Consider the following 72,089-nt stretch of genomic DNA (forward strand, 5'->3'; position numbering starts at 1 on the left):
GTTTAGGGAAGGTCACTTTTGAAAATTCAGTTTACAGAAGGTCAGAATTTGTACTTATAACGCAAGGGAGATAAGAAGTAGGTGACTCTTTCTTCTTAGGAGCTGGGATCATGGATAGTACGGAATTCTTCATTTTTAAAAGCAGCAAGCAATCTTGGCAGTAGAGCTTCTTAATTCTGGTCCAGGAAACATATAAGGCCTTCCATTTAGGAGGTTGCAGTGAACCAGTGAACTCTGGATTCTTTGTAATTAGTTTGTAGAAAGATAAGTGCTAGTTAAAAAAAAAAAAACAACCCACAACTTTAGACATTTGGTATTTACTGAGAGGACCTTTCTGTTGGGGAAATATGGCCTTAGGAGCAATTAGCTAGCATTTATTGCTGTAGGTAACATACCTTGCTTTTCAATCTTGATTTACAGAGAAGCTTGGAGTAACTTTCCACTAAGCAAGGAGTTTCCTTTTTGCCTATTCAGTTTCTCATCTTTATTTTCACAAATAATTTTAGTATCTAGAACATTTTTCCTTAGGTCTTTTTTCATCTGTATGAAATTATTAAATTCTAATTAAAAATTAATTAAGGAGTTAAATCCAAATTCTAAGCATGGTTTATTAGTTTTTCACCTCTGAATAGCCATCTTGCCTTAGGTAATTACTTCACTGAATGTGGCCTCAAGATGTGTTTTTACAACTCCAGATTCAATGTTTGCTAATGAAAAATGCAATCAAACAGCTGGTTGGTTGTTCTGCAAAATTGCAAACCAGCAGAATACTTTCTCTTAATTAACTGAATATAGAGAAGACCATGTGGTCATTTCTTCAGCGTGTCCATTATTAAGAATCCGACTATTAAAAAGGCAAATGACACCTATTTCTTACACTGTGCATATGTGTGGTGGGGAAAAGGAGGGAATAGGAATGGAATTTAGATGATTTGAACCTTTAAAAGCAGGTTGCCTTGGACTTCCCTGGGGGTCCAGCGGGTAAGGACTCCATGCTTCCTATTCAGGGGGCCTGGGGTTCGATCACTTGTTGGGGAACTAGATCGCGTATGCATGCCGCAATTAAGAGTTCACATGCCGCAACTAAGAGCCCGCATGACACACTGAAGATCCCGCATGCCGCAACGAAGACCCAGAGCAGCCTATATAGATAAATAAATTTTTTTTTTTTAAAAAAGCAGGTTGCCTTTTCTTGCACAAAGGTTTTTTGTTGTTGTTTCCTCTGTTTTAAGATCTGCCTTTAGAATCTTGGTGGGAACGAAAGAGCCTTCTTTTGTTCTTGACATTTATTATTGCAGCAAAAAAACCCAGTTATTTGAACAGTCATTCTCCTTTGTAGGAATTACAAGTATTTTTTTTCTAGGTAAATTATAATAAAAACACAATCTGGATTTTAAATACTTAATCCAGTAAGGTAAATTATTTGTCAAAATTTAGTTATTCATTGATTCTTCATTCATTCAACAAGTTATGAAATACTATCAACTCTGAGCCCCCCAGTCCTTAAAGCACTAAGTAATTTCATACAATTCTTACAACTGGGTTCATCGATTATTATTCTGGATGGCTCACCATGGGTGCTTTACCAGTTTTTAAAAAGACTTCATTTTTCATTTACTTTGATTCAAGTTGGTAGGTTAGGGAAATGTGATGTATGTTAACTTTCAACCCACCCTAGGCCTTAATTGATTTGGTAATGCATGAGCCGGGATTTGATATGGTGGGATTTAAACCCAGAAAAATTTCCGAAGGTTGAAAATGATTCGGAAGTTAAGATATAGAGACACTGAAATCATATCATGTTTTTGTTTTAAACAGGAAATCATTCAAAATTATCTGAAAGAAGCCTGGTTTCACTCAAAGGCCGAGAGGACTCCAGGTATGTTGATATGTTGTGCCGGAGGGGTTTGGCTAACTAGAATATCCTGAGGCCAAAGCCAAGGCAGCCAAGGGGGAATTCAAATCCCAGTAATGGGGAAAATACTGCTGTACAGTGGGGTGCTGCAAATGGGAAAAGGAGTAATGATGTTAGGAGCTGAAGTATCTGCACTGTGTAAAGTAGGTAAGGGCAAGTGATTCAAGACTAGTATTCAAAGGTGAAAGCCTGGAGGTTTAAAAACATGTTATAGGACAAAGCAAAAGTCCCTTGCAAACCCTATGTATTAGTTTCCTGTGGCTGCCATAACAAATTACCGTAAACTTGGAGACTTAAAACAACAGAAATTTATTCTCTCACAATACTGAAGGCCAGAAGTGCAAAGTCAGTTTCACTGGGCTGAAATCAAGGTGTCAATAGGGCTGTGCTCCCTTTGGAGGCTCAGAGTGGCCTCTGGTTGTTGCCGGCAGTCCTTGGCTTGTGGCTACATCATTCCACTCTGCCTTTGGGTCACATTGCTGCCTTCTCTGTGTGTGTAAAATCTCCCTCTGCCTCCCTCTTATAAGGGTACATGTGATTACATTAAAGGTCCACCCAAATAGTCCAGAATAATCTTCCTACCTCAAGAACCCTAGCTTATTCACATCTGCAGGACACTCTCCTCCCCACTTTTAAAACTACATAAGGGAGGAGACCTTCAAGATGGCGGAAGAGTAAGACGTGGAGATCACCTTCCTCCCCACAGATACATCACAAATACATCTACATGTGGAACAGCTCCTACAGAACACCTATTGAACGCTGGCAGAAGACCTCAGACCTCCCAAAAGGCAAGAAACTCCCCACGTACCTGGGTAGGGCAAAAGAAAAAACAGAGACAAAAGGATAGGGACGGGACCTGCGCCAGTGGGAGGGAGCTGTGAAGGAGGAAAGGTTTCCACACACTAGAAGCCTCTTCGCGGGCGGAGACTGCGGGTGGTGGGTGCGGGGAGCTTTGGAGCCACGGAGGAGAGCGCAGCAACAGGGGTGCGGAGGGCAAGGTGGAGAGATTCCCACACGGAGGATCGGTGCCGACCGGCACTCACCAGCCCGAGAGGCTTGTCTGCTCCCCCGCCGGGGCGGGCGGGGCTGGGAGCTGAGGCTCGGGCTTCGGAGGTCGGATCCCAGGGAGAGGACTGGGGTTGGCGGCGTGAACACAACCTGAAGGGGCTAGTGCACCACAACTAGCCGGGAGGGAGTCCGGGGAAAAGTCTGGAGCTGCCAAAGAGTCAAGAGACCATTGTTTTGGGGTGCGCGAGGAGAGGGGGTTCAGAGTGCTGCTTAAAGGAGCTCCAGAGACGGGCGCGAGCTGCGGCTATCAGCGCAGACACCAGAGACGGGCAGGAGACGCTAAGGCTGCTGCTGCCGCCACCAAGAAGCTCATGTGCGAGCACAGGTCACTATCCACACCTCCCCTACCGGAAGCCTGTGCAGCCCGCCACTGCCAGGGTCCCGTGGTCCAATGACAACTTCCCCAGGAGAACGCACGGTGGGCCCCAGGCTGGTGCAACATCTCGCTGGCCTCAGCCGCCGCAGGCTCCCCCGGCCTGAGTGAGCCAGAGACCCCGAATCAGTGGCTCCTTTAACTCCGTCCTGTCTGGGCGGGAACAGACGCCCTCAGATGAACTACAGGCAGAGGCAGGTCCAAATCCTAAGCTGAACCCCACAAGCTGTGCGAACAAAGAAGAGAAAGGGAAATCTCTCCCAGCAGCCTCAGGAGCAGCGGATTAAATGTCCACAATCAACTTGAGGTACCTGCATCTGTGGAATACCTGAATAGACAAAGAATCATCCCAAAATTGAGGCGGTGGACTTTGGGAGCAACTGTAGACTTGGGGTTTGCTTTCTGCATCTAATTTGTTTATGGTTTTATGTTTATCTTAGTTTGGTATTTAGAGTTGGGAGATTTGTTTATTGATTTGGTTGCTCTCTTCCTTTTCTTCTTTTCTATGTATATATATATTTCAGTTTTCTCTTTTTGTGAGTGTGTATGTGTATGCTTCTTTGTGTGATTTTTTTCTGTATAGCTTTGCTTTCACATTTGTCCTAGGGTTCTGTCTCTCCGTTTTTTGTTGTTGTTGTTTTTTTATTTAGTACAGTTTTTAGCGCTTGTTATAATTGCTGGATTTCATTTCTGGTTTGGATGCTCTCTTCTTTCTTTTTTTATCCCCTTTTTTTAATAACTTAAATTTTTTTTTAATCTTAATAATTTTTTTTAATAACTTTTTAATTTAATTTAATTTCTTTCTTTCGTTCGTTCTTTCTTTCTCTTTCTTTCTTTCTTTCTTCCCCCTTTTCTTCTAGCCATGTGGCTGACAGGGTCTTGGTGCTCTGGCCAGGTGTCAGACCTGTGTCTCTGAGGTGGGAGAGCCGAGTTCAGGACATTGGTCCACCAGAGACCTCCCAGCTCCATGTAATATCACATGGCAAAAGGTGTCCCAGAGATCTCCATCTCAATGCGAAGACTCAGCTCCACTCAACGACCAGCAAGGTACAGTGTTGGATATCCCATGCAAAACAACTAGCAAGACAGGAACACAACCCCACACATTAGCAGAGAGGCTGCCTAAAATCATAAAACGTCCAGAGACACCCCAAAACACACCACTGGACGCAGTCCTACCTACCAGAAAGACAAGATCTAGCCTCATCCACCAGAACACAGGTACTGGTCCCCTCCACCAGGAAACCTACACAACCCACTGAACCAACCTTAGCCACTGGGGGCGGACACCAAAACAATGGGAACAACAAACCTGCAGCCTGTGAAAAGGAGACCCCAAACACAGTAAGTTAAGCAAAATGAGAAGACATAGAAACACACAGAAGATGAAGGAGCAAGGTAAAAACCCACCAGACCAAAAAATGAAGAGAAAATAGGCAGTCTAGCTGAAAAAGAATTCAGAGTAATGATAGTAAAGATGATCCAAAATCTTGGAAATACAGTGGAGAAAATACAAGAAATACTTTACAAGGACCTAGAAGAACTAAAGAGCAAACAATGATGAACAACACAATAAATGAAATTAAAAATTCTCTAGAAGGAATCAATAGCAGAATAACTGAGGCAGAAGAACGAATAAGTGACCTGGAAGATAAAATAGTGGAAATAACTACCGCAGAACAGAATAAAGAAAAAAGAATGAAGAAAAAAATGAGGACAGTCTCAGAGACCTTTGAGACAACATTAAACACACCAACATTCGAATTATAGGGGTCCCAGAAGAAGAGAAAAGAAAAGGGACTGAGAAAATAATTGAAGAGATTATAGTTGAAAACTTCCCTAATGTGGGAAAGGAAACAGTCAATCAAGTCCAGGAAGCACAGAGAGTCCCATACAGGATAAATCCAGGACAAACACACCAAGACACATATTAATCAATCTATCAAAAATTAAATACAAAGAAAAAATATTCAAAGCAGCAAGGGAAAAACAACAAATAACATACAAGGGAATCCCCATAAGGTTAACAGCTGATCTTTCAGCAGAAACTCTGCAAGCCAGGAGGGTGTGGCAGGACATATTTAAAGTGATGAAAGGGAAAAACCTACAACCAAGATTACTCTACCCAGCAAGGATCTCATTCAGATTTGACAGAGAAATTAAAACCTTTACAGACAAGCAAAAGCTAAGAGAATTCAGCACCACCAAACCAGCTTTACAACAAATGCTAAAGGAACTTCTCTAGGTAGGAAACACAAGTAAAGGAAAAGACCTACAATAACAAACCCAAAACAATTAAGAAAATAGTAATAAGAACATACATATCGATAATTACCTTAAGTGTAAAAGGATAAAATGCTCCAACCAAAAGACAGACTGGCTGAATGGATACAAAAACAAGACTCATATATATGCTGTCTACAAGAGACCCACTTCAGACCTAGGGACACATACAGACTGAAAGTGAGGGGATGATAAAAGATATTCCACACAAAAGGAAATGAAAAGAAAGCTGGAGTAGTAATTCTCATATCAGACAAAACAGACTTTACAATAAAGACTATCACAAGAGACAAAGGACACTACATAATGATCAAGGAATCAATCCAAGAAGAAGATATAACAATTGTAAATATTTATGCACCCAACATAGTAGCACCTCAATATATAAGGCAAATGCTAATAGCCATAAAAGGGGAAATCGACAGTAACACAATCATAGTAGGAGACTTTAACACCCCACTTACACCAATGGACAGATCATCCAAAATGAAAATAAATAAGGAAACACAAGCTTTAAATGATACTTTAAACAAGATGGACTTAATTGATATTTATAGGACATTCCATCCCAAAACAACAGAATACATTTTCTTCTCAAGTGCTCATGGAACATTCTCCAGGATAGATCATATTTGGGTCACAAATCAAGCCTTGGTAAATTTAAGAAAATTGAAATCATATCAAGTATCTTTTCTGACCACAACATTATGAGACTACATCAACTACAGGAAAAAATCTGTAAAAAATACAAACACATGGAGGCTAAACAATACACTACTTAATAACCAAGAGATCACTGAAGAAATCAAAGAGGAAATCAAAAAATACCTAGAAACAAATGACAATGAAAACATGATGACCCCAAACCTATGGGATTAGCCAGATTCATCAAGAAAAAAAGGGAGAAGACTCAAATCAATAGAATTAGAAATGAAAAAGGAGAAGTAACAAGTGACACTGCAGAAATACAAAGGATCATGAGAGATTACTACAAGCAATTATATGCCAATAAAATGGACAACCTGGAAGAAATGGACAAATTCTTACAAAAGCACCGCCTTCCAAGACTGAACCAGGAAGAAATAGAAGATATAAACAGACCAATCACAAGCACTGAAATTGAGACTGTGATTTAAAATCTTCCAACAAACAAAACCCCAGGACCAGATGGCTTCACAGGCGAATTCTATCAAACATTTAAAGAAGAGCTAACACGTGTCCTTCTCAAACTCTTCCAAAATATAGCAGAGGGAGGAACACTCCCAAACTCATTCTATGAGGCCACCATCACCCTGATACCAAAAGCAGACAAAGGTGTCTCAAAGAAAGAAAACTACAGGCCAGTATCGCTGATGAACATAGATGCAAAAATCCTCAACAAAATACTAGCAAACAGAATTCAACAGCACATTAAAAGGATCATACACCATGATCAAGTGGGGTTTATCCCAGGAATGCAAGGATTCTTCAATATATGCCCATCAGTCAATGTGATATACCATATTAACAAATTGAAGGAGAAAAACCATATGACCATCTCAATAGATGCAGAAAGAGCTTTCTACAAAAGTCAACACCCATTTATGATAAAAGCCCTCCAGAAAGCAGGCATAGAGGGAACTTACCTCAACATAATAAAGGCCATATATGGCAAACTCACAGCCAACATCGTTCTCAATGGTGAAAAACTGAAACCGTTTCCTCTAAAATCAGGAACAAGACAAGAATGCCCCCTCACACCACTATTATTCAACATAGTTTTGGAAGTTTTAGCCACAGTAGTCAGATAAGAAAAAGAAATAAAAGGAATCCAAATCAGAAAAGAAGGAGTAAAGCTGTCACTGTTTGCAGATGACATGATACTATACATAGAGAACCCTAAAGATGCTACCAGACAACTACTAGAGCTAATCAATGAATTTGGTAAAGTAGCAGGATACAAAATTAATGCACAGAAATCTCTTGCATTCCTATACACTAATGATGAAAAATCTTAAAGAGAAATTAAGGAAACACTCCCATTTACCATTGCAACTAAAAGAATAAAACACCTAGGAATAAACCTACCTAAGGAGACAGAAGACCTGTATGCAGGAAATTATAAGACACTGATGAAATAAATTAAAGATGATACAAACAGATGGAGAGATATACCATGTTCTTGGATTGGAATAATCAACATTGTGAAAATGACTATACTACCCAAAGCAATCTACAGATGCAATGCAATCCCTATCAAACTACCACTGGCATTTTTCACAGAACTAGAACAAAAAATTTCACAATTTGTATGGAAACACAAAAGACCCCGAATAGCCAAAGCAATCTTGAGAACGAAAAAAGGAGCTGGAGGAATCAGGCTCCCAGACTTCAGACTATACTACAAAGCTACAGTAATCAAGACAGTATGGTACTGGCACAAAAACAGAAAGATAGATCATTGGAACAGGATAGAAAGCCCAGAGATAAACCCACACACATTCACTTTATTTTGATAAAGGAGGCAAGAATATACAATGGAGAGAAGACAGTCTCTTTTCAATAAGTGGTGCTGGGAAAACTGGACAGCTACATGTAGAAAAATGAAATTAGAACACTCCCTAACACCGTACAGAAAGATAAACTCAAAATGGATTAAAGACCTAAATGTAAAGCCAGATACTATAAAACTCTTAGAGGAAAACAAAGGCAGAACAGTCTATGACATAGATCACAGCAAGATCCTTTTGGACCCACCTCCTAGAGAAATGGAAATAAAACCAAAAATAAACAAATGGGACCTAATGAAACTTAAAAGCTTTTGCACAGCTAGGGAAACCATAAACAAGAAGACAAGACAACCCTCAGAATGGGAGAAAATATTTGAAATAAAGCAACTGACAAAGGATTAATCTCCAAAATATACAAGCAGCTCATGCAGCTCAATATCAAAAAAACAAGCAACCCAATCTAAAAATGGGCAGAAGACCTAAATAGACATTTCTCCAAAGAAGATATACAGATTGCTAACAAACACATGAAAGGGTGCTGAACATCACTTATCATTAGAGAAATGCAAATCACAACTACAATGAGATATCACCTCACACCAGTCAGAATGGCAATCATCAAAATACCTACAAACAATAAATTCTGGAGAGAGTATGGAGAAAAGGGAACCCTCTTGCACTGTTGGTGGGAATGTAAATTGATACAACCACTATGGAGAACAGTATGGAGGTTCCTTAAAAAACTAAAAATAGAACTACCATATGACCCAGAAATCCCACTCCTGGGCATATACCCTGAGAAAACCATAATTCAAAAAGAGTCATGTACCACAATGTTCATTGCAGCTCTATTTACAATAGCCAAGTCATGGAAGCAACCTACTGACAGATGAATGGATAAAGAAGATGTGGCACATATATACAATGGAATATTACTCAGCCATAAAAAGGAGTGAAACTGAGTTATTTTAGTGAGGTGGATGGACCTAGAGTCTGTTATACAGAGTGAAGTAAGTCAGAAAGAGAAAAACAAATACCGTATGCTAATGCATATATATGGAATTAAAAAAAAAGTTCTGAAGAACCTAGGGGCAGTACAGGAATAAAGACGCAGACGTAGAGAATGGACTTGAGGATATGGGGAGGGGGAAGGGTAAGCTGTTACAAAGTGAGAGAGTGGCAAGGACATACATACACTACCAAATGTAAAATAGATAGCTAGTGGGAAGCAGCCGCATAGTACAGAGAGATCAGCTCGGTGCTCTGTGACCACCTAGAGGGGTGGGATAGGGAGGGTGGGAGGGAGACGCAAGAAGGAGGAGATATTGGGATATATGTATATGTGTAGCTGATTCACTTTGTTATAAAGCAGAAACCAACACACCATTGTAATGCAATTATACTCCAATAAAGATGTTTAAAAAAAAAGAAAAACTATATAAGGTAATATGCACAGGTTCTAGAAATTCAAAGATTACGACATGGATTTCTTTGAGGAGAGGGAGGGCATGTGTTTAGCTTACCACGTCCTACAATTCTCAAGTGATGAGAAAAGCCAGATTTGATCGGCTCAGTGGTAGGAGAGAATGCCATAAAATTTGACCCATTAAAGATACTTCATTTTAATCCCATTCTATCTCCTCTCTGTCTTCCAAGAATGAAACACGGAAGCCAGACAAGCAATTACAGGTCTCTGCTGCAGCAGCTTCTTATGATTGTCTTTGTGGGAGACATCTTGAATAAAATCAGAGAGCCATGCCGAAGAATCTAAGTTGGAAATTGTCCTATGGAGAAGGAAGGAGGGTAGGGAGGGGAAAAGGGAGAGAATAGTGAGAAGAGAGAAAGAGGATAGGAAGGAGTAAGACCTATTAGAGGAAAGAGAAAATGTAGAAGGTACTTCGGATTTCAGTACTTAAACCAGGGTTTTAACCGTTTTGACTGAATTGACCATATGTTTATAATTAAACATAATTAAGTATTAAGTATTATAATACTTGATAGAAACATTAGATAAATATTATTTCTATGGAATTACGTGTGTGGACACGGCTTGAGAAGAAGAATCAAATGCCACCTCTTCTCTGAAAGTCTTTCTGAGTTGCTGTGTAGAATGACTCATTCTCTTTTCTTTGCTCCCAGAGTACATTGTACACTTACCTAGAGCATTGCATCATGAATGTGCATTGCATATTTTTCTCTCCAGTAGATGATGCACTTTATGAGAAGAACTCTATCCATATAACTAACACTTATTGCTAACTTGCTATGTACCAGGCATTTCGCAAAGCACTTTGCATGTATTTAATCCTCTAAACAGTCCTACAAGATACATATTTTTATTCCCTTTTTTTTTTTTTTTTGCGGTACACAGGCCTCTCACTGTTGTGGCCTCTCCCGTTGCGGGGTGCAGGCTCCGGACGCGCAGGCCCAGTGGCCATGGCTTACGGGCCCAGCCGCTCCGCGGCATGTGGGATCCTCCCGGACCGGGGCACGAACCCTTGTCCCCTGCATCGGCAGGCGGACTCTCAACCACTGCACCACCAGGGAAGCCCTATTCCTATTTTAAAGATGATAAAGTCAAAGCATGGAAAGTTGAGTATTGTCAAGGTCATACAGCAAGAAAGAGGTAGAGCTGGAATTTGAAAGTAGGCAGTCTGGTTCCTAAACCTTCACTCGTAAGTAATGTAATCTGTTATGCTACCCTGCACCAAACATATACTAAGATAGTTCAGTTACTTCAATTATTAGTGGTCAGATTCTTTCAAAGGCTAATAAATAAACAATTTCTGTAACCTGGCTTTACTGCAGATTTTTTTAAAGATTTATTTTAAAGGAAGGCTCTTGCCTTACTCTTCAGGTTACATTTTTTTGCCAACTCAGGAAAAGTATGAAATGCCTCTAATTAGATGCATCAAAGAATGTAAGATGTTGTGATAACCTCAAACTTCAAACAGGTTCCATTGATGTCAGAGCGAGGAGAGAAAAGTTAAAATAAAGATATCATTTTAAGTTTTTGTTTCCTAATAGATATAATTTATTTTGCAGAACTCAAAAATGGTCTCATAGGGCCAAGATGTAAATGCAGTCTACACACTGAATAAAAGGAAGTGGACAAAGTAGAATTTGTGGAAGGACTGAGCCACCATATTTCATTCACTGCCACATTCAGTAAACATTTATTGGGTACCAATCTGTTTAGAGTTCTCCAAGGAGAAACTCCAAATGTAAGTTGCTGAATAGTATATCTGTTTACCTTTGTACCATCAGGAAATCTGCGAGTGTCACCCTGTAGTTTGAACTTTGGTGATATCTTAGATGACTTATCTTTTTTTCTTAGAGATGCTAATAGCAACTTGAGGGTAAGGATTGTGGCTCATACAATTCCTGCTTTCTGATGATACCTACAAGGGCTATTCTCATAATGGTTGGTCAATAAATATTTACTGAATGGATGAATGAGTGGATCAATCAGTCCATTGAGAGAGTTTGACTATTCGCAGTAAAAAATAGCAAAGCGCATTAAATCTTACTAAGTTAGAACATTGGTTTGATTCAATGATTTTTAGATACTGTCAAGGACGTCATCATTTTCCTCTCTTCTACTTCACATTTGCTTTTCCTCCTTTTCTTTTCTCAGTCTTTTTTCCATTTATCTACTTTTCACTTTTTTTTCCTCTCTTCCAACTGCTAAGAAGTGTGTCCCCATGATTTCTGTCATTAACCAAATAGATATCTGTGTTTATGGGGAAAGAAATGGAATAAAAAATGTGATTTTGATTTTAGATTACTTGGGTTTGAGATGGCAATGAAGTGTCAGGTACTTATCATGTGGAAATATAAATTAGGAGAGAAGTTGAGGCTCGAACATAGATTTGGAATTTATCTAGCATGAAGGTAATATTCTAAGGTGTGTGAATAGATGTGACCACAGTGCCTTAACCATGGCACCAGAGTTTACTCTGAACAGTAGCTCTGCTATTCGAATCAACACCACCAACAGCAAGGCCCTTACTAGCACTTACTATGTCCCAGGATTTTTTCCTCCAAATACACAGTTAATTCTCACAGCAATGTCAGTACTAGTATCTGATTTTGCAGAATGCCTGTGATTATTAGTATTATTCATCAAATTGCTATTCATCTAATTTCCTCTCTTTTTCTGATTGTGTGATTCAGGATAAATTACTTAACTCTCTCTCTCGCTATATATATATGTATACATATATAACACACACACACACACACACTTATATATATATATATATATATATATATATAGTAATTTTCTGTTTCTATGATCTTATCTTTGTGTTTTCATTATTACCATTACCAAAACTCAGATGCTTTTTTACTGTTACTTAATTTTATGCATAACATAATTTTATTTATAAATATATAAGAATGTACATTTATCTAAACCTCATAACACCCATATGAGGTAGATTCTGTTATTAGTCCCATTTTACATATGAAGAAAACTGAGGCTTTGTGAGGATTATTAACCTGGCCAAAATGGCAGAGCTAGTCAGGTGAAAGTAAAAATCGTGTGTTTCTGATCACAGCAAGTAGTAACATCTATCCACTTATCCAGACTAGAAACCTGGAGTCACTCAAGATCCTTTCCTCCAACAATCTCTGCATTTCACTGCCTAAATGCATCTTGTGTCCATTCTATCCTCTACGTTTCTGTTTGTATTGTTCAAATTCCTCTCTCTAGTGTCCAGTTTTGCCCTTATCAAACCTATCAGTCATGCCGTTGGCAGAGTAATTTATCTGACAAAAATCTTTGCCCTTTATTTGCTTTTTTTGTTTGTATAGTATGTTTAGTAACCCCAGTTTACCACATTGATGCTATAGCGCCCTCTTAGAATCAAGCCACACAGGTACCCAGGCAGCACAACCATAATTACTTCACTTAACTTCTTAAGATGATTTAATGGATTCCTATGGCAGTTAAGATGAAAATTTAAATCTTTCCATGGCCTTCAAGCCCCTGCTGGTGCCCTCTGCTTGTTTCTCAGCCTCATTTTGAACCACTTGCCCTCTTGTCCTCGCTCCAGCCACAAGGGCCTTCCAGTTTGTGGGAGCTGCTACACTGCTTTCTGCCTCAGGGCCCTTGAACATGCTACTCCCACATTTGGAATCTCACATCTCTTCCTCCCTACTTGGGACACATGTACATTCAAATGAAAGACCGATTGAAATAAAATCAGTTTTATTATTGTTGTAAGTCTAGGATCTCACAGAACTGTGTCTCTTTCAGAGTACTTAATTCAGTTTATAATCATAAATGTGGTAATTTGTTTAGTGGCTTCTTCCTTATTTCTCTGTTGGGCAAAGGCCATGACAGTTTTGCTTATCACAACAACTGCACAACTGTACTGTGCATATATGAGGCACTTAATAAATGTTAATTGAATGAATATTCTCTCTAGTATTCCTGATGTTTTGGGTGACTTTATTCTTTTTTCCTTAGAGAATCATTTTCAACAGACCATGTAGAATAAATGGCAAACTGAGTTTTCTGATTGTAAAGAAACTTTGATCTCTCTTAAAATACACACACACACACACACACACACACACACACATACACAGACTCTACAAGGAGGAAAATGCATGGGGAGAAGGCAGATGTTTTCATAGTTCCTCCAGTTTTCATTAAATTTGGGATTTTCTCACTGAAGGAATCCTATTTCCTCTACCATACTTGGTTCTGAGGCATTAACTACCCCCTCTCCTTCTTTGTATTCTGTGCCAAGAGGGAAAAATTCCCTTCCTTTATTTACTCTTAGCCTTTTGATATTTTCCACCTAAAAAGAATTGTCTAAGGAATAAGGAAGAACTGAAATAATTACTGGAGTTCCCAAGGAACAGCCAGGTTGCTGAGCCCAGGTTCCCTCCAGCTTGAGGAGGGCAGATTTTTCCCCCTCTCATCACATCTCTGATCCATTGGTAGTGGCTGCCTGGAGACATGTGTAAGAGGGATTCTGAGGGCACCGCCAGCCTCAGTGGGAAAGTGTACCATGATTAATTCATTGAACACATACTTACTGAGTGCGTGCTATGTAATTAGCAGGGCTGGCTAGGGACGTGGGAGTACAGAGAGTTGGCAACCTTGTTAGCCTTTCTCTACACATGGAGGGCAGATACAATTTTGTAAGCATCTTGATTATTCTCTCTCAGCTCAAAGCTTATCCCTCTGTTACATGGCTTTCCATCACCACTGTGACTTCCTGACCCCAGAAGCAGGTCTAATAGTGAATTTTGTTTTGTTGCTAGACAAACAAAATTTGTTTGTCTAGCAAAAAAACAAAGGGAATCAAAAGCCCTTTCTTCACTAAAACCCCCTAATTTTCATGACTTGAGACAACTGTAAACCATCATTCCTCTTCCTTTTTTTTTTTTTTTTTCTGCTTTCTCTTTTGAGAGACAGACTGCTCCCATCTAATTTGTACTGACAGAATCATGACCCTTATTGAGGGCCAGTGAATAATCTGGACCTTAATTCTTGAGCTGTGGTAGAGACTTCTAACTGTTTATTCAATATCCATTTCCCTTTCTTTCTTATCAGGGATGACCAGTAAGTAGCCATTGGGTGGGGATTTTCACACATTTTGCACTTTCAGTCTTTCTTGCTAGAAAGTGGATGTGATGGCTGGTATTTCAGGAATCATCTTGTGACTCTGAGGCTGGAAGTCATGATGGCAAAGCTGGAAGACAGTTGGAGCCTGGGTCCCTGCTGAACCTGATGGGGCCACTCTTCGAGCTCTGGACTACTTACTTTCGGGCATCATTTTACGTGAAAGAATAAAACCCTAACATGTCAAATCTGCTGTAGTCTGGTTTCTATTATTTACAGCTGAATGCAATTCCTAGCAACATGGGTTCTTCAGCTCTGATTTCTCCCTGATTCTTTTATTGTATGCTTATTCAGGTGAGACCTCACTCTTCACCCAGGAGGGACTATTACATTCATGTTACTCTCAGATTGGAAGTTCCATGAGGACAGGGAATGTGACTATTTTGCTCACCAGGGTTTCCTCAGTGTCTAGCACATTGACTGACACTTAGACGTTGGCTCAAAAAATATGATGTGTGAATGAATGAATAATAACATACTTTCTTCAAATACAAGTCATAAAATATTAAAAAGAATTAGCAATCATACAATTACTAGAGAGCCAATCTCTCAATGATTAACTGAATGTTCTTCTTACCTGAGGGCCAACAAAACTATATGTGGTTATAGGTTTTGTGGAATAAGAAAAAAATAATGCTTGACGTTAAAACACAGTGTAGTTTGACATTTGATAATTTGTAAGAAATTTGGTGTTGGCATCTGTATACTTTAGTTATAATAATAATGTTTCTTTAATGTGTCATAGTTTAAGAACATTTCACACACTCCCTGGCTTAGAGAATAGAAAGTATATTTAAAGTTTTCCACAAGGTGCTCCTGCACTTTATAACTTTAATATTTGCTGAGTGCTTCCTACATGATCAACTGAGTTATCATTGTTTTATATGCACTAACAAATTTAATCTAACTGATGGTCGAGAGCCATGTTATTCCCGTCGTATACTTGAAGAGACTGGGTTACAGAAAGCTTAAGTAACTTGTTAGTCTTAAAGCTAAACAAGCTATATGATACTTTATTTGATATTTTTTGGTGATGTGTACCTTTACTAATTTGTTTATCCATTCATCAAACAAAAATTATTGTTTGTTGATTGCTTGCTTGATTAATTGAATAGTTACTCAGTGTCAGGCAGTTGGCTAAGCTCTGGGAAAGTAAAAGTATTCCGTTCCCCACATTAAGGTGCATAATGGTCCAATGTAGCATGATGAGTGCTTGATACAGAGGTTGGATAGAGAGGAAAGGGCAGATTCCAGAGGCTTCCAGGAGAAAATGTCACCTTACAAGACAATCAAAGTTGGCCAGATAAAGAATGGGAAGAATGGTGTTCCAGAGAGGAACCTCCAGAGAGAGACAAATATCATATGATATCACTTATTTGTGGAATCTAAAAAAATGATACGGGCTTCCCTGGTGGCGCAGTGGTTGAGAGTCCGCCTGCCGATGCAGGGGACGCGGGTTCATGCCCCGGTCTGGGAAGATCCCACATGCCGCGGAGCGGCTGGGCCCGTGAGCCATGGCCACTGAGCCTGCGCGTCCGGAGCCTGTGCTCCGCAACGGGAGAGGCCACAGCAGTGAGAGGCCCGCGTACCGCAAAACAAAACAAAACAAAACTCTGTGGACTGCCTCTAAGTCATGCTGGTAGTTTACAGGTAAAAAAAAGTTTCTTCGCAAAAAAAAAATGATACAAGTGAACTTATTTACAAAACAGAACCAGACTCACAGACATAGAAAACAGTCTTATGGTTACCAAAGGGAAGGGTGGAGGGAGGGATAAATTAGGAGATTGGGATTAACATACACACACTATTATATATAAAATATTTAAATAACCAACAAGGATCTACTGTATAGCACAGGGAACTACACTCAATATCTTGTAATAACCTGTAATGGAAAAGAATCTGAAAAAGAATATATATATATATATATATTTTATATACATATACATACATAACTGAATCACTTTGCTATACACTTGAAACTAACACAACATTGTTAATTAACTGTACTTCAATTAAAAAATGTTTTTTTAAAAAAAGAGAGGAGGGCTTCCCTGGTGGCGCAGTGGTTGAGAGTCCGCTTGCCAATGCAGGGGACGCGGGTTCGTGCCCCGGTCCGGGAGGATCCCACATGCCGCGGAGCGGCTGGGCCCGTGAGCCATGGCCGCTGAGCCTGCACGTCCGGAGCCTGTGCTCCGCAATGGGAGAGGCCACAACAGTGAGAGGCCCGCGTACTGCAAAAAAAATAAAAATAAAAAAAATAATTTTAAAAAAGGGAGGAACATGTGCAAAAGCATAAGAGTGAGGAAGTGTGGCTTATTTGGGAAACGAGAAGTCCTTAATGTGGTAGAGGCAGAGCCTGGAATGAGCAGCACAGAGAGATGGGGCCCTTGACTGTGATCCACTGCGGCCAGGTCATCAAGGGCTTCTGCTTTCACCCTAAGCGAGCTCAGATACTATTCTGTAAGTGGCAAGGGCCCCCCAAAGAGCACTGTAGTTACCTTTATATTTCCACAGAATAGTTTTGACCGAAGTATGGAGGCTGGCACAGAGAAGAGTAACACCTGAAGTCTCAGGTAAAGGTGAATGAATTAGGTTCCTACCATACTGTTGGAGTTCCAATTTAACTGGAATGAACTCCACTGCAAATTTTGAACACCTATCATTACTTAATGCTGAAAAGCTTCATACCTATGAAACATCTGCATGTGGTCAAATATTTCAGATAGGGTCAAATCTCTCTTTTCCACTCTAGGGAGAAGGAACAGAGAAATGTATAACACAAAGTGATAGATAATGTCAACTAGTTAATTCTATATGTATGCATATTGATTATATATATATTTTTTATTATTTTTGAATTTAGGAACTTCTAAAGTCTTAAAGATTTATTCCCAATCAAACAGCAAAGTGGGCTAAAGAGAAACCCTGGGACAGGCCCAGGAACACCCCACTCTTCTATGCTGATCTTGGCTTTGCATCGTAGCCTCCGGCCATCATATTCAATTCTGGGAATTGCTGGCTGCCTTCTCAAAAGCATGCACCAAAATAGTGTTTCTCAAACCTTCTGTGATTGAAGTATTATATTCAAAATTGCAGTCGCCCCAATTCTTCTCTGTACAATATGAAATGAGGAAGGGAAACGGGAGCTATTAAACAGATTAGTCAGTGGTATCCATCCTCGCCTTCCTCCTTGTGACCAGAGTAGGACTTGGATTTATAATTCTTTATCTGTAGCTCCAAATCCAAAAAGCTGAAAAACTAAAGTGTTTTCATGGCCAATTTGGTAGCAATACCTGACTAAACCTGAACTCATGTGGTCATAAAACCCGACCCAAGCTGACGGAAGTCTATTTATAATCTGCATTTCACTTGGTGCGAAGAGCCACACGCTTTGCTGCAGAAATATTCACATGTTTGATATTGTTTGCAGTGTTACCTAATATCCTGAATATGCACTTTATTGCCTTTTTAATGTTTCCTTAATTTGTTTTTATTTTGAGACTTGTAGATCTGTGTGCAGTTGTAAGAAATAATACATGTAGTAGGCGCTGCACCTAATTCACCCCCATGGTAACATTTTGCATAACTATAGTACAGCATCACAACGAGGAGATTGACGTTGATACAATCCATGGACTTTCTTTGGATTTCACCAGTTTTACATGCACTCAATTTCGTTCCTTGCAATTTTGTCCCATAGAGATTCGTGTGGCCACTACCACAGTCAGATGCAAAATAGATCCTTGTTCATCACAAGGATCTCTCCTGCCACCACATTACAGCCGCAGCCACCTCCCTCATCATCCCTCTCCCTAAACCCTGCAACCACTTTTACGTTCTTCATCTCTACAGTTTTGTCATTTCTACAATGCTAAATAGAGTTATACATTGTGTGATCTTTTGTGATTGGCTTTATTCACTCAGCATAATTCCTTTGGAGATCCATGCAAGTTGTTTCATGCTTTGTAATATCTGAAAATTCTGAACTCCAAAACACATTTAGCCCAAAGGTTTTAGATAAGAGGCTGTGGAGCTGCACTGAGAGTCTGCTGCTGCAGTTAGAGCCTTGCCTGCTCTTTGAACCACTGAGGAGGTAGGCTGGCAGGACCTGAGGGGCTGCGTTCTCATCAGTGAGAGAGAGTTTGAAACCGACGTTTCTGGTGTTCGGTTTGAATGCAGCTCCCGCCGCCCATGTGACATTTGTCTCCTGTTGCACCCTAATTATTCAGTGTTCACAGTCATCTGCCTTACTTGCCTTTGCCTGGGTTTCTCACTCATCGCACTTCCCTTCTGGGCCTAAATTCTAACCCTAATTTGCAATCTGCTTTCCTTAGTCTTGTTTCTATCAGTCCCTTTCCCTAGCACTGCACCTGGCTTCCTATATCACTTACATTGACTCCACTCAGCATGCAGATCTGTGACTCAGGGCTCAGATTTCAGCCCTTGCCTGTCTCAGAGCTGTGTTGTGTTCTCTCTGCCACTCAAATTTCAAGAGTTGGATACAGGGTCTTCCTTGGAGAGCTTCCCACTGTGGATTCTCATCATCGTTAGAGTGAGTTTTGATGTCCATAAAATTAAGCCTTAAAAGTGTAGTTACTGTTTATATTCTAAAGTAAAATTTGCCCCATTTAAGCTGATATTCAGTTCAAAAGATAGTTTGGTAAATTCTATAGTGGAAAGTGTTAGGATTCCTTGGTGGCACAGTGGTTAAGGATCCGCCTGCCAATGCAGGGGACATGGGTTTGAACCCTGGTCCAGGAAGATCCCACGTGCTGCGGAGCAACTAACCCTGTGCTCCACAACTACTGAGCCTGTGCTGTAGAGCCCGCGAGCCACAACTACTGAAGCCCACGCTCTTAGAGCCCATGCTCTGCAACAAGAGAAGCCACCGCAATGAGAAGCCCGTGCACTGCAACGAAGAGTAGCCCCCGCTCGCCACAAGAGAAAGCCCGCACAGCAACTAAGATCCAACACAGCCAAAAATAAATAAATAAAATTAATTAATTTAAAAAAAGAAATTGTCACTCAATGTAATAAGGTAATAGTCTGTTCTTGACAATTGACTTATGCACATCTCTGAGAAGTGTGGGTGTGTGTTTGTGTGTGTAAGTCTAAAATGGCTAATGATATTTAGGGAAGAGGAACCATGGAAGAATGGCCCAAAGAGGGGAATTGATCACATTTGTCTATGCATCCCACTTCTCTTTCCAGCCTGCTGCAGTGGAAGACATCAAAATAGTCAATGTTATGATGTCATTGTCCCAGTCAACCTTGATTTATTTATGTCTTCCTTTTGGAGAAAGCTAAACTGAAGAAGTCATTTTAGGATCACCAAGATTTTATTTCTAGCCCTACAACTATTATAAAAACACACTTTCTGGTTAAAAGCAAAAAATCATTTCTAATAATTCATAGAATTTTTTCAGGTGGTATAATTATTTGGGAAATTTCTAGATGTTTGAGTGTTTCACGTTTCCATCTGGTGTCTGCCGTTGTGCAGAACAGCCTAGCATTGTTCTGTGATACTTTTGGTTAGCTTTTGGTTAGCACTGACTTGCCAAAGTTTCCTGTTGGGAATATCAATAGGGTCCACTAATTTCCTGATGAAATCAATTAAGAATTAAGAAGAGAAGAAGAAATGGTAATTTCTAATTCTGACTTACTTTCTCACCTAAGATATTGTTAGTCCTTTTCCCAAAGAGAACAAGCAACATGGATTTGGAAACTAAAAAAAAAAATAAGGGTAATTTGAGCAATCTTTTAAACATTCGTACAAAATAAATGGGAAAACTAAATAAGAAAGCTCTGTATTTTTTAGGGTGAATGAAGAAAGGAGAAAAAAGAATAAACCAGTTTTTCCCTCTTTAGAAATGTTTTCTTTAAGTCTTTTTGTCTCAATATCCACCTGCCAAAATTTTTTGACAACTGAAAATCATCCCATTCTCCTTCAAATCTTCCAGAATAGCATTGCAATGAATTCCTGTCAATGATTTTTACTTTCAGTTAAAACCATTTTTCCTTTTGCAAGTGCATCATTAGCACTGAAGAAAGAGCCACATTGATAGGCCTTTGCTTTTACTTTTATGTCAAAACTACTTCCTGAAAAATAATTTTCATGTACTTTGCAAATCTGTCCACAGTTGAAAGAGTCATCAAATATGTAAAATGAAATGCACACAAGGCAGTGCATGCGTGTGGCTGGTGACCCATAATGGAATGGTGAGGTCAAGTTAAATGAACATGGAAAATAAAGGCTGAAGGGTTTCTATTTTTTTTTTTTAGCTTAAGCTATAGACATAAATGTTTGTTGTGGTTATGATTAGTTTATCTCAAATATTTAAATCACCACTTAAAGGCGACCTTAGAAGCTCATCACTCTTGGGTGCTCAGAACAGTGGCGGCACAGAGTGGGTGCTGAATAAATATTTACCGAGCAAATGCACGCACGAATGAAGATCTCGGTATTTATTCTCTCAATCCTTTAAAACAATTTGTTATGACAGTCCCAGAACCTTGACCAAAGCAAGTATTTAATTTCTGAGTTTGTAACTAAACGTCGATTTATTTTGAAAAGTGTTTGGGAACGCTTTGCTTGTGGAGTGTTAGTTGCACATAATGTAACATCAGCCTACGTTTCATAGCTGCAAAAGTAAAGATTTTTGCTATCTGCTTTAATTATCTAATTAGAATTCAAGAAGCTATGTAGAGGTTGCCCTTTAGGGCTCATTAAACCAGCAGCGTTACGAGTGTTGCAACTGAAGAAAACACATTTTCGAACGGAGCCCCTTGCTGCCGAAAAGTCCTTTGCTTACTACAACGCTGCTCGCGAGGAGAGAGCGGCCTTGGGCCAGATGGCGGGCAGGTACCCCAGGCGAGCAGGAGGTGCGGGGCCGGCGCGGTGGGCGGCCAGGCGGGATCCGCTTACAGCTCGCTGGGACGCCGCGCCCCGCGGCCGCAGCAGCGCGGGCGGTTCGGCGTGTTGATGTACAGGGTCAAAACAGGCTTAATCTTTTGAGCTGGCTGACCCCAGCTTCACTGAAGAAACAGGCTGAATCACAACAGTCTCTGGATTGAAATCTTAGCTCCGATGGAACAGGGGCTTTTACTGTTGATGCTGCTGCAGTGTTTGCTCCTAAAGCTGGGAATTCAAGTGTTTTAAGTCTCCAGGGACATCGGTTGAAATCCTTCTATCAGCTTGAAAGTCTCACAGTTGTTAAAAGAAAAGGAAAAATCAAACACACAAAGCCACAAGCCCTTCACATTTCCTTTCGCTGGCCATGGAATCATACTCATTTGAAAATAGAACACCCAGCTTATCTTTTATAAACTGAGACTTTTGTGTGTTTTTTTTTCCTGTATTTTAAACTCGCCCTGATTGCCGTGCCATGCATTCATCTCTTAACCAGAAAACAAAAGAGATATTTTGCACCTTGATATAAAATGCCAAGTTTTGATAACATCACAATATGCTACTTTATTACAAAAGGCCAGTTCTTCTATGCTGAGTTACACTTACTATCCACAAAACCACTAGTTGTCAACATGTCTTGTTCCAAAAGGTTGGATTTTTAAAACATCCAGAAGACATTTGTCATTTTGAACCTCCTGACTGTATGATGTGCAGCTGTATGAAGGTTCTTTTCAGCCTTTGAAATGGTTCTGTGTAGTCAGGCCCTTACTAAGATGAAATGCATTTCCATGTGAATTTATTGGGGTTTGCAGCCACATACTCCTGCCTGCCTCCTTGATTTTGGCTCTACTCACAGCTCCTTTTATTGGTTTTTGGCCGGTTGCTGAGGGCATATGTTTTGGACTTTTCTTGCCTGATTTGTGAGAGTCTGCTGACATCCAGGAAAGTGCCGCAAAAAACCTGTTGCTCATATCCAAGCTTATGTGTTTCATGGCAGAGCCACTAGCCCTGAGCTCAAGTTTCTTGACAACAAGTCTTATTTATGGAGAAACAAACATAGGCAGTATTTTGTGGGACTATGCTGTTCTCTTTCTGGGAGTAACATTTGGCGTTTCTCTGCAAAAGGGCAAATAGTTTTTTAGACATCTCATGTTCAAGGGTGTGACAGAGGAAGGGACATTGCTGCTGATGGTGATGATAGCTGCCATTTACTGAGCAGACACCAAAACCCAAGCAATTTGCATTGACTCATCACCGCAGAATTGCAAGGGAAATGCTGCTGTTCCCATTTTGAAGATGACGAAACTGAGGGTAAGCAGCATTCCCGGAATCTTACGGAGTGTTGAAGGCAGGATTCAAACGTGGGTCCTTTTGTTTTTAAAGTTTATGTTTTTTCCCCAAAGAAACCTGAGAGGCAAATACTGCCTTTGATTTTTTAATAAAGAAAATTTTGTTCTGAAGTTGCCATGCTATTTGATGACAATGTTTACACGTGCACTATTTATAGGAGTTGGTGCCATGAGGATGCAGTAACAGCTAAGGTACTGTTCCTGTTCTTTAAGGACCCATAGATGGAGCAGTGGCTGCCGACTCGCAGTGATCTTACCCCTCCAAGGGACATTTCTGAAGGTCTGGAGCCGCTGTTGATTGGCAAGGTGGGTGAGCATGTTTGGAACTATTGGTATCTAGTAGGCTGAGGCCGGGCATGCTGCTAAAATCCTACAATGAATCCAGATTTGTTTTTGAGATACCGCTATTGAGATACAGCGGTCTAGAAGAAGAAAATCACTGAAAATATGGTCAGATTTATGCTGTACCATTAATGATGGTGTGGTAGATTGTATTATTTGTCCAAAACATTTGCTGACACTCTCTATTGGGACCTTCTGTGTGGGAGAATGATACCTCTTGCCCCATTCATACCAGGCATGGCCATTTGACTTGCTTTGACCCATGAAATATGGGTAGAAATGTAAAGAGCCGTTGTGTAGTTTTGCCCTCTCTCTTTTCCCTCTGTCATAAGACCATGAGGTTCCAGGCAGGGGCTCCTTCAGCTGGGACCTCAAATGAAGGCAACATGGAATAAGATGCAGTCTACTCCAAAGACTGGAATCATAAGCAAGACATAAACCTTTGGGGAAAGCCTGTGAGGTTTTGAGATCGTTTGTTACTGTAGCATAACTTAGCCCTTGCTGACTAATGTGGATGTAGTTATTATTTCAACAGGTCAGGATGAGGTGGGATTATAGTAGGAGAATAACCTAGAAGAAAAGACTGGAGCCAAGGTATGCTAGACAGAAAAGGGTGGATTTTAATTTTATGTGTGGGAAGTTTAGTAGGGGTGAGAAAGGAAATTAATTCCAAGAGCAGAGGGAAAGATGATTCAGATACAGGGGGCAGGAAATCAGTTAGGCTATGATAATAGTAGTCCCGGTGGGAGGAGCCAGAGTCTGAACATGGGCAGAGTCCATGTACATGAAAAGTTGGAGGCTTATGAAAGAGTGATTGGGAAAGAAAAAAAATTAGTGGGCATGAAAATTTATTTAGTATGGACAATGAGAAGATGATTCAAAGATGATATCAAGATTTTGAGAGTGGTTATCTTGGAAAAAGGTATCACACAAGAACACATTTTGGAATGGATAGGATAAATTTCTTCCAGAGCTTATTGAGCTTGGGATAAAGATGGACTTGTCCAGTGGGAGCTGTTCAGAGGCGTTGGCTATGAGGGTCTGGACAGTGGGAATCGTGGTGAGATTTACATAGTTGGGCATCATCCTTGCATAAAGGTGCAAGTTGGACAATATTATCTAGGGATAGTGGCTGGAACTGAACGTGGAACTTAAGGAAAAGGGGGTTGGGGGTTGGGAAAAAATAAACCTGATGGGAGGAATGTCAGACATTTAAGTAGAAAATGCTGCCATGGCTGGCTGGTAAGGAGCTATGCTTGGAGCTGGCAGAGGTGTAAGGAGGCAAATTAATGCCTTAATGCCTACTCCTTGGTTAACTGCGAAGTGCTTAAAGGCCTTTGCTATTATTCTGAAGCAGTTAAGCTTTGGATAAAAAAAAAAGTAGTCCAAAGTTATAAGGTAAGGAATTTATAAACACTCATAACAAAAATGTAAGTCTGAAATTTTCCTCTGTGTAAAAATGAAAACCAGAATAACAGTAGCACTTACTTGAAAAACATTCTTAACTTATACTTGGAAGTTTATAAAGTTTTGAGCTTTATTATGTCTTTGCTATGCCTACCAGTTAGAAATGAGTTTACTGCATTTTTTTTGTTTATTTACTGGTTGTATTCTTAAGTAAAAATGTTCTCTATTCGATTATGACACATTTATCTTCCTTCTCCGTTTCCACATCTCAGGGCAACCTAACTAGCAGATGTTCACAGCCATAACTGAAGGTCTGAACTTCTTGTCCATGCCCTTCTCCACCCGCTCCAGGGTTCACAGGCAATGCATCCTTTAGTTTTGAAGTTTTGCCGAGGCAGCTCGATAGATGAAATAGGTTGGTGATATGCTACGTTTCTTAAGTCAGACCACCATCCGTTTCTCTTCCTCTGGCTTCACACTTCAGTGTGTTAGGATCTTGGGACATCATGGCAGAGAAATGCTCACTTAATGGTCCATCATCAACCTGCTGGTGGCTGCAGGAATTACAGGCAGAGTGCTTAAGAGAAGTCACCGGGATGCGTGAGATTGCCTAGGGAGAGAAAGCATTAAGCACGCTGGCGTTAAATACCTCGCATCTCTGAGAAGATAGCACTGCTTTCTTCTGAAAGCAGCACTAACCTGAGTGATTTCATCCGGAATAATAATTTCCTTTCATTTCTCAGCCTAATCAGTCTGTCATTTTGTATTTACTATAAGAAAAAGTTCAGGGCCTTTCTCAGATATGGAGAATTTAGGACATAGTCCTCTTTAGGCGTTTATCAAAGTATTAAATCAGGCTAGTCTTTTGGAGAGCTTGCAATTTACACTAGAGAAGGCTGTTTAATCTTTTATTTCCTATGCTTAAGCCATCTTATAGCCATCAGTAAAACATCCTCTCTCATGGCACAGTAAATTGGAACTGTGGAATTAAGTTATGGAGCCTCACGTTTCCAGGTCCTCGAGATGCAACCTTTATCAGGAGTTCAGCATCCTCGCGTGCCTGCTGCAGCAACCCATATTTTGCTTCATGCTTCCGACCTTTCCTTTACATCCCTTTGAAAATTTTGTACACATTGTAACGTACGTGGCAGTTCCTTGGCATTAGCAGCAGGCTGCTAATTCGGTCAGTTAATTCCTGGAAGAGATTACTGAGAGATGCCATCTTAATGTGCTTTATTCTAGGGATGTGCATTTTCCTGTTAATACAGACCTTCTGGAGACATAGAACGTTAACACAAGTAGCTTTCACTAGCAGAATAATGTTCAGGAAAATGAAGGAGATATTTTTTGAGAAACCTTATAACTGCTTTTAATTATACCACTTTAGGGATCAGCAACTTTGCCTCTCCACTCCGTATGTGTAAAGAATAATAACTGAATGCCATTTTCATGTGGGTTGAGCAGAGATAAAACCAGAACCCGTGATTCACATTGTTGCATTTTTAAAATTTTATTTTATTTATTTGTTTTTGGCTGTGTCAGGTCTTAGTTGCGGCACGCGGGATCTTTCGTTGCAGCACGCGGACTTCTCTCTAGTTGCGGCACGTGGGCTCCAAAGCACGTGGGCTCTGTAGTTGTGGCATGTGGGCTCAGTAGTTGTGATGCGTGGGCTTAGTTCCCCCGCAGCACGTCGGATCTTAGTTCCCCGACCAGGGATCGAACCAGCGTCCCCTGCATGGCAAAATGGATTCTTAACCACTGGACCACCAGGGACATCCCAACGTTGTTGCATTTTAATTATTGATTAGGGGTAATCAGATGATTTAGCTTTAAGCAGTTTTCCAGATTCAAATTTGTCCATGATCATTCACAGTATAAACACTTTCTGAAGAAAGTGAATAATTCATAAGACTCAATCAAGACAGACAAGGAGAAGCATGAGGGCAGGTCCTGGTGAGGAGGGTGGAGTCTCTAATCTTGTGATTTGCATAGTGATCATCACTGCTTCTACTTCTCCGCCTTGGCAGAACAGTAGGGATGATTTGGCAGGTCTGTGGGTGGTGGCGGAGTGATGTACCACTCTTGCGCTTAGAATGAAACTAGGGAAAACTCGGGGAGATGAGGAAGAGAAAAATGAAAGGGCTATGCCCCTCCTGAAACAGTTCAAGAATGGGGCTTGGGCCAGGAAATAGCTGGAGCCAAGGACTGGGGAAAGGGCAACGGTGAAAATATCCAACAAATGCCAGGAGCAGGGGCTGGACAGGAGTCCGGAGTGACTCTCCGTGGCTGGCTGCTTCACTACTGGAGGAGATCTGCCCTTTGCCTGTGCTTTGAGACCACGTGAGATTCCCCCACGAGCACGCATCCTTTCAATACCCAGGCTCTGTGCATCTTTGGACATCTAATGGGCTAGGAGAGGGGCTCAAATCTCCACATTTTGGAGGCCCGAAGGGACAGATGGGAGTGTTTACTTCTACTATCTGCAGATGAAAAAAGGGGATTGGATGGGTTAACTTACTCACTGAAATTCTCACAGAAAGAAGGAAGAGTTAGTATTTGAGCAGTGCATTTTTTAACTTCACAGCTGGGGCTTTCTACATGTAATCTGTTTTGTTATAATTGCAGAAAATACCAATGCAGCAAATACTAGAATATAGCTAGAGGTTCTCCTTATGTGTCTTCTCTGTTCTCGGCTGTACATATGTTCTGGGTCCCCCTTGTGGTGGCTGGAGTGGACTAGGCAAGGGTGTTGCACGGATGGGTCCACATGGAGGCCAAAGGGTCCACATGGAGGCCAAAGGGTCCACATGGAGGCCTTAAGTTCTCAGGGAAGCTGGATGAGTGAGGTGTTTTCTTATGACGCTGACAGCATTCAAGTTGAGAGAACTTATGTCATGGTCTAAGAGTAAGGTAGAGCTGTCTGAGGAAAATTGAAATAATCAGAAGAGAATTTTCTCAGACTCCCACCACCCCATCTAACCATGAATAGCAACTGTACCATAGGCTGCCATCCCACCTCTTCCATAGATACACTTCTGTGCCCTCAATCTCTCCACTTTTTCACAAGATCCCATTAACTATCTACCAAAGGACATCACTCCAGCCATTCGTTCTTCTCTCTCTGATCAAGTTTTTACTGTCTCCTGATTCCTAGCAAAAATCACACTTTCTGTTATTGCTCCCATCTTTAAAAATAATCTTCCCTTGACTCCACTTCCTCTTTTAGCTACTGCCCCTTTGTAGCAAACATTTTAACTTCCTTTCTTCCTATTCCTTTTTCAACCCACTCCACTTTGACTTCGTCCCAGACCACGCTACTGAAACTGCTCTTGCCAAGATCGTTAATGCTAAAGCCCAGGATGGATTCTCAGTTCTCATCTTAACCTGTCAGCAGCAGCTGATACAGTTGATGCCACTCATCTCTCTGAAACACCTTCTTCACTGGGCTTCTAAGGCACCACACCCTCCTAGTGGGTTTTATAACATGCTAGACTCTCCTTTTCTGCTTTGTTGCTTCTTTCTCTTGTCCTTGACCTCCCACAGTCAGAGAGCCCCAGGGTTCAACCTTGATCCTCTTCTCTATGTTCACTTCCTAGATGCTATAATTCAGTCTCATAGCTTAAAATGTCACCGACCATCCAAAGACTTCTGCATTTCTCTGTGACATCCAGCTCTCCTATATTAAATTCTCTAGTGGAAATCTCCATTTGAAGGTCTAATAGACATCTCCACCTTTATACATCCAAAAACTGAACTTTTCATCTTTCTCCTAAAATTTGTCCCACCTGCACCTTCCCCCAGTTCAGTCCATGGCAGCTTCATCCTTCAAGGTGCTCAGGATGAAAACCATAGTTAGTCTCAACTCCTCCCTTTTGTTCATATCTCGCATCTAAACATTCAAGAGGTCTTGTTTGCTCTACCTTCTCACCCCCTACACTGCCACAACGCTGGTGTGACTGAATCATTGCTCGTCTGGATGACTGCAGTAACTTTCTAACTGGTATTTCAGCTCCCATCTTTTCCCTCTAGAATCTATCCTCCACATGGCAGCTAGAACAGTGCTTTAGAAACATAAATCAGATAATGTTGCTTCTCTGCTTGAAACCTCCAATGGATTCCCATCTTAACTGGAGTAAAAACTGAAGTCCTTACCAGGCACCATTACCCTCAGAGCTCATTTCCTGCTACCCTTCCTTGTCTTACTCCCTTCTAGGCAAACAGTCCTTAGGGCTTTTGCACTAGAACACTTTTCTCCCGTATAGCCCTGTAGCTAACTCCTTCACTACTCCTTCACTCTTTCAAGATTTATTCAAATGCCACCTTCCCAATGAGGCCCGCTTGACAACACCACTTACAATTGTAGCTGCTTCCCCCTTATTCTCAGTACCCTTGAATCCCTTTACACCGTTCTATCCATTCTTTTTTTTCCCCATAGTACTTAGCACCTTTCAACGTACCTTATAATTTACTCATTTATGATATTGTCTGTCCCTTTCTAGCATGTTAGCCCCACACAGGGCACGGATTATTGTCTGTTTGGTTCACTGATGCTTAAAGTGCTTAGAAAAGGTGCTCGGTATATAGTAGATAATCAATAAATGTTAAATAAATGAATGCATAAGCAATTTACGTTGCCAGGGACAAGAGCTATCATGAGGTCAGAAGCTGGGAAAATTAGGAAATGGAGGAGGGAAACTGGAGAAACAGGATGAGGACCACGGACAAACCTAAGATGGCAGGTTTTGTCTTGTATTGTGGCAGTTGGGTGTGACACATGTAAGTTACCATGCAGCGCCGAAAACCTAGTTTCTTCACAATTCTGCATAGGCTGTGGCTTCCAGAATGTCTACTATTTTGACTTTCCCCTTTGCATACATTTTAGTTTGTTGGAATCCCTTTTAAAAATATGATGCCACAATGAAACACAATATTCCAGATATACTCAGACCAGCATCCCATTTATATCATGGGTCATCATCTCCCTTTGTCTGAACCTGCATGTTCAGTAATGTAGTCAAAGAGATCATTAACTTCCCAGGGTTAAATGACACATGACTCAGAATGAGCCTGCTTTCAACCAAACCCACAAGTTACTTTTGTTTATTTTTTCACACAAACCACACTTCAACAAAATCTGCTTAACTCTATTCTTTTAACCTATGTGTATGACTTTTATATTTTTTCTATTTATTTTCTCTTTTCAGTTTAGATCCATTATTCTTACCTGTCAAGATCACAGTTCAGTTTTTTAGTAAATGCTCACAACTTTTCATTTTTGGAAATCTGACAATTAAAAAAAAACAAAGATTGTTAAGTATTGATAAAATGTTGGCCTGGACAGAGTCCTTGAGAAAACGTACACCAAACTATTACAAACCTTTATTTCCATAACAACAGGATCTATTAATACTCAGGATATATAGGTTTAAGCCAGCTATTTCTTAAGCTTACCCACAAAACTGTTACTGAATAATTTTTCAGATGCTTTGCTGAAATTTAAATGTACTATGCCTATAGGATTCTGTTGATTTCCCAGTCTAGCATTTTGACCAAAAGATAAAATGAGGCCAGTTTGGAATACTTTTGTTAGATAAGCCTGTGTAGCCTTTTAGGGAGCCCCTTATATGAGCTCACAAACCATCTTTTGTTAATTCTGTCTTACAGTCAGGCTTACTATCTCCTATTTGAAGATTTGATCTTCTCCATCACAGTGACATTTTACCTTTGTTTATTTTGTGACATATTTGGTAGGAACAATTCATATACTCCTTCTGGATGATAGGTCCTTGTCATTTAAATTTTAATATATTATTTTCTATAAACGCACATATGAAAGCTTATCATACAGATCATAGTGTCATTTTTCTTTTCCTGTTTTGCCTGGCTCTCTTCTCTCCTTATCCCTCTTCCTCCATTCACACTGTCCATTTGCTCCTGCTGCCAATACTCCATATTGATGCCTAGTGTACATATTACATATTTCCATATATTTTGCACTCATATAATCACAGATGACTTCCTTGATGAACTCTTAGGTAGCCTATTTCAAAGAGAATCAGTTTAATTATCCTTCCCTGAGAGATAATATTACCCATAAAACTGTCCTAGAAGCATCTGTTTACTTTGAGACCCCAATCTAAAAGTAATAGAATAATTCATTTATCCTTTCACTCAATAAGATTCATGTAGCTCCTCCCGTGTCCCAGGAACTGTGCTAGGTTGTGCAGCAATTCTGAGACTTGCCAAGATATTGTGTTTAATCCACCTCTGTATCTTTTCTTTCACCTCTGAGGAAAAAAAATCTCTCCTGCTTAGTAGGCCTCCATTTTGAACTGATTGTTTGTATCCTCTCCAAATTCACCTGTTGAAGCCCTAACCCCCAACGTGGCTATATTTGGAGAGATGGCCTCTAAGGAAGTAATTAAAGTTAAATGATGTCATAAGGGTGAGGCCCTGATCTGGTAAGATTAGTGTCATAAGAAGAGACACCATAGAGCTCTCCCCAGAGGGACATAGAACCTACTGGCTAAGAAACACAGATTTATACCACAGATTTTTGTGAGAGGGAGAAGGGGAGAGAGGTGGTGAACAAAAGTATACTCTGTGGTATACGAGGGAAAATATCTTCATTTAATAACATCAATAAAATTATAGTTATTCATTAGATGAATACTGTTACCTATGTGTCCCAATTTCTTTCAAGACTCAAACATGCAGATTTCTGCTACAATATTCAGCAGGGTTAAATATTAGTGTATTATGAGCCAAGTTGTGTTCCCTTTCCCCCATCACCCCCCATCACCTTGGAGTGTGACTGTACTTGGACGTAAGACCTTTAAAGATGTGATTGAGAGGGCTTCCCTGGTGGTGCAGTGGTTGAGAGTCTGCCTGCTGATGCAGGGAACACGGGTTTGTGCCCCGGTCCGGGAAGATCCCACATGCCGCGGAGCGGCTGGGCCCGTGAGCCATGGCCGCTGAGCCTGTGCGTCCGGAGCCTGTGCTCCGCAACGGGAGAGGCCACAGCAGTGAGAGGCCCGAGTACCGCAAAAAAAAAAAAAAAAAGATGTGATTAAGTTAAAGTTGGGTCATTGGAGTGGGCTTTAACCCAATCTGATTGGTGTCCTTATAGGAAGAGGAGATTCTGATACAAAAAGACACACCAGCAATGTGTATACAGACAAAAGCCTGAGTGAGGGCACGGGGAGAAGGAGGTCCTCTTCAAGTCAAGGAGAGAGGCCCCAGGAGAAACCAAGCCTGTAGACACCTTGATCTTGGACTTCTAGTCTTCACAACTGTGAGAAAATAAATTTCTGTTATTTAAGCCACTCAGGCTGTGGTATTGTGTTATGGCAGCCCAGGCGGACTAATACAGACAGGATATAAGGATTGCATTTGTTTTGTTTTTCTAACCCTCCCTTCTCCTAACGTTTTGCAGGTACTGCAGTTACCTTCTGGTCCCTTTGCTATTTAGGGAAATTGTTCTGGTCTGCTCTCAGGTACCCTGAGCACAGTATTATTTCTATGAGTATTAAGTACTGGCAAATCCATGTGAAGAATGTGATTCTCCTATGTTAACCAAAAAGCTGGCTATCATGGCATTAACCGGTCATTTTGAAAAACATGTAGAGTACAACATTCTATCTATTAAAAATCTGTTCTTCCGAAACAATGCATAAGCTTGCCTAGGACACACTCTGAAAGCACTTTTCATTTATTATCATTTATCATTCTGTTTACTTGAATTTTCCTTCCAGGTTCTGCCTGTAATATTCTCCATCTCCTTTTTATAAGGACAGAATTACAGTGTACCCCTCCTGATGGTGGGAGGGTGGTAGAAACAGATCCTAGAATGAGCCTTAACTCTTAAACCCACACTCAGTCTTCAAGGCCAAGGTGACTCAATGTAGCATGCAGAAAGTGAAGCCAGTGTCCAGGATTGGGGCATGTGGTATTATAAATAAATAAATAAATAGATAGATAGATAGATAGATAGATAAATAAATAGAGATGGGAAACAGCTGGAGTGACTCAGAACTTATTCTCTGGAGCCCAAATCTTCTTGGGGTTCCTTAGCTAAATTCCCACACTTAGTGTATTTTTTTGGGCCAGCTTCTAATCTGTTCCCTGCTTCACCATGGAAGCCTTTGCCCCACAGCTGGGGCTCATTTGGTTTGGATATTCATCTATAAATTGCTGTCAGCAAGGAACTTTAGGAGCTAATTGGTGAAAGTAACCTAAAAAGGGAACCCCAGAAGGGAACCAGAGAGACTCTGAATTTTCATCCTTTCTCTTCCCCTAAGCATTGTGTTACCCCTTGCCAAGAAACAACTAGCTTTGAAGCTTGAGCAATCTCTCTTATTTAAAAGCTAAAAGCCAACTTAGATGAGATGCCATCAAATGAAAGTATGTTTCTCAGTCTTGTAGTTGAAGAGTATGGAGTGGATAGTGTTTGCGATTCAAAGTCCCACTTGGACGCACTTCAAAGAGGGACTCCAGGCAGAACTGCTAAAAGCTCCACCAGCACCAGGACATACAGATTTCTAGCTCAGTTTCTGCATCTGAGGAGGATCATAATTGCTTTCCTTTTAATCTTCTTTGCTGCTTATCAAATGGAGGTCACTTCACAGCAGGACATAGGTTCAAAATAATAAGAGAAAAATTTGTAGTGATTTGATTTTCCTTAAAAAAAAATCTTTGCAGTGATACTGAAGCTTAACAAAAGTGCAGGAATTTAAATTGGAATAAGTGAGTTCAGGAACAACTCAGATGATGGAAAAGCTATTCTGGCATCTAAGAACTGGTAGTGAAACAGGCATAGTAGATGCGAATGTCAGTTCACAAGCTAAGGTGTACAAATGTAAAACTTTCCATTTTTATACAGCAGCTAATTTTTATCTCTAGATTCCACTCCATGAAGGTCATATAACTTGATCTCAGTCTATTCAAGGTCTTCAATGCCCAAATGGCTGCTCAAGGTCACCTGTATACATCCCTCAAATAGGCAGTTTTGTGGTATCCATTATCCAGTACGGATGCGGTCATTTGCTCGTATGTCTTGCCATCTTGATGCCTCTTGTGCCTATGCCTAGCCTATTAGCTCCAGCAGCTCTGTTTACTCCTTCCATGTAGAGTCTGGAGCACAAGGACTCTCAGGCCACTTGACATGGCACACGAGAAATCCTCCCCCAGGTATTTAATCATACCATAGAGACGTACCTGTGTTTTGCCCACTTTCTTCTTTCTCCTAAATACTAGACCTGCATTTAAACACTGCATTCATTCCATTTTTAGGGTCCTTTTCAAAATATGAGTACAGGTTAAGTATGAGTAGAGCACCTACTCTATGCAAAAAAAACCAAAAGCCAAAAACCAAACAACTAAGCAGAATAAAACTTCTTTAAAAAAGAACATATTTCTATTATAGTGGCTTATATTGTCAAATGTAAGAAACATGTGACAGTATAAATAATTAGTATGAGAAAAATGTGATGAATTTTGTGACTTTAAAAAAGTGCATCGGGGCAGGGTGTGAGGACACTAGGAGGATTCTTGGGGGAGAGGAGTCTTGGTCTGGGCCTTGAATGAGGTATAAATTTCTGCAGGCAGATAAAAGGGGATTGCAGGGATAATGGGCATTCCAAGAAAATCTAGTGGTTTATCCTGGCTCTAGATCTCCAATTTAGATGACTTCCAAGAAGCACAGGCAGACTTAGGGTCAACTTACAAGTTGGAATATAACACATGGGGTTTGAGTTTCTTTGAGGTTTGAGGGTGTCAAGGCCAGCTTAGGTGTACCTCAAACAGAGCCAAAACTCTAGATTAGTTTCAGAGCTCTCCTGATCCCCTGGAAATGCTCCTGACCACAAGACCAGTCTCTGGGTCAGAGCAGATGAGGAGATCAGGAAGCCCTCCCCACCAAACCTCCCACCCACTCCAGATGGAGTTTATAATTGCCCCTGTCCCAGCCACCTCTTCAGCCCTTGCTCATCTCCCTCATTGGAGTCATCACATTGCTCACTTTGTTTACAGGGTCATCTTTCCTCCATGCTCTGGTCTCTTTGAGAGCAAGATTCTGTTTTATTCTCAGTGCCCCTTGGTGACTTCAGCATCTAGTACTTTCCTAGAACCTAGCCTAGGAGGAACTCAATTAATTGAGTGGAAATGAAGAGACACCACTGCCAACTCAACTCCCTGCTAGTCTTTACGGAGCTCTGTATTTTTATATAGGTTGTTATGAATCTCATCTAGCTCTTGTGGTAGAAAGTGGGTTGAATTAGATATTCTCTTTTTTTCCCATTTGTTTATTTAATTAAAAACTTTTATTTGTATACACTTTTTACAGGTTACTTTCCATTTACAGTTATCACAAAATATTGGCTGTATTCCCCGTGTTGTACAATACATCCTTGAGCCTATCTTACATCCAATAGTATGTACCTTCCACTTCCCCATCCCTTTATTGTCCCTCCCCCACTCCCCACTGGTTACCACTAGTTTGTTCTCTATATCTGTGAGTCTGCTTCTTTTACATTATATTCACTAGTTTGTTGTATTTTTTAGATTCTACATGTAAGCAATATTATGCACTATTTATCATTCTCTGTCTGACTTCTTTCCCTTAGCATAATGCCCTCCAAGTCCATCCATGTTGCTGCAGATGGCAAAATTTCATTCTTTATTATGGCTGAGTAGTATTCCATTGTATATATATATACCACAGCTTCTTCATTCATTCATCTGTTGATGGACACTTAGGTTGTTTCCATGTCTTGGCAATTGTAAATAATGCTGCTGTGAACATTGTGGTGCATGTATCTTCTTGAATCAATGTTCTTCTTTTGTTTGGATATATACCCAGGAGTGGAACTACTGGGTCATATGGTAGTTCTATTTTTAGTTTTCTGAGAAAACTCCATACTGTTTTTCACAGTGTCTACACCAATTTACATTCCCACCAACAGTATACAAGGATTCCCTTTTCTCCACATCCTTGCCAACGTTTGTTATTTGTAGACATTTTGATGACAACCATTCTGACAGGTGTGAGGTTTTTGTTTGTTTGTTTTTTGCGGTACGCGGGCCTCTCACTGCTGTGGCCTCTCCCGTTGTGGAGCACAGGCTCCGGACGCGCAGGCTCAGCGGCCATGGCTCACGGGCCCAGCCGCTCCGCGGCATGTGGGATCTTCCCGGACCGGGGCACGAACCCGCGTCCCCTGCATCGGCAGGGGAGTCCTCTCAACCACTGCGCCACCAGGGAAGCCTCACTGTGGTTTTGATTTGCATTTCCCTAACTTAGATATTCTTATATTACTATCAGACAGATGAAAGAATGGATTATGATTAAATGACCAAGGTTCCATAGTTAATAAATGCATATTTCTGGACTTGGCATATTTCTGGACTTTGAATTCCACTTTTTTATTGTGCTCTACCTTGTAGAGTTAGTTTCAGACCTGTGCTTATAAAGAGGAACAAGTTCTGAAGAAGATTTTGATGGGACTCACAAAACTCTCTTATAACATTTATCTCACCCACCATTTGCCATGAATTCAGAAACACCCTTCTTTAAAATTTCATTGTTTGTTAAAACATGATTTTTCAGAAGATTACTCTTAAACTTCATGTTTTCTGATAATAATTACTTGACAATAGAGCTTACATGACATGGGTCAGTTTTTCCAGTAATAATTAATAATAATAATAAACATAATAGTAATAAACACCTGATTAGTGCTTTATCTATTTTAATTAGTCCTTGCAATAACCTAAGGAGAGAGATACCATTGTTTTCCCAAACCAGTAGCCACCCAATGTCATCAGACATTTATTAAGGGTCTACCATCTCTACTGCTGTGTGCTAGGAGATAGAGCAATGCATGAATCAGAACAGTTTCTGTCTTCATGGAGCTTTTATTCTAGAAGTGGATAACAGGCCAACAAATGAATATTATAAATCAGACAATGACAAAAGCAATAAAGCAAACAACTATCGTAATGTAATGAAGACTGACTAGGACAAGGGAGGCGTGTGACTACTTTAGTTAATATGGCTGGGAAGTCTGAAACTTAAAGAATGAGAAGGCACCACCAGCAAAAGTTCTATGGAGACCCCTATAGAGGACATGGAATCTCTGCCCCCTTTTCCCATACCTTGCCCTATGCTTCTCTTCCATCTGGCTGATTCTGAGTTAGATACTTTTATAATAAACTTGTAAGTAAAAAAAAAAAAAAAAGTCCTATGGGCAGGAAATGGAGAAGACCTTGTTCCTTATGGCTGGAGCTTGGGAAAGAGTTGAACAAGGGAAAGAGAAGAGGCAAGGCCATTCTTTATATGTAACAGTAAGAGTTTGAATTTATTCTAAGTGCCATGGGAAGAATTTTCCCCAGGGGAGCTTTATAAACATCTCTCTATTTTAATAAGGATGATTTGTAGTTGTTGTAGGTATAGGAGTAGGGAAAACCGTCAGGAGGCCATAGCACAGTGCTGGTCAGAGGTGAAAGCTGCTGAAACCAAGATGGTGGCTGGGCATATGGAAAGAAGGGAGTAGGGTGGGAAATATTTTGGAGGTGGAGCCTACAACTCTTATTGTTGGATTGGATGTGGCAAATGGGAAGAAAGGAAACCAGGATGACTCCTACATTTTTTACCTTAGTCACTGAACGTTTGTGTCATTTTACTGAGATGGGGAAGGACTGAGGCAGGAATCAGTCTTGATAAATGAGATGAAATTCAAGAAGTTTTGTTTGAACTGTGATTTTGAGTTTCTTTTAAATATCCATCTGAAGTCTTAAGGAGGCAATTGTATATGGAGTCAGGAGCTCAGGGGTCACCGATGTTAAACAGAAGCTTCTAGACAGTGAGTTTTGATAACATCATAATAGAAGTGTTATGGTTTCAACATTTCTGGTCCAGAGGAGAATCCACTTTTTCAAAAATATGCCTTGACATACTTGAAAGTTTCAATTTTTATCAAAACAAGTACGCTGTAATTCCCACCACCACCTCAGGGTGGCAGTAATGTTAATCAGGAAGATCACAGAGGAAGCAAGCTGTGTGCAGTTGGGAAATAAAATGTGCAAATGTGTGTGCACGCGCTATAAATAAACTTACACCACTCCTGGGAAAAGTAGGTAACAGCAAGGATTGTATATTGGAAGTCAACAAAGATGCTTAAGAAGACTGCTTAAGATATTGCTATTAGAATCTGAACTCTGATAAACCATAATGGAAAAGAATATGAAAAAGAATATGTATTTATATGTGTATAACTGAGTCACTTTTCTGTACAGCAGAAATTAATACAACATTGTAAATCAACTATATGTCAATAAAATTTTTAAAAATGAAAAAAACAAAACGAAATCTGAACTTTGAGCAAATATAGAGACTATGTCTGGTAATACTGATATCCAAATGCACCCCATTCCATAGCAGAGTGGTGCAGAACAGGAACAAACAGCCTTGGCCAGAGGATTTACAGGATGTGACAACACAAGGTGAAGATAAATTTAGACCAAATCAGAACAGAAACCATTCTCTCAGCTATATCTACCAAAGAATTTTCACCAAATTGTGGTGAGGAGTAACTACAAATTTACATCACAAGGTAAAGAGAATCCCCAGATTTTATTAGTGCCCTGCTGGCTGTCACAGTTAAGATTCTGCTGACTCCAAGGTGGACAGAACCAGTTGGTGGAAGCTCTCACATGGTGCTGTCTTAGCCAGGTTAATTCCCTCCCGGATATGCTACAACTAACACCTTAAAACATGAACACAGATAAATTGGCCGTATTTCTTGTCTGAAAGCTAGCAGAGAACAGCCCTAAGCAAGCGGACCTGGCCTAGGTGGATTTTGCACTGAGAAGAGGGGATGTACAAAGGTATAGAGCACTTGTAAAGGAAAATGGGCCCAGGAGGGTGGTCTCAGCTTCTGGGAAAGGAGACCTCCACCTCTGCTGCTCGACTCGAATCCATCTATGCTCTAATTGGAGAACCCAACTCTTCCCCCTTTAGGCCTTGTCCAAGTCACTAAAATGCTCAGGAAGTCAACCAGAATTATTCATGCTTGTCAGTTAATGTTTACAGCTCACTCACTGTATGCTGGTCATTTTAATGACGAGGCAACTTGCTATGAACCCTGCTCCTCAGGACGTGGAGAACTAAATGGAGCAAAACAGAGGATTTGGCAAAAATTTGTCACCCAGTGGGCTGGATATTCTTCTGCATTTCCCAGGATATGGAGAACGGCTGGGATAATGACTAAGCCAGAAGCTCATTTTCCATAGAGTTCTACGTGGTTTTCATTATTTTATACCACTAGTTGTGCTCTGCATTACGCCCGTAAACAAATATAAAAAAATATATCATAAAGCCCATGCGACAAAGGAACAAAACTGGAACCCGTGTCAGGCCTTATCAAATACATTCGTGAAAGCATGTGGACCCATTTTATGGGGCATGTTTGGATATGAATGAGAAAAACGCTATTTAAATGATACAGACAGAGAGATAAGGATTGATAGCACGTAAAAGCTAAAGAAACGTCACAGGTGATACAGTCAGATGTTCCTCCAATGGTGTTTAAACTGTAGGACATTTTCTTTCACTGAAAGTTTATGCAGAAGCCCAATATATAGAGTAAAGCTTTCCTGTGCGAGGGTGGGGTAAGGGCTTTTCCTTCTTAACTGACAGAGAACTGGAGAGTGTCAACGGGATCATTCTCCAAAACTAGCTTCCTGGCCCACAGGAGCCCTGGGGTGATTAGCCCCAGGTCACATTGTAAATAAGTAATCACAGCTAGAACTTGGTTCTACTGACGCCAGGTCCATTAAATCACATAGTAGGAGTCAGTTTTTCCCACCCCCAAATTACATGGAATCAGTGAAGAAAGGACTGTATGCTTATTGCTAGTGCTTTTGTTTATATCTTTCTCACTTTTGAGAAGCAGTTGAATGGCCAGAAGGAACCACATGCTTTTATAACTTGGCCTTTTCTTCTGGTTTGGGGGGAAAGTCCAGCTTACTTAGCTAAGAACTCGAGTTCTTCCAGTCTGTTCCTAGGTTGTCTATTCGGCCCTATTGACGACTCCACAATTTGCCCATCTGACACGCCAACTTCTCAGCATCCTGTGCTGGCCTCTTCCCTCTCCCTGGACCCCATGTGTCTTGTCTGGGGCTGACTTGTCTTTTTCAGATGCCCTCCTCCCGTGTCTCTTGTCACTGATATCTTAACATCTCAAATCTCAACCCTTCCCCAAAGCTTTTCAGATGCCCTTCTCAGCTCTCACAGTTCTCCAGACTAGCACTTATCAGAGATTGCCTCTTATTAGAGTTATTTAGTGCATATGTATCTCCTGCCTTCTCAGTTGTGAACTGCTAAGAGAGCTCTGGAAACATGTCATATTCATAACATCAGGCAAAATGCCCGCCCATCCTAGAGGTCCCCAAACTCTTAGTCAAATAGAATTGCACAAAATATATAGAAATGGTCTTTTTGTCTTGTTTTGATTACAAGTGACAATGGAGTTACAAAATGGAGAGTAGAGACAACCCACTTATGGGATTGTTATAAAAAATGAGATTTTGGAGTTTTATATTTACAAATAAATATAGGGATATTCAAGGAATTGGGAACCTATAAAATATGTTACCTGAGGTTTTGAGTATGTAGGACTTGAGGTGGTCAGCCTATTTCTTCAGTTCTCTATTGAATTCCTCCCAGTTTTTTTTTTTTAATTATTTTTGGAGCATTGCACCTTCAGTTGATCTATAATTTCTTGCTTAGAAGAAATTTTCTCCATTTTTATTTTAAAAATTTTCTCAAAATTTACTGTTTTTCTGACTTTGTTTTTCAAGGAATTATGAAGGTATTGACAGTTAATTTATTTTATGTATCTAACTATATACATTATAAATTCTATCATCTATCTTTCTATCTCTGTCAGTCAGGAGCAGGTTTAAAAAGCCATCGTTTTGGTTCTTGCTTGATTATAGTCGTTGGTAGAAGGATAATCACTCACATTGTTGGGCCTTCTGGAATCATCTTTCAAAATATGTTCGGTTGTAACAAAAAAAAACAAATGACATTATAATTAAGACCATGAACTTTGGAGTTAGGCTACCTAGGTTTGAATCACAATTTCACTACTTCTCACTTGTGTGAACGAGGGCAAATTACTTTAACTCTCTGTTTCCTTGACTGTAAAATTGGGATAATAATAGTACTTACCTCCTAGGCTTGCTGTAAAGACTAAATGAGGTAAAATTTTAAGTGCTTAGAACAGCACCTGGCACTAGTTATATAAGTGCTACTCGTTACTATTCTAGAACCCTCTTTTTGATTTCCCCCTCCCACCTCCCTCCCCCGACATGCTCTTTGGGATGTTCTTGAGCACTAGTTATATGGTTGAGATGAGCATGAGTAAATATAGGCCTATGCACCTCAAAGAACTCTGCCTATACACTTCTCTAGGGCAGGTGTTAATGCAGATGAGAAAGTTCTTGTACCAAGAGTATTGTAAAAGGGTTAATGGCCCTGCTCATAACTGAGAATAGAATATGTGGAGAAGTGATTAGAAATGCAGTCACCGCATTAAGGACATGTTCAGATAATATAGTATGGGCTTTACCATAGGTAATGTTTGGTGTATTGTTAAGGTACGAGCAGAGCTGCATATCTCTCGAAAAGCCATTCTCGACTGAGAGGTTTGCTGATGTTAAAGAAGTGCAAATGTATACAATTAATGGCAGAATGATGGGGGGAAGGGTTTGTTGACTCAGCCCAATATTGAGTTGCATCTGATTGATATTATTTGCAGCTCTTTGGGAAACAACAAGCCTCCTGCATGCCCTGAGAGGGTTTTAATGATCCCTTTGCTTGCCATCGGTCTGCATAATAAGACTAAACTTCATGGACTTTTTTCCTGAGTTTTGAAACACTGCAGGTTTTCTTTTTCCCTTACCCTTTTCATATTTCTAAAGTATATGTGTTTAGTAGAGAAAGGCTCCAAGTTGTGCTCACCGTGCTTAATTGGACACGTAGTTTTTCCACTTTGGGTTTTAAATAGATTTGCAGCTTTAGGAATCTGCAGAGGTGAAGCTGCTCTATGCCTTCCTGAATTGACTATCTACTGCCCTTAACCAGATAATTCAGCACCCACCGAAACTTTCCAGTTATGTTTTCCATTCTTATTCATAGATACAAGTCCAAATCTATGTTTACTTTTATTTTTAATATTAATATTTACAGAAACAAAATGATGGATCCTTCATTCATAGGAGCTGTCAAAGCAAGAGAAGAGGAAGAGGAAATGGAATGTATATGTGTAATTTTATTTATTTATTTATTTTTTGCTCCATAAAATCATGGCTTGACTAAGGAGCCTGGCAAGTAGTCCTAGGGAAAAGTATAGGCTAATGCCAAATACCTAAATAAAAACCAAAGACCTCACGTAAACATTCAGGCATCCTGTCTCCATAATATCAGATAGCCAGATGCTTGAAAATATCTGCATAATGGACTGCATTTTCTAGATTTTATCTGACGTGTGATGTTATTTAGAGGTAAACCTGACTCTAAATGATTAAATTAGCTCTTGGAAGTCTCGAGTGCTGTCTTCTGTGTGAGACCCAAGAAGCGATTGGAAGGTTAGCGGCTGACCTAATAGCATTTAGCACCAGATGGTCTCTACTTAGCTACTTACTTTGGCATGATACCACCTTGAAGAATGGATCTTAGTGATCTACTAAGTTAATTTCATCTCAAAAGATAAACAATTGTTCCCAGAGAATAATTGGTAACAGTGCTTCTGGAAATGATATGAAAACATCTGGAGAAATTGGGTTTTGTTTCTAGAAGAAATTAAGGAAAATCTTTGTTGTATTACCTGGAATTACTCTTAAGCTTGACCATGAATGTTTCTTTACCAGTCTGAGCCTGGGTTCCTTCCTAAGTAATGTAGGTATAACCATACCAATTTTGGAGCTGTTCTGAAGTTAAATAAGAAAATCTGTGTTAAAATGCCTAGTCCAGGATCTGACACATAATAAGTGTTCAATAATGGTAGCCGGGGGGTGCTATCACATACCTAGGCTGTTGACAAAGCTTTGCGGTAGTGTAGGGTAACTGCACCCAATCCTGCCGTAGCTGTGGCATGAGTGTTTAATGCTGTTCTCTCCAATTACTGAGTAAAGTACATTTTATTTTTAGTACCTAGGACTTGAGGATGCTCCATTTTGCAGAGTCTTCAGTTGAGAATGCTCGACTAAAGGGCTCTCTCCTGGAGGGAGCTCAAGTTAATAGTTGATAGCCCTTCTGTTAGTCTCTGCTGCCCAAAGGAATTTCTCTCTCTGCTCCTAGAAGACGTAAGAGAGACAGATGCAATGTTTTATCAGATTGGGAAATGATTATTGAAGGTAATGCTTACTACTGCATGATTTGATTTTCAACTTGCCAAGGACTTTGAGGAATTTAAACTTCTAAGTAGTTTCCATGTATTATTTGTTCTTCTATTTAAATTAATGATTGGGGGAGTAAGTGTCATACGTAGATAGGTTACTTGCGCCTGTGTGTACTACCATGTTTCAGGGACTCTGAATGTTCAGAACATTGGTGGATATATTGCTAGGAAGCAGACATGAATGAAATGTGTCAGGATGGTTTGAACTATGGACTTCTGAACACTGTTCCCGAGAACCCCAAGATGAGGGCTGGAACTTGAATTCGGAATGTTTTTTCTGTTAGGAGGGAGTGCAGAAAAAGAGGCCTTACTGTCACTCCGGAGACATACTCTCATCACTCTTTCACCACGAAGGGCAGAAGAATAGGATCTTAGCTAGGATCCAGTTTCAAGACAAAAAACTAAACTGCTCATTTTAACAGAGAAAGTGCAGTGAAGAATTGCTAATTTGGTATTAATGAACTAAAAATGCCCCAAATGAACATTAATGTATCACAGAGAGGTGGTCCCTGTCCACAAGAGTGGCTTCATGTGTGTGTGACCCCTGCATTTCCACAAGGTCTTGCATTTGGAAGGGCCCCATGCTTGGTTTAATGCTCTGCTGTTGCCATCTTGAAATTCTTAGTAATTTTTGAACAGGGATATAATGTTTTCACTTTTCACTGGAACTGCAAATTATGTGGTTCGTCCCACCTGCAGGAAGAGGCATGGGGGAACAAAGGGAAGAGGTTGAGATTATCAAACAGAAAATCTTTGAGGTATGGGTGCCATGTGGTGCTGGTGTCTCTGAGTCCAGAGGAGGGACCCTGTGGGTCTGGGGCATAGACCTCTGAGAGTGAGTGCTGGCTGCCTGGTGCTGGAATCTTGGAAGGAGCGCGCCAAGACCGGTTCTGGAATCTCTGAGGTGGCACCATGAGGCTGGTTCTGTGAATGTTAGAACTCCAGACTTCCTACTACTGGAAGGGACTGCTATTGATGGTTTGATGAAGTATTGCTCAGTGATGCTCATAAAGCCAAAGTCCAAGAGATTCAGGAAGCAGAAAAAGGGAGCCAATCCCCTCTCCCTCTCCCAGCCTTCCCATCTTCCCCTTGTGTCCTACCGGCAGCGTTTAATCAGCAGCCAACTGGCAAAGCACCAGTGTGGCCTGTAGAGTCCTAGTTCCAGAGTCACACATGACATCCAGAAAGGTGTATGTGGAGAGAGAGCTTAGTAGCTTTCATGAGCACTAAGACACTAGGAGAGAAGGACGAAATATCTCAAATCTCTGTCCTCCCAGCAGCGTTTGCAGTAGCCCCGCCAGGACCAGTTTAGGCAGACCTTCTGATCGTCACATGAACCCTCAGAAGACTCAGCTAACATGACCTTTCCGAGTAGACCTTACAATACTTGTGGCTCCATTTTGCCCCGAGAACCTTATGATACTTCATGTGATACATAATTCTGGTTCAGACGGGTGGTGAAATGTTCCAACGCACACATGTTAGAAAAGGGGAGGAGATACCTCACTGTGCAGAATATGGACTTTCCCTGAGTGCTTCCTGGAGGGAAACGTTTTATTTGAAGTAAGCATCAGATGTCAGACTTCTCCCTTTGTCTTTTCTCAAGTTTGGAGTTGTATTTGTGCCAGTGCTTGGGTAAAATTTGATAAACATGAAGTTTACATCTAGTACAGTTTTTTAAGAAAAGTCTTTACTCGGTTAAGGTAAAGATTATTATTTCATTTTAAATGAAAAACTTTTACATTGAAGGATTCCAAGTTCCCTGTAAAGATGGCCACCCTCCAGATGAGTGGGTGTTCATTTTTCCTTGCCCCATCTCACTGAGCTGTTCCACGCCCCCCAAATTGCTCTGGCAACCAACGCTGTAGCAATAAGGAGTTCAGCTCTATAGGTCTGGTGGCATGAAAAAAATTAGGTTCTGTGATAGCACTTTATAAGAGTGGCATCCTCACCATACATCCCTTTCCCTATAGCTTTTTTTTTTAAGCAACATCTGTATGTATTAAGGAAAAAGGGTTTCATCATAATGATGATGTCAAGCAAGGTAACTATATGAATTGAAACTTAAGCTTACCTTCACAAGGCTCGTTTCTCCACCTCTAGTGCTGCCTTCTTAACAACACCTTTGAAAGCCAGGTAGGTCTATGGTTGCTGAAGGGCCAGAGGTATAGGGGAGAGAGACAAAGCCTGGGACAGAATTATTTTGTCAGAGCTGTTTGCAAATGAAGACCAAGTATAGTAATAGTTCATATACGTGTCATCCATCATCCACTCCCGCCTTCATCAAAGAGGAGTGGAAGGCACCTTATAATAGAATATCAAACCTCTGCCTTGAGCAGTTCAGCCAGGCCCAGCTGACATGCTCAGCTTAGAGCTGTCATTAAGGGGACAAGCAGGCAGGCTGACAGGTGAACTTGATATGCTTGATTTCAACATCATTGTTGGATCAAGGGCAGACACAGCAAGGGTGCCGAATTCAGTGAAGTTATTGCTTACAAAATGCCAAAGGTAGGGTCTCAACAAAAATATCTAAGAGAAATCCATCTGTGAAATGCATTTTCTTCATAAAGTGCACAACCTACCGCAAAGCACAAAAGAATAAAGCTACCCTTCCTGCTGCTCCGCTCGGCTCTCTTTTTCATTTACCAGCGAGGATTCCCAAATTATATAAACATGTAAAGGCTTTGGTGCTCTTCTGGAGAAGGGAAGAAAGAGACCCAGCTGAATCAGCTTCCTAAACGACTGCGTTATTTTACCCTGATGGCTTTAATTAGAGAAAAAAATAACTGCATTGAGACCATCTGCATATTCATAATGTAGAACATATGGCTGGTTTTCAGGATTTTGAAAAAGAAAATGCATTAATACCATGCTTCTTTCCGTTCATTTCTCATATTCCAGACTGTTTCTTTGAAAAATAATATACTTGAAAAACCTGTTTACTCTTTACACAGGCCAAATGTTCTCATTCCTTTAGGCTTTTTGTGTTGTGTCTGCTACTATTGTATATTTCAGCAACAAATGCTAAAACAGAATACGGTTGTTTATGATGAAGAATGCCCTGTAAGTGAGTTCATAACACTTTGTAGTTGTGTATTTACATCAACACATTGTCTTTTTTTTTTTTTTTTTTTTTTTTTTGCGATACGCGGGCCTCGCACTGCCGTGGCCTCTCCCGTTGCGGAGCACAGACTCCGGACGCGCAGGCTCAGCGGAGCACAGACTCCGGACGCGCAGGCTCAGCGGAGCACAGACTCCGGACGCGCAGGCTCCGGACGCGCAGGCTCAGCGGCCATGGCTCACGGGCCCAGCCGATCTGCGGCATGTAGGATCCTCCCGGACCGGTGCACGAACCAGCGTCCTCTGCATAGGCAGGCGGACTCAACCACTGCGCTACCGGGAAAGCCCAACACATTGTCTTTTGATAGGCATAAATTATCGTAGTTTTATTTATGGGAAAGTCTTGCTAGAATTTCCTGAGAGCGTGATGAGGACTCAAGCCAAGATGGGTATGTAGTGTGTGTGCACAGGAACGTGTGTGTGATTGTGTGGATGAGGGTGTGTGTATCTCAGACAGGACATAACAACATACATCTAGTTTTGACCAAGTGAAATAATTAGCAATTGTAAAAAGTAAAATGATTAAATTCATAGAAATTATTTCAGACTTAATGTTATACTGGTAAGATAATAAATAAATGGAATAATTTTTGAATTTTAAATTCTTAATGAAAGATAAAGCAATCTCTAGTTATATTAGAAGAAAATGGAAAAGCAATAAAACTTTCAGGTTTTTTGTCGGGCTTTTGGGTAGTCACTGGATCAATAAATCCAATTCCCAGTGTAAGGCAACAAACAAGAAAACAACCCAGTCACTAGAATTGGCATAACTATTTTCAAAACAAAGCAGAAAAAGGTGTGAACAGGGGGAAAAAGATTAGGAAAGAAATGAAATTTTGCTCCTCTGAGACCAAGCTGTCATGTTTGTAAAGCAACAGTAAAAAGAAACAAGTGAAATGAAAATTAGATGGCCATCTTGAAAAGATGTTGTAAAGAATTGGGGGATGTTGTAAAGAATTGGGGGAAATCCACCTTCTCCCCAGGAGGCTGTGTGTCTGGTGGACATGGTGCATCTTAGTTATTCTTGGTTCTCCAAGTCTCTCTAAGGCCCCCAAGGGCTCAGAGATTCAATTTCTTTCTTCTGTTTTGCCACACTCTTTCGAATTTAGCAAGAGGCCTTAGGAGCTTGCTAGCTCAGATGAAACCACTTGTAACTTGTTGTCCAGTTCGCAGATTAAAAAAATGCAGGTATTTGGAGAAGGTATTGTCTATTAGAAAGAAAATACTTCAAGGCAGTAATGGACATTAAAATAAACATACTGCTTACATCAAAATTATGCCAAAGTCTCTGTTTTGCAAGAGGAAATGATCTGACACTTTCATTTATTAGCAAAGGCATTGGAAATTTCCAGTATTTCACAAAATCTACTGGGATGACTGTCAAATTGGAAATGATCTTGCTTTTATGGACATAGTAAATGAGTGACTTCCTTTCAAGCAATTGACTTAATTAAAATGAATTTTGTCTTTTTTTTTCCTTCTAGTTAGAACATCACAACTGATTTCACAAGTATCCTGTTTTGAAATAGGTTGTATTAACTCAGTTCAGTTGCTATAGCTCTTTGAAAGTAGAAAGGATGTCTTCTCTGTTTTTATCTGTCTTCTGATTGCTCGTAAAGATGATACAAAGTTAATCACTTTCATATGGTTTTGAAATTTCCTTCATATTTACTGTCCTTATATCTACCTAAAAATTCCTTTTGCTTTCCTTTTTACTGTGAATATAAAACTTTTTTGCAATGAATTCAGTCTGGTGTTTCTTGTGTATATATTTATCTTGGTTGTAAGCCGTGAAATATAAGTATTCTTTTTGCTCTGGGTCCCATATTGTTTTATTCATCCTATTCATGACTTTTTTTCTCTGAATTTTATAGTATTTGGAACTCAATTATAGCTGATAAAGTTGTCCCCATTCTTTTTCAGGGGACAGAGTGTACTTAGATGTAGCAATGCCATGTTTTAGTAAAATATGGACAATTCAATCAGTGTGACACTCCAGCTTTCTTTTTTAAAATTTGCTTTGGCTTCATGCCAATCCAGAAGTGAACATGGAAGATCTCCTAATAACTGTTTTCCTTTCCTTACTGACTTGTGATAGAACGTGATATACATCTTTTGGTTCCATGCATTTAACAATGCCTCAAAAATCTCAATGTATGTAACATAAAAGTTACCATTTTAACCATTTTAAATGTACAGTTCCGTGGTATTAATTAGTACATTCCCATTGTTGTGCAATCATTACTACCATTCATCTCCAGAACTTTCCTATCACTCCAAACTGAAACTGTGTACCCATTAAACAATAATTCCCCATCTGCCCAGCCCCTGGTAACCATTATTTTACTTTCTATCCCTATGAATTTGACTCTTCTGGGTACATAATATAAGTGGAATCATAAGGTATTTGTCCTTTGATGTAAATTTTCCCTTTTAAAATGGATTTTACAGGTTTAAGGAGATGACTTGGACTCCCCAGATTGCTTCTCCACTTACCTTCAGTTTCCAGTTCCGTCACCAGCCCATGGAGTATGGCGGGAGAGCCACTACCCGTTAGCCCCGGTAAGGCCGTACCTCAATTCACTGCGTCAAAGACGTTCATTTTGCATCTTATCAGGCCGATAGAATATATCACACTCATATAAAGAATAGTTTTAAGTTATGTAAGTTAAGGAAAGCAAAATATATTGAAATAATGAATTAACTGAAATGATTCCCTCTGTATCTTGCGTGTGTACGTGTGTGCGTGTGTGCGTGTACTCAGAAAAGAAATGATTTTGCTTGGTAACATTAATAACTAATCTCCATAAGTCATAGTATGGTTCACAAAGGACTTTTGTGCAGACACTTTCCTATCAAACATGGTTAATGTTTACTAGTTAACTTAGTAATGTTTATCCCCACATTTAGATGCTATAATTCAGGCTCAGTGAGATTCACTCCCTCACATTCACGAGGCAAGTGAGTGGTGCTGCTGGGCCCCAGTGCAGTCCCATTGTGTTGACTGCCACCTCCCTAATTACCCCCCAGTGGCACAGGAAGCCCCGTCTGGGCTGCGTGGAGTCCCAGTCTGGTGCGCTAATCAGCAGATGCAGTGCTGGCCTTCTTTTAATTTGACCTTCCAAGAGACCTTCCCCTGTGTCCAACACCCTGCTACTCACTCTAAGGACCAGACACTTGACCTGCACATTGTGAGGCTCCGTGAGGGTCAGAAACTTCCCATGTCTGGCAAACAGCTTCCCTCAAGCTGCAGTAATTAAGGATCAGGAACTCTTTTCTCTCACCAAAAGTGGGTCACATTACAGATAGTGGGGAGAGATAGTGTGGAACTCGTTCGGAGTGGCAGCTGACCAAGTTCTGCTGCTGGCAACAAACGTGGAAAACAGCCTTATGTTAAAGGCCAACATGAAATTGCAAACGATTAAAATAATAATAAAAAATGCTGCCAACGGCATTTAGAAAAAAACCTTTCAAAATGCAAGGAACAACGTGTAAAGCATATTGGTTTACTCTGTGATCTCTCAGCTGTATCTCTGTGCCTGGTCTGTACAGGAAACAGCGAAGACAAGAAGGTATGAAGCAGAAACCTCAGCTCTGTGCTTGCTTGACTCTTGGAGCCTCGCGTTCCCGAGAGTATTGTCAGAGTGGTTTAAAAAAATTTTTTTTTTAAATGTAGCTTGGCAGAGCTGTAGAAGTGTTTTATTTCTTGAACCCTTTCTGGACAAGTCTGTTGACAGAACCGTGTTCTGCTGGTCCGGCAGAGCTGCCAGGCGGGGAGACATGTCATGCTGAGTGGATTCATCCCTCAGTCCCTCCTCATTTGCTCCTATTTTCCATGGCACTTTGATCCTTTCTCATTTCCACTCCGAATTGATCCCTGTGTATCCTGTGTCAACCGGCACAGTTCTATTAGAGAAATATTTTGCTAATAATATCCTAGCTGTTCTGAATTCTCCGCAGCCTCTTTCATCCTATCTGCGTATAACGCTGATTGTTCTAAATCCCACTGTTTAACCTTGCTAATACACGCTCGACCGCTTAGCTTTCTGTTCAACCTGTTGATCGAGAGATTCACCAAACACCCTGACTCCAAAGAGTTCACATGTTTGCAAAAAGTTGTTTTTATTGAATGACATTTTATTTTAACAATTTGAAAGGTAATTATTTTTAAAAATCTATAGTGGTTTGCTAATTTGTTAATGTTGCCCAATGTGCTTAGGCGAGTTGAAATCGTTTTTAATAGTTTTAATAGTTTTTAATTATCAAAAGATACTTACCTTCGTGGAATGGCTCAAAAGACTCTCTTTCTAACTAGCTGTGCTCCACTGCATGAGTTGCTAGACCTTTCCAGACATGTATTCTGCATCAAAAATAAGGAGTGGAGACTTTCACTTGCCCCTGGGCATTAAAATGCAACAGTTTTATGAATTTATAAGGTAAAAAAGTAAACTTGGCCTGTTGCCTGAGGACTCCTATAGCAGTTACATTTCAGATGCTCTTGGCTGTGTATTTCTAGAAATCAACTTCCTCATTAGTCCTCTTTCAAGTTGTTTTGAAATTCAGTCTCTGTATTTCTTCTGTCTCCTTTCCACTGCAGTCCAGCTCAAGTTGTTTATTTCTAGAAGCCAGAAGCTTCTCTATGTGTTTTGAAACCAAGCTCTATCAGCTACTGAGAGCTACATGTGGAATTTCAGTAAGGGGATTTCATAAAACAGTAACTGTTAAGGCAGTGAGCTTCTGTCCTTTGTTTTCCTTTTTAGACCATTGAACCATTGTCAGACGTGATTTCTGTGTTTTGTTTGAATTGGGGGACTTGGTTGATGTGAATATTTTGTTATTATACATTAACTTGATCTGGAGCATGATTTTTTAAAGAGTTCTGTTTGAGTAAGGATGTTTCTATTATGCCCGAGACCTCGTTTTTCTATAGAAATGTGCTTTCAAATGTTATAATGGAAGTCTATTGGCAAACAGGATTAAAATGAAAGCATTTCGTTCTGAAAGCAACTTTTCAATAATACTACGTCTAAGATCTTGATACGGTTTTTAGGCTTTTTCTATCTCATGAGGTGGTTTATAAGTTTGAGAGAAAAGTCTATATTCCTTAGAGACAGAATACTTCTACATATTTCATGAAGGAAGATGTCTAGACTTTAAATTTGGTAGCTTTGGACTTTAATCTCATCCCGCCCTTAGCTGAATGACCTTAGACAAGTCATTTGGCCTCTTTGAGCCTCAGTTTTTTACCTGTAAATTGAGGACAGTAATAATTACTTCCTAAGATTAGAGCGAAATACAATCTAGCCCACAGGACACACTTAAGAAATGGGATGAATGGGATGAATGATTTTCTATTAAGCGATGGGAGAGTTTTTAGTTCTCCTAGGCTTGGGGTACTATTTATTTTTTTCCTTTGGACTTTAAGTAAGAATTCACTGGGTACAACTGTGCAATTTAACGATCACTTAATAAATTTGGCTTTAAATGATATCTACCAATGGTTTCCTTCATACTTTTTATCACAGCCTCAGCCTTCTTAAAAATTAACTGTCAGCAAAGCAAGTGAACGGTGTATCAGAGGCTTTCTTTTTCTTTTTTTTTTTTAACCCAAACAATACTACCAGTATATAATTTGAGTTCCCCTTATATACTTCATTTCCTTCTCTGCTGGTTTTCTGATCTGAATAAAAAACACTTCTCTCTTTTTCTCTCACTCTCTCCTCCATGTTTTTCTTTTTTCCTCTCATTCACCATGTATTTATTGAGTGTAGTTACTGGCCAGACACTGTTCTAGGTCTTGTGGTAGAGCAGTGAACAAACTAGGAGGCTTCCTTTAAATGAGAAGGTCAGAGAGGGTAGCATTTAGGCTGAGCAATCTTTATAATATAACATTTAATATGACATACATTTCTGAGGAAGCCCATCATTTTTCTGAAACATAGAGAAAGTTTGCAATATGAAGCAAAGTACATACATAACGCACATATGTAATCTCTTTTTCTGTCTCTCTGTCTCTCTGACTAGATACCTAAACAAATTCTGATGAGTAGGGGCATTTCAGGAAGCCATAGAGAGAAGGGAAATTTAGAGATTATATTCTAGGCTGATGAGGAAAAATGAAGTGCAGAAGGTCTAAATACATGCCTATGTTGATGGCGCCAGAGTCGAAATTTAAACCAGGGCTTGTGATTCTTACTTTGGTGTTACTTCTTACAAACTCCACTGCCCCTGAATCTTTCAGAGGTCCACCAGATTTGACTGAGTTGGCAGGAGAGGTAGAAAGCACTTACTATATTCTGGGAGCCATGCTCAGTGTTGCAAGCAAAAGATGATCCCTGATCTCATGGTGTTTATAGTCAAGTGGAGAAGACAAACCATTAAATTAGTCCCGGTGCCTGTTATGTTTCAGGTATTACCTGGGCCCAGAATGGGATCTAGTGCTTAACACGATTTAATACTTAAGTTTACAAAAGTCAGTGATTTTGTTCATTTTTTCATTCTTGAAGGAGGATGTGATAATATTGCAGGACACCAGGATATGGTTGAACCAATATTCACCGACAGCCTATTATGTACCAGGTATTATACTGAAAAGTAGGGTATAATGCTTACGATATTGAACTTGAGTCCTGCTCTCATGTAGATTACATTCTTGCAGAAAGGTAGAGATTAAGCTTCTAAACACGTGATTATTTATATAAGTATATAAATAATTAAAGTGCTTATGTTTTATTTGCATATGTTATAACAATCCTGTGAGCTAGTTATTGGTTATGGCCCATCACTTAGGACGCCCCCCTTCACCACAGGATCATAAGGCTTTTACAGCATCATCTTATTCTCCATCAGCATTCCAGTAGGAGTCCAGCAAAACTTGCATGGCTGCCGTTTTCTGTTGTTATCCTGATATCTACATGAACAGGGGCAGTGCGGCCTTCTTACCCTTTTAACAAGGATTTCTGACACCTCCCGTCAGATGATCACACTGCTGCCCTTAGTAACTCTAACTTGGGTCTAAACCAATCCTTTTCCCTTATGGGCCAGCTGTTAGGCTGCAGAAAAGGAGACGCTCATAAAATTTATGGACTTCACACTTGTGTAGCACATTTCTATTGAGGAATTCAAGGCACTCGATTTTTTATTGCCTTTCATTTAAAATAACCCTGAGATTTAAGGTGAAAATGGTATTGTTCTTGCCTACAACATGGAGAAGCCTGAGCACAGGGTCCCATCCTCCATGCTCCAGCTCTGTTCCTACAAAATGGCACCTAAGCTGATGCTTGCAAATCAAGCAGGTGACAGTGGTGATACAGTTTGCAAGGTAGAGAAATCCTATAGTGAAAGTGCTCGTGAAACATACAAATTCTCCTGTTTTTTTTTTAATGAAAAATTCAGCTTTATGTATGCTTGGCCTGAGGAAGTAAGATGTGCCTAAACTACATTTCTTGGACTAGAATTGTTAGTAGAATCTTCAGTCCAGGGCCCTTTGTTCTGGATTTTGTTGAAATGTCGGTGACAAATGAACTTCCATATGCCTATGGAAAAGATGATCTAAGCTCCTAAGGCTCGTCAACAAGACTTTTTAGAATCTGCATATCACCTGTATTTCCAATCTTATTTTTCTGCTCTTGGCTATATTTCTTTACCCAATTAAAGTATATTTATGGTTAGTTCTGGTGGCCGCAGTTCAGCAGATTGGCTGGTAGTACTGAAAGCTGTAGGCTCACCCTGCACCAATAAGCACAAAGTTTGGCAGGGGTATAAGGAAATTTCTTCTTCTGAAACAGAAAATATTCTGCTCCTCTGAGCCTTAAGTGCCTGGGATGGGTCCTTGGGTGCCCCTGTGTCCACAGGCATCTGCCTCTCCTTTGCCCCCCCGGAATCTGCCCTGCAGTTTCCTGTTGGACTTGAGCCAAATCAGAATCTGTCCTTTTCCAGTCAATTGGTGCAGACACCAATAGTCTCTTCTTGACCTTCCACAATTTTCAAGTTCCTCAGAACAATCATTTTAGAATAAAATTTGCTCAGGGACTGATTAATATTTCAGATTTATGGTGCTGTTCTTTATTGATATTCACTCCTAAGGTGATCTCATCTAGTATCGAGACTTTAAGTACCATCTATGTGCTGACACTCCCATATTTATATCTCTGGCCTGGACCTTTCCTCTGAACTCCAGATTGGATTTCCAATCACCTACTTCACACCTCCACTTGGTGTCTAAAAACATCTCACACCTAACATATCCAAACAGAAATTCCTGTTTTTCCCACCAAACCTGTTTTTTTCGAAGTCATCTCCAACTCCATGAATGGCAACTTCATTCTTAAGTTACTCAGTCCAAAAACTTGGGATTATTCTTTTTTCCTTCTTTCACAACTCTTATTCAACTCCTCAGCAATTCCTATCAGATTTACTTTAAAAAATGTTTCCAAAATCTGATCCCTTTGTGCCAACACCACTACCAAGCTGGTCCAGGACAACATTGTCCTTCATCTGAATTATTGTAATAATACTCTAACTGGTCTCCATGTCTGTTGTCACCATGGAGTTTCCTGTGTGATCCTTTAAAAATGTAAATCAGAATCAAACCTTCTGGAATCTTCCCAACATATGGAGGTTAAAACAAAACCCTTAAAATAACCTACAAACCCCTATGATACGTACAACCTTCCTACCTCTCTGTCCTCATTTTCTAATAGTCTTTCTCTTGCTCTGTTCCAGGTACTGGGCTACTTGCTCTTCCTCCACAATGCCAGGCACACTGTAGTTTCAAGGTCTCTGTATTTTTTGTTCCCTTTTCCTGAAATGCTCCTTCACCAGATTGTCACAAGGTGACCTTCTATATTTGTCTTTCAACTTTCAGATTCTGCTAACTGCTTCCTCCTTTCATTGCCACCTTTGGACTAGGGGTGGTAGCAAAGAGTCTGGAATAATACATTATCACTTGTGGTTCTTCCTAAATCTCATTTTAGTAAATTGTCCTTTTGTTATACGCCTCCTTTGAATTATTCTAATTTGAATGTGCTCTTTCCTGTTGTGACCCTGAGTGATGCAATAATTAGTATTACATTTTGTATTTATTGATACTGGAAGTGGCCACAGGAAATAGGCCTTCCAAATGCGATTGTGATATTGAGTTTCTCCTAAATTCATGGAACACAGAGATAATCATCCTGCTAGGGGAAAGTGGGTACAGAGGTATTTCTATTACCCAATTTATCATCACTGATGGTGGTAGAGAATGATGTGCAGTTGGAGGGGATATAAGTGGGAGATCACTATGGCAACAATAGAGATTATAAAGCATGTGGAATAAGCTGACTTCGTTTTTCACTCAAGGGCTTACTTAGGGGAAAAAGAAATTAGGAGATACAAATTTATATAACACATATGGAGAACCAGAAACTTTGAAGGAGTTCTTTGTCTTCTACTGTTGCAGGACCTATTTGTCCAAGGCACAAGCCCAGGATGTGATTGTAAGAAGTGGGAGACTGTAGCGTCGCTCAAATTCTCAAGTATGTCGTTTCTCAATTAAAAAAAAAAACTGGTAGAAAATGCGTTGTACTCTGAGGCAGGGGATTTGGACATTTGAGCAGACATTGGGATGAGAACTTTGATCCTCCAAATTCTCTTGAAATTCTCTTGCCTGGGGAGGTAGTCTCTGCTCCATCCCCTCCCTCTGAATAGTCTTCTTCTGCATAAAGGGTTTTCAATGACTGAACCTAAGGCAGTTACCTCATAACCTGGTGCTGATTTCCCTTAGGACCCAACATCATCAACTCTTATTCTTTCTAGACCTATAATGATAGTTATTTTCTAACCTAGCACAGTTTAAGAAATTCAAGACCTGACTCCATGAGGAAAGAGCATATAGAAAAGGAAAGAAGAATCAACCAATCTCTATCAGCAGATGCCTGTTTAGTCAAAACCTTTGGGAGGACCCAAAGGGCACACCATTCACCAAAGGATTAAGAAATGTATTGGTGTGGGGACAGCTGCATGCTTGACAAGTTCTGTGATGGCTCCTTTTAGGAAAGAGATGGTGGAGGGGATGATGCAGTGTAATGGGTTCACTGACCTCAATGAGAATAGTGGAAACCTTAGATTTGTAGAGGATGTTTAGTAGCAATTAACTGTCAGAGACAAGGTGGGTGCTATAATAAGCCACAGGGTTTGAATGATAATCATAAATTTGGATCTGAGGGGTCTGTGACAATGCTGATTTGATGAGGAAGTCCCTAGTAATGAAATAGATGGCAGCCTACTAATGGGCTGTTTGACATATGTAAGTGGAAAAATTATTGGCCCACAGTACAGAAACCTAACCTGAATCTTTGAGGTGAACTTCATGCCTTCTATCCATTTTCTAAATCTAAATTGATTCATATACCTGAAGTCTCTTAACTGAGGGGTAGTCCACGTCCCTTTGAGGAAAGACATTGTAATATGGACTTATCAATCCTGTAAGTCTCGTCCCAAGACTTCCCTGGGAGCTCTGAAATAATTTATTATGGTGACTGTGCACTGAGAAAATGATAAATGCCCACACTTCCTGGGGGTTATTTTTTGTCTGTGAACTGAAATGAATCCCCTAAGACTAAAAATTCCTTTTGTCCTAATAAGCAAGGGCTCACAGAAACCAAGAAGAGATGAAATCTTGGCTCACATCTAATAGTAGTTCTCAGAAGGCTGGGGATAAATACTACAATTAATTCCTTATCTAGAAAGTTTAGGAGAATTAATTTGTTTAAGAAGAGACAAAGTTCCCATATTGGTACACTGACCTATGAAGTGGGGGATGTTATGATAGAAAAGATCAATAGAAACCCCTGAAATGGGCTCCCCTGCTCCACCAATAAGATGATGAACCAAAACAGTATCTCATTTCTGAGGATATTCTAAAGATTAGTGTCACTATCAAAATTTTAAGAAATGAAATCGTGGCTGTGCTTACCACATATTACTGAACATGCCTATTTGGTTGGTACAAAAGCCAGATGTATCATGGAGAATAATAGTAAACTATAGCAAAATTAGACATGTGGTGATTATATTTGCAGCTGTATTATCATTCCATTTCAATCAGTGAGGAAAATCAGAAGCAGTTCGCATTTACATGGCAGGGACTACAGTATACAGTTACTGTTTGGTCCAGGTGCTATGACAACTCCCCTACTCTACGTTATCATATAATCCAGATGGACCTTGATCACCTTATTTCACTAAACATCTTACTCGCCTACTACATAAAGGTGACATTGCTAACTGTGTCTGGTAAGTAGGAAGCAGCAAGCACTCTAGATATCTTAATAAGACATATGCATTGTAGAAAGCAGGAATGAAAACTATCAAATTTCAGGATCTGAAACACGAGTGGTCCAGTAGGCATAATGTGACCTCCTTTCTGAAGTAAGGGGCAAGTTGCTACACCTTACACAAAACTCATCACTTAGAAAAAGGTATATACCTAGGACCAGTTAGGATTTTGCAGGCAATGCATATATTTGAGTATGATCCTACTACCTATGTATTGGTAATTTATAAGGTTACAGGTTTTGAGAGGGAAAACCATAGCAAGAATGGGCTCTGTAGCAAGTCTAGATTGCAAATACAGGCTGTTCTGATATCTGGGCCTCTTGATACAGGACACATGAATAAAGGAAGTATTTGTGGCAGACAGAGATGCTCTTTGAGCCTCTGGCAAATTCAATAGGAAAATCAACAGCACAGATACCCAGGTTTCTGGAATAAGGCCACGTCCTTCTTTACTGACAACTATTTTCCATTTGAAAAGCAGCTCCTGGCTTGCTACCAGACACTAAATACTTGACCATGGAAAGTAAAATGACTATGCAATCTGAACTTCCCATTATATCTGAAGTACTATTTGAGCCACAGAAATTAACACTGGACACAAACAACAATTTTATACTATAATTGAAGTAGCATACACAAGTCCAGTCCTAAGCATATTCAATCAACCGCAGGAGCTCAGACTCAGTATTGTACCTGCTTCTACTGCTTTGCCATCTTTCCCTCATTCACATCTATGGCTTCACGGAGAGTTCAAAACGACTAGTTAATTGTGGAAGCAAAAGCATGGACCTGATTTAGGGATAGATCTGCGTGCTCTGCTGGCACCAGCTGAAGGACGGACTCTGCAAAACAATCACACTCAGTGGTGACCCTGAAAGACAGTATGATGGAGTTATTACCACTCCATGATAATACAACAGCTGATGGGACTTCATGTGTCTCCTGAGATAAGAATATGTATTTTTCAACTAATGAAGGACAAGAATGAGTGGTGAGGGACAAAGCACATAGGCTGTGCTGAATATCTCTCATATGCAACTGCAGATCAACCTTTCCCCTTCTGAATTTCCATCTCTGCCCAGGGAGACTGATTAGTGTGGTTATGTCACAAGCTTCTCCAACATTCAGCTGAGTAAGGCCAGTAGGGACCACAGGCAGATCAGAACTAGGGGGAGGTCAATGTGTTGACTCCCATGGCTCTTTTCTCGTGAGTTCACTTTAAACTAGCTGTGTCTCTTGACTCAACATCACTCTTTATTTCAAGGTAACTATTTCTACATGATTCTCCCCTTTCATGATCTGGTAACTAGTCCCTCCCTTGTCCTTTTAGGCCTATGGGTGATTACAGTACTGTTCTACCCAACTCTGAGTTAACACACCACCCTCGTGTTCCGATCCATCCTACCTACACCTTTGTAAATAGAATCTTCGTTTTAAAAAATCCTCTAAAATTTTCCAATTTGAGAGTACCATCTGTTTCCTATTGGGAAATACACCTCATGCAGTCATCTTTCCTCTCAGCTACACACTGTTTACTATTTAGAGCTCATGCGTTTGCAAGTGACAAAAATATTCCAGCTAACCTTGCTTAAGCTAAAAAGCATAGGAAGTTATTAGCTTGCATCACTAGAAAGCCCAAGGGATAGCAGTTCTGTCTCCAGGCACGGTTGAATCCAAGAGCTCACATGATGTTGACAGGGCTCTCTCCTCTTGGCTCTACTTTTTGTTCCTTTTTAAGCAAGTCCTTTCCACAAGGTGACAAATATGGACACTGGCAGTTCTGGTTTATAGTGGCTTCACAGGTTGCGGTCCCAGGAAAAAGAGCATGAGAGATAGTGCAAGTGTCCTAACGCCTGTCATGATGTGATTCCAATGGTGAACTGCTGGGTGTCGCTGAGGTTGCTTCCCTGGCTGTCTCATTGGCAGTCACATATGAATAAATGAACAGATCCACTGCAGTTTGACCGAGGAGTGGCTGTGAATAGAAAAGAACATTGCCTGACTCAGAGGAGTACCATCTCTCAATCCTCAATTAGAGCTCATTCTCTTTGAAGTAGTATAGACTTGAAAACAAGGAAGGATGCTGATAATAGAGTGACTAGGGCAAACTAACGGCCAGCTTCTGTTTTGACTGGAATGCTCTTCTTGCTAGAATGTGGCATCACTTGTCTGCCTCAGAAGAAAAGTTGATTCAGCAAATCCATTTGGAATGGCCTCTCAGCCTCCATCTGATTGCCAAGTTCAATAGTATTGTAAAGAGGGATTCCCTTGGGTAAACAGTGACGTAGATTTGTTCTAAGGACTTTATAAAAGGCAAAAAAAGCCTTTTGGCAATGTTGCGTTTCTTCTTTCTGCAGATATGACTTGGAGCAGTTTGTGTGAGCTCTTGGGGTGAAGGGAACTGGAAGGGAGCAAACCTTGTCTAGGATGGAGCATGTACTCCACCCTCTGTAATACAGAATAGATAACACAGCTGGATTATAGCAACAGAGGGAACAGACAGGTAGGATGGAGTGAGCTCCTGAAGGGAAGAGTCCCCATTAACGTAATTAGTAGAGCCATGGAAAACCTTGGGCGTTTCTTATTAAAGTACAACGTGAGAGTGGCAGGCATGGAAAATAGCTTTGGCCATGGTGTTAAGAGACTGGCAGGAAAGAGGTTATTACTGTCCAAGAAAGGAGTGCTGGGGGGTCTAGACATGGGAATAAACAGTTTATTGGAGAGAAAGTAAGACAGAGAGGTAAAGAAATTGCTCTCTGCTGCAAACAAAATAATATGTGCTAAGAAATAGTAGACAGAACTCATTTGCCTCTTAAATTCTTGTTTGCACACATCAAGCCAGGAATCAAAGTCCTATAGAAAGACACATTGCATCTTTCGTAGAACATATAACATTTTGTGACTGGAGCTTTTAGCATCCTTTACTCAACAGATTTTTGTTAAATTCTTTATTGACTACTATGTATTTAGTAGCTACTAGGACAGGTAGTGTAATAATACAATAGAAAAATATGGGTTTTGGTGTCTGGTAGGATGGGTTTTAAATACCTATTCTGTCACTTACTAGCTTTGTGCTTTTGGCCAAATATCTGAACTTCCTGTGTTAAAGGCAGAACACAATTGCTACCTCATAGGATTGCTGTGGATATTAAATTAGATAGTGCATACCAAGTGGTTGGTACAATAATCACTCAACAAATGGTTGTTGATAGTATTACTGATTCCTTAATGAAAAAGAAACTGTTAGAACCAGAATGGCATCATAGTTAGTTGCCATGTATATCAATGTTTATTCCCACTTCTCTTTCCCCACAACCATAAATTATTTGAACAAACTGAGCCTGTTAAGGTTCAACACTTTTTACTTTCGTAGCCTTGTTGGGAAAGGAGTTTGTGGCTTCTCCGTGGTGTAGCTTAATCCCCCATTGGGATCAAAAGGTGGTATATACTCTGTCTGTCAATCTGGCTCACAGCCTTCACCAGAGGAGACATAGACTACCTCTGCTAAGGAAAATAGCTGTAGTGTGAAATTTCTGGTTGCCAGCATGGGTGTGTTCCTATTCATCCCAATAGCTCAATATTTTCATTGTGTATTTAAATGTCAGTGTAGCTTAACCTCTTGGATCTCCCCTCATTTTGCCACCAGATAAGCCACTGGTGCCGAACTTGTTGTTTATTGCTGTTGCTGTTGTTACATTAGCAGATGAGAGGGGCACATTTAAATGGCATATTTGTGCCCTTATTTTAATGGAGTGAGTTAGCTAGGAGGATGGTGCTATAGCAACTGGTTACACAAGTGTGCCGGCAGGAGAAAACTTCTGAGTTAGGGGAAAGCGTCTCTTTTTTTAACTTTCATGCACACTCTTTAAAACATGGTTACAGCAAATTGTTTCCCCCTTTGCTATTGGTATCTCAAGATAGTTTTTCAGTTTAAAATTTGACTTATTGAAATCACATTTTGAAAGTTGGAACTTAGAATCGAATATAAGAAAACGCTTTTCTTGATCATTTTTTAATCAGAGAAAGTATATGGTGGCTGCTGTTCATGGATTATCCATTTCGGAAATTATCTGTTTGCTTTTTGCTCTTTCTAATTCAGAACTATGTATCCTGCTTTCATTTTCTTCTCAGTTACTTTGTACTTACAACTTCTTTCTGATTTTCCTAGGTACATAAAAGAGAAATCTTGAGATGTGCATAAGAGCAACACCAAACAGGGACACAGTTATGTAGAGCAGAAGGGCCTCATTAAAATTATATTGTTGTTTTTTAAGTTACTTAAAAATGAATAATGACCTTTTAAAACTCAGAACATTTTTTGGTTTTAATTAATACTTTTATGTCTTTGTTTAAAACCTCCATGCTGGACATTTTCAGGTTGCAGGGAAGAGAGGCATGCTCAGGGTATCAAAGGTCACAGTGTTTATGGGGAAAAGATGTCGAAGCGAACGCAAAATCACTAGAGTTCTTGTGACCTGATTCTTGGTCAGATTTCAGGAACTGGTGCCTGTAAATCTTCCATCACTATGGTGTCTCAGATACTCCACCTCTATTTCTATTACTTCTCCTTCTCCTGCCATTAAGGACCAACTGACCCTGTGAAACTCAAACTTTGTGAGTTTAATCCTGTGAAGACAGACTGTGGGATGGAAACTGCAAGAGGAGATATGGTTTGATGCCCTTTGTGAACACCTCTTCTGCATCAAAAAACCTGGTTCACCTGTGGCTCAGGTACCATTCTTTGGTCCAATCAGCTGTGGCCAGAAGAGCAGGATTACATACATAAGGCATGAGATCACATGCCTGAAGGGCCATCTGGTACAACTTATGGTGTCTTATGCCTATTACCTCTTTCTTAGCAAAGGACACGGTCATGGCAAATGTTCAAAGCAAGATAAAGTCCTCTTCAGTGTATGTCGTAACTCAAAATGCAGAATCTAGAAATTCCAAGAACTTAAAACACATACCCTTCTTCACACCCATTAGATGACTGCTATTAAAAAACCAGAAAATAACAAGTGTTGGCAAGGATGTGGAGAAACTGGAACCATTGTGCACTGTTGTTGGGAATGTAAAATGGTGCAGCTCCTGTGGAAAACAATGTGGTGGTTCCTCAAAAAATTAAAACTAGAACTGCCATACAATTCAGCAATTCCACTTCTGGGTATATATACAAGAGAACTGAAAACAGAAGCTCAGAGATATCTGTGCACTCATGTTCATAGCAGCACTATTAAACTATGCACTTCCACTAAAAGGTGGAAGAAACCCAAGTGTTCATCAATGGCTGAGTAGATAAGCAATAGAATATTATTCAGCCTCAAAACTAAAGGAAGTTCTGACACATGCTACAACATGGATGAAACTTGAGGATATTATGCTAAGTGAAATAAGCCAGTTGCAAAAGGACAGTACTGTACCATTGCACTTCTGTGAGCTACCTACAGTAGTCAGATTCATAGACAGAGATAGTAGGATGGTGGCTTCCAGGGTCTGGTGGAAGGGGAGAAGAATGAAGAGCTATTATTTAACAGATGCAGAATTTCACCTTCACAAGATGAAAAGATTTCTGGAGATGGATGGTGGTGATGGTTAAACAACAATGTGAATGTAGTTAATGCCACTGAACTATGCGCCTGAAAATAGTTAAGATGATAAATTTTATGTAAAAAATTTTTGAAATGGCAAAATACCCCACACACATCCAAAAGACACTGGAGTCACACACGTGCACATGCACGTGTGCGTGTGCGCACCCACCCACCCACACACACACACACACACACACACACACACACACTATCACACCTATGGAAGAGTTAGCTCTGAGTAGTGGTAACGTGGGCAGACCAGTCTATAATCAGGCTGCCTGGGCTCAAATACTGCCTCTAGCATCTGACAGCTGTATGTCCCTAGACGACTTAACCTCTCTGGGCTTCAGTTTCTTCATCTGTGAAACAAGGATAACACGATTTAACTCATGAGGAAAATCATGAGGATTACTTGAATTAATACAGCATTTAGAATAACCTCAGAAACATGCCATGTGCTCAGGAAATGATAGCTGTTCTTACTATTTGGGTATGCATAAAATGCGATACTTTATTGAGTATATCAAAGATGGGTGACTTTGGCAAGCGCAAATTCTTTTACAATCTGAAATAAGGAATTTCTAATAGAAGGTACTAATATCCTAAATGTGAAAGAACAAAAGCTCTTTGTTTTGGGAACATAATGGTTTTGTTTCTTTAGGTCAGAGATGTCCACGAATAAACCCACATATTGTATTCTAAGTAAACATTGTCTTTTGCTTGTAATTATTTTCAGTCTTGCCATTCTCTTAAAGAAAATGTATTTCTACATTGGATATTTTGCTTTCTCAGTTTCAGACAATAGAATTTTTGCCAGCTTTTCTCTCTCAGTTTTTCTGGGTTTGTATTTATTGTAGAATGATTTAGTGAGCTTCTGAAACATGGCTGGGCATATCTAATTTTGCAAACCAGACTAGGCTAGACACAGAGGGATCATATTTGCATAATGGCCACAGTACAGCTAAACTTAAAGCATTTTCCTTTGTATAACAATGACATTCAAATCATTATGCTGCTCAGAAAATAGCAGTAAACTAACCCAGTCAGGTGTCCTAGTTTAATATAACACACTGTGGTCCTTTTCTCCCTCAACATACCTAATGAGTATTCTGTTTTTCCAGTTTTTCATGTCACAGTCCACATAGGGCATTTCAAATGATTATGTGTGTGTGTGTGCTAGTTTGTGTATAGGAGAGTCTTGTTTGAAACAGAATACTTTGTTTTCCTGATTTGTTTTTATTTCTATTGCAATTATTTTCTCAATCTGTATTCTTTTTGAAAATTTTAATTTAATTAATTTATTTTTATACAGCAGGGTCTTATTAGTTATCTATTTTATACATATTAGTGTATACATGTCAATCCCAATCTCCCAATTCATCCCACCACCACCCCCTCCCCCTGATGCTTTCCCCCCTTGGTGTCCATACGTTTGTTCTCTACATCTGTGTCCCTATTTCTGTCTTGCAAACTGGTTCATCTGTACCATTTTTCTAGGTTCCACATATATACGTTAATATATAATATTTGTTTTTTTCTTTCTGACTTACTTCACTCTGTATGACAGTCTCTAGGTCCATCCACCTCTCTACAAATTACCCAGTTTCGTTCCTTTTTATGGCTGAGTAATATTGCATTGTATATATGTATCACATCTTCTTTACCCATTCATCTGTTGATGGGCATTTAGGTTGCTTCCATGACCTGGCTATTGTAAATAGTGCTGCAATGAACATTGGGGTGCATGTGTCTTTTTGAATTATGGTTTTTCTCAGGGTATATGCCCAGTAGTGGGATTGCTGGGTCATATGGTAATTCTGTTTTGAGTTTTTTAAGGAACCTCCATACAGTTCTCCATAGTGGCTGTATCAATTTACATTCCCAACAACAGTGCAGGAGGGTTCCCTTTTCTCCACACCCTCTCCAGCATTTGTTGTTTGTAGATTTTCTGATGATGCCCATTCTAATTGGTGTGAGGTGACACCTCACTGTAGTTTTGTCTCAATCTGTATTCTTATTGATGCATTTAAATGATTTTTAAAAGCTTAGTAAATATGCATATATGACCAGTAACAACAGCAATTTGTGTCAGTGTATACAATGGTTTTAGAATAAGTGTCATGTGATTTCAAAATTTTCATTTTAATTAGATATATTGAGAATACAGATATTGTCCTGGCTACCACAATGTCGTGTTTTTCAATGGTATATGGAAAAATCTAAAATTATAGATTTTTGTTGTATTCTTTTTTTCTCTTGAATGATAGTTATGAGCATGAAATTTGGCATCATATAGACCCAGGCCACTTGCTTTGCTATCTGCTATTTGTTTGAATTTGGGGAAATGAGTCTTTCTAACCCTCAGTTTTCCTATTTATAAAGTAGGGTAATAATACCTATCTCTCAGTGCGGTTATTAGGATTAAATGTGAGATCATAGAATATGGCTTCCTTCTCAGGCTGGCTACTCATCATAGTGGCGAGATGGCTAGAAGCAGCTCCAGACTTACATCTGACTGGTTAAATAACTATAAAAGAGAGGGCTACAAAAGGCAAAGGACCAATATTCATTTGATTGTCTCAGATAACAGGTTAAAGTCCAATCTCTATGGCCAGAAGAAAGGCATATATGAAATAGTGAGTCTCAGGCCAACTATTTTTTTTTCAGTTTTTTTTTCTTTTAAGCTGCACTGAAGTATAATCTACATGTGATAAAATTCACCCATTCTATCATACCATTTGATGAGTTTTGATAAATGTATACTAGCCCACCACCAGATGAAGGTATAAAACATTTTCATCATCTCAACAAGTTCCTCTGTGCCTCTTATAGTCAAGTCCCTAGCCCCAGCTCCTGTCCATCAATGATGTATTTTTTGTCACTGTTGTTTTGTCATTTTCTAGAATTTCATGAATTAGATAATTTCATGAATTCGATTATTTCGTGATTTCTGATGAATTGAATCAAACAGTTTTTTATGTCTCCTTTCTTTCATTTAGCATTCTAAATGCTTTTCAGGTTAATCCATACTGCTGCCTATGTAAGTCATTTCTTTCTTTTCACATCTGGGTGGTAATCCATTCTATGGATATGGCACTATTTGCTTTTCCATCACTATTTGACCAATTTGGGTTGTTTCCAGTGTTTAGCTACTATGAATAAAGCTGGTATGAATGTCTATGACAAGTCTTGATATAGATGTATGTTTTTTTTTTTTTGGCAGGGGGGGAAAACCTAGGAGTGGGACGACTTTTTTTTGTTTTTTCATTTTAACATCTTTATTGGAGTATAATTGCTTTACAATGGTATGTTAGTTTCAGCTTCACAACAAAATGAATCAGTTATACATATATATATGTTCCCATATCTCTTCCCGCTTGTGTCTCCCTCCCTCCCACCCTCCCTATCCCACCCCTCCAGGTGGTCATAAAGCACCGAGCTGATCTCCCTGTGCTATGCGGCTGCTTCCCACTAGCTATCTACCTTACGTTTGGTAGTGTATATATGTCCATGCCTCTCTCTCGCTTTGTCACAGTTTACCCTTCCCCCCTCCCCATAGCCTCAAGTCCATTCTCTAGTAAGTCTGTGTCTTTATTCCTGTTTCACCCCTAGGTTTTTCATGACATTTTTTTTTCTTAAATTCCATATATATGTGTTAGCATACGGTATTTGTCTCTCTCCTTCTGACTTACTTCACTCTGTATGACAGACTCTAGGTCTATCCACCTCATTACAAATAGCTCAATTTCGTTTCTTTTTATGGCTGAGTAATATTCCATTGTATATATGTGCCACATCTTCTTTATCCATTCATCCGATCATGGACACTTAGGTTGTTTCCATCTCTGGGCTATTGTAAATAGAGCTGCAGTGAACATTTTGGTACATGACTCTTTTTGAATTATGGTTTTCTCAGGGTATATGCCCAGTGGTGGGATTGCTGGGTCATATGGTAGTTCTATTTGTAGTTTTTTAAGGAACCTCCATACTGTTCTCCACAGTGGCTGTATCAATTTACATTCCCACCAACAGTATAAGAGGGTTCCCTTTTCTAGGAGTGGGACTTCTGGGTCATGTAATATGTATTTAATTTTATGTGAAACTGCTGGACTGTTTTCCAGAGTTGTACTATTTTTTTCCTTCTAACCAGTGATATATGAGAATTTCAGTTGCTGCACATCTTTGCCCATAGTACTTGGTATTGTCAATCTTTTAAATTTCAGCTATTGTACTGTGTGTTCTATATCTAGCTGTGGTTCTCATCGCATTTCCCTAATGACTAGTGTTGCTAAGCATCTTATAATGTATTTATTTGGTGAAATTTCCTTTTAAATCTTTTCTTCTTTTAAAGATTGTGTCATATGTCTTTCAGTTATTAACTTTTAAGTATTCTCTCTATATTCAGAATGCAAACTCTTTATCAGATACAGGTTTTGCACATATTTTCTCCAAGTCTGTGGTTTGTCTTTTCATCTTAATGATACTTCTTGAAGAGGAAAAATATTTAATTTAATGATATAAGTTATCATTTAAAAAAACATTTCATACTTTTTATATTCTATCAAATCTTTTCCTACTTCCAGGTCACAAAGATTTGTTTTCTATATTTTATTTTGGAAGTTTAAAAATTTTATCCATTATGTTTACATCTGTAACCCATTTTGAGTTATATGTATATGATGTATGATAAAGATACACGTTCATCGTTTTGCTTATAGCAATCTAGTGTTCCAACACCATCCAACTCCAGCTTTCTTTTGATTAGTATTAATATGTACATCTTATTATGTCTTTTTCTTATTTGTAAGTGTGTTTCCTGTAGGAAGCATATAGTTGGTTTTGTTTATGTATAATTTGACAATCTCTATCTTTTAATTGTTGCTTTTATATCATTTATATTTGGTCTAATTCTTCCCCTCTTCTTGGCAGTATATCACCTATCATATTTTGAAGGCAGCAATTATTAAAACTTCACATTATGATTATTTCTCCTTACTCTGATTCTAGGCTACAGAGGCAAATTTATACTTAGAATTTTTCATTCCATTGGTTTTCTGCAGGACTATAATAATGCAACCAGTAAGAACTACTGTAGTCTGCCTGAGAGTTATATTTCTAATTGTCAATCCATTCATTGATATTCCTGGTTACACAGCTGTCTTTGTAACCAGGGTTGGCCCCAGGAAACTATTCCTTTTGAGTGTGCTGATATCTTTTCAGAACTGAGGTTCATGCCTTTAAACATGATGATCCCACTGAGGTCCTACCACCCTTCGAGGCCCTGAATGGGTGTTCTGCCTTTCCAGATAACTCTCTCCATTTTTGCTCTAACTGAAAAACGAAGTCTGGCTTTAAATGAATGTTTCTTAAAGAGTAGTCTATGGAGCATTTCCATAAGAATCATCTGGGGTATATCTTGTAGTGTAGATTCCTGAACCCAGATTCAGGATAATTGAATTTATCTGTATTTTGACAAGCTCTCTAGGTAGTTTTTGTGCACACTTAAGTTTGAAAACCATCATTCTGTATCATGAACTTTGATAACTAAAGCTATTTAGCATGCATCCTCTTATTTATAATGATATTTATAAATTTTACAAGTGTGTCACTATATTAAAATCTTACAGAGATGATAAACATAGGCAAAATAGATGTTAAAGCATTGAAATTTAAAATAAATTAAAATGGAGGTTCTAATATTTTATACCTATCTTCCAATGGTCATTTGTATCCACTCACTTTGCAGACCCCTGTTCTAAACCTTGGGGGAGCTGGGTTGGCTGAGGTCTATTTTCAATAATTTTATATAAAAGAACTAACACAAATGCTCCAAATAAATTATTGGAGTGTTGATTCTCAACCATGATAATACCCAGCCTAATTAAATATGAATCTAGGATGGGACTCAGGCATAAGTTTTTTTTTTTTTTTTTTTTTTTTTGTAGTACGCGGGTCTCTCACTATTGTGGTCTCTCTCGTTGTGGAGCACAGGCTCCAGACGCACAGGCTCAGCGGCCATGGCTCACGGGCCTAGCCGCTCCGCGGCATGTGGGATCTTCCACGGACCAGGGCACAAACTCGTGTCCCCTGCATCGGCAGGCGGACTCTCAACCACTGCGCCACCAGGGAAGCCCAGGCATAAGTATTTTTAAAGGTTCCTACATCATCCCAATGTGCAAAAGGTTGAAGATGATGCTGTTAGAGCAATGCTTCTTAAACTTCAGGATGCATGGGAATCACCTGGAGAGCTTGCTAAAGTATGAATTCTTTGGCTCTACTTGCAGATAGGTCTAGGTGGGGCTGATTTTTGTGTTTTTAACAAGCTCCCAGGTGAAGCTGATGTCATTGGTCCGTGGTCAGTTAAACTGTATTATGGTGATGGTACAGCCTCTCTAAACTTTCAGACAGGTCTTCACCTCTGATAATATCACCTAATTTTAGTAATTAAAAACTTAGATTCAGGGAGTCCCTGGTGGTGCAGTGGTTGAGAGTCCGCCTGCCGATGCAGGGGACATGGGTTCGTGCCCCAGTCCGGGAAGATCCCACATGCCGCGGAGCGGCTAGGCCTGTGAGCCATGGCCGCTGAGCCTGCGCGTCCGGAGCCTGTGCTCCGCAACGGGAGAGGCCACAACAGTGAGAGGCCCACGTACAGCAAAAAAAAAACCAAAAAAACTTAGATTCATCCTATGCCTACATTAATGAATTGTTCTTTTGAGAAGAAAATATTACTTAAAAACAGTTTAATCATAGGCTCTATCTTACATATTTGAGAAAGACCAATTATCACTAACTGTATACTAGGTCATCCTCACCATATATTCTGTGACCTAAATTAGCATCATGGCCATATCATCTTGGCCATATGATGACCAGGACATAAAAACAAGTTTATTAGCCTACCTTTCCTCCTTTACTGAAATTTTTGTTTAATATCATATATTCTTGATATAAATGGGGCCTGATTCCTATGATTAAAGGTCCTTCGTTTTTCTGGATTTAGTCTTTCTGGACTTCATTGTACCATTTCTCAAATTGCAAAAATAGTCATAGAGGGGAAATAGGAGTGAGGAGACTTAGTTCTAATCTCACTTTGCCATTAATTCTCTGTGTAAATCTAAAAAATCTCATTTTAAACTTATTGAGCCTCATTTTCTTCATCTATAAAATAAGGAGTTGGACAAAATGAATATTTCTAAGTTCTTTTCCAGTTCTAAAATTGTCTTCTCTATAATTTTGTGATATACCAGACCCAGAGCAAAAAGATATTTATTCTGTGATTATATGTTGGTTCAATAATTCAGTACATTAAAGAAAAAGTAGTTAAAATGCCTAGCTTTCTGGAGTTTTAGCTTTTCAGCTTTTAGGGCAGAACAAATGCAATTAAAATGGGTATAGTTCCATAGTGGCTTTGCTTGATCCAGCTGTGGCTAGGAAACCTCTCCACAGAATCTACTTGAAATGATAAAAATCATGAGTTTCAGACTTCCTTGGCAAAACAAAAGGACTCTGTTGTGCTGGTAGAAATTTTGTTCTTCTGTAAAATAGTCTATGTGACAAATAAAGTAACTTGATAACATTATTGCCAGATTCAAAAAAATAAGATTAGTGATTTTTAATAAGGGTACAAACTGGAACTTCTAATCTGTTAGCTCCATATGGCTGTTGGGTATTTGACAGTAACTTATGGCAAGGGAGAATTAAAAAGGTGGGATTTAGTTTATCACTGATATTAAGGATTAACAACCTAGTAACACAGTGATTGGAGAAAAATTAGAAACATTTTAGATTTTTTTTAAAAAGTAGATTATAGAACTCACTCTTAATTACTCAATAATTCCACATCTGGATATATTTCCTAAAGAAATCATTAGAAGCATGGTAAAAACTGCATTCATGAAGACATTGAAGTAGGTTTATATACACATACAATGGGAAAATACTGGATGCAGCCTGATGTCCAATAATAGAGCAGTTAAGTGAATTATTTCATCCATAGGATTGAATAATATGAAGACGTAAACCAAATTGTAATAATTATACAAAAACATTGAAAAATAGTTTTAATATGTTAACTGATGAAACCCAAGTTCAGAATAGGTACTATAATAATCATGATACAAAATCATGACGTAGAATAGAAAGAGACTATACAATTTACAATAGTTATATAAGGATTATGGGTGCCTTTTCCCTTTACTATTCTTACTTTCCATAATGTTTATGTGTTACCTTTATATCACAGGGGCTAAGAGTACAAACTTTGCAGCCATATGCCTGTGTTCAAACCTGGCTCCGCTTCTCAACACCTGGGTGAATTTGAAAAAGTTATTAACCCCTCCTGTCAGTTTGCTCATTTATAAAATGGGTATAATTTTAGTGACTTCTTCATAGGTTGTCAAGATTTAATGAATTACATATAAAATCTCTTAGATCAGAGGATATGGCATCTGGCAAGCTTTATGTAAGTGTTTGCCATTTATCATTGTTGAAAATAATGTGTCTTGTTTCATCTATAATATTGATATCTATTGATAGAAATATCCAGATTTTCTTTCTAAATTTAATGAGTATAAAAGTTCATTTCTTGGGGAGACCTTCAAGATGTCGGGGGAGCAAGACGTGGCGATCATTTTCCTCCCCACAAATACATCAGAAGTACATCTATATGTGGAACAACCCCTACAGAACACCTACTGAACGCTGGCAGAAGACCTCAGACCTCCCAAAAGGCAAGAAACTCCTCACGTACCTGGGTAGGGCAAAAGAAAAAAGAATAAACAGAGACAAAGGAATAGGGACGGGCCATCGCCAGTGGG

The 72,089-nt window shown here is 39.7% G+C and overlaps 1 long non-coding RNA gene across 1 annotated transcript; it reads left to right on the plus strand.

Moving 5' to 3' along the window:
• Nucleotides 1-23,259: 23,259 nt before the first annotated feature.
• LOC132519668 (uncharacterized) lies at nucleotides 23,260-55,185 on the plus strand. Its single transcript, XR_009540233.1, has 4 exons — nucleotides 23,260-23,342; nucleotides 48,815-48,925; nucleotides 52,870-52,942; nucleotides 55,088-55,185. It is a non-coding gene; the product is annotated as an uncharacterized LOC132519668 (long non-coding RNA).
• Nucleotides 55,186-72,089: the final 16,904 nt, after the last annotated feature.

The sequence above is a fragment of the Lagenorhynchus albirostris genome, chromosome 4, assembly GCF_949774975.1.
Source record: "Lagenorhynchus albirostris chromosome 4, mLagAlb1.1, whole genome shotgun sequence".
NCBI classification, from domain to species: domain Eukaryota; kingdom Metazoa; phylum Chordata; class Mammalia; order Artiodactyla; family Delphinidae; genus Lagenorhynchus; species Lagenorhynchus albirostris.